The sequence below is a fragment of the Theobroma cacao genome, chromosome 6 (assembly GCF_053813885.1).
Source record: "Theobroma cacao isolate CCN51 chromosome 6, ASM5381388v1, whole genome shotgun sequence".
Taxonomy (NCBI): domain Eukaryota; kingdom Viridiplantae; phylum Streptophyta; class Magnoliopsida; order Malvales; family Malvaceae; genus Theobroma; species Theobroma cacao.
This window is the reverse complement of record NC_142644.1, coordinates 4,288,064-4,360,152: the sequence shown is the minus strand read 5'-3', so window position 1 is coordinate 4,360,152 and position 72,089 is coordinate 4,288,064. Positions and strand designations below refer to the sequence as shown.

The 72,089-nt window shown below is 33.8% G+C and overlaps 1 protein-coding gene and 2 long non-coding RNA genes across 3 annotated transcripts; 2 read left to right on the top strand and 1 right to left on the bottom strand.

Moving 5' to 3' along the window:
- Window positions 1-10,657: 10,657 nt before the first annotated feature.
- On the bottom strand, window positions 10,658-12,233 carry LOC148762000 (uncharacterized). The gene is made up of 2 exons (XM_088807346.1): window positions 12,165-12,233; window positions 10,658-11,431 (listed from the first exon to the last, which is right to left on the bottom strand). Exon 2 carries the CDS (start codon window positions 11,423-11,425, stop codon window positions 10,658-10,660), a length of 768 nt encoding a protein of 255 aa, XP_088663472.1. The 5' UTR covers window positions 11,426-11,431; window positions 12,165-12,233.
- A 21,823-nt stretch (window positions 12,234-34,056) lies between these two features.
- On the top strand, window positions 34,057-35,973 carry LOC148761999 (uncharacterized). Its single transcript, XR_016026896.1, has 3 exons — window positions 34,057-34,175; window positions 34,825-34,908; window positions 35,778-35,973. It is a non-coding gene; the product is annotated as an uncharacterized LOC148761999 (long non-coding RNA).
- Window positions 35,974-52,125: 16,152 nt separating this feature from the next.
- On the top strand, window positions 52,126-60,956 carry LOC148761998 (uncharacterized). Its single transcript, XR_016027009.1, has 3 exons — window positions 52,126-52,228; window positions 52,880-52,963; window positions 60,903-60,956. It is a non-coding gene; the product is annotated as an uncharacterized LOC148761998 (long non-coding RNA).
- The last annotated feature ends 11,133 nt before the right edge of the window (window positions 60,957-72,089 follow it).

Genomic DNA, 72,089 nt, shown 5'->3' with positions numbered 1-72,089 from the left:
ACATATCGAAAAAATAGTATAACGGTAAGCAGAGTATCGATCCCATAGAGAATTGATCTAAAATTTTACTAAGTGCTAAAATCAGAACAATTCAATCTTATCCAAACAATCAAAATCAAATAACTAAATTAATTAACTAAAACTAATTAACCAAAATGTAAACTAAAAAGAAAAATCAAAGCAATTATAACTTGGGTAAAAATAAAATCAAACAAGCCTAGGATTACAATATCCCTCACACTTCATCTAAATCTTACCTTTCTTCCTTAACTTATTTCAGTTGGTTGAATTGCTAACCTTGAGTTCTCAGTTATTTATAAGGGTCTCTTGAATCGTCTTATAAAAATATTTATTTTAACCAAAATACTATATCGTTATATGTATTGAAATTAAAACAAATTTATTAAGTTCAAGCTCTAATTCTGGCTACATATGGCATATAAGTATATCTCTATCCTATACATAAAAATCAATTAATATGATCATATGTTATTTCAAGTTTAGTCTACACTAAACTCCCTTTCCCAAGTTTGTTTAGGTTCGTAGATCAATTTAATTAGTGGCCAAACAATTAAAAAGTATTAAGAACAAATTGGAATAAACAATTCAAATCTCATTAAACATAAGCAAGAAAGAGATTAAATATTTAGATTACATGTGAGTTCAATTGCAATCGTAGAAAAATAAAATTAGTAGCTCATAATTTCAAAGACAAATAACAATATATAAATTTCAACCATTGAGAGTAACAAGAAAAATAAAAGCTAAGGAAGAAAACAACACGATTAATTGCAGCCTTGCTTTCTGAGTTTCTACTTCAACTTTCAGCTTCTTGAATCTCTTAGGGTTCTCTTCCTTAATTTCTCCTAAAAATATCCTATTTATACTAACAATCTTAACTTAAAATTCCCTAAGCTAACCTACTGATTCTAACTTTTGGTCTTAAAAGTGTAATGAGGTCCAAACATCAAATATCATTTTTCAAAATTACCATTCTTACAGTATTACACCTAGTCATCTTCCGAAACAATTTTCTCTATCTTCAAGGCAGAACTGGGAAAACTGATCTGCATGAAAGTTGTAGCTCTATCTCTAACTTTCCAATGGAGTAAGAATCGCATCATTTGGACATCTAGAGTGTGAGTTATGGTCAAAATACTAAAGTATATGCTAGTAGAACTCTAGGTCCTTCAAAGACCTTACTTTCCAAAATTAAGCCCTATTCCCTTAAAATCCTACAAAAGCATAAAAACTAATAAATAATATCCAAATTATGATAAATAAACATAAAATTAAATTAAATTAATAAAATAGCTAAATTGAAAAATAACTAAAAATAACTAAATTCTACTCTAAACTCAAGAACTTATTAGCTAGCTTTTAAAAAATAATTTGAGATAAAAATAATTCTATTTTATAGAATTATCAAATCCTCGATGGAGTAATTCTTAAGATATTCAAAGCCTCGATGGAGGACATTGAAAAGTTTTGGAGCCTCGATGGAGGAATTGTAAAAAGTTTTAAAGCCTCAGTGGAGGAATTCTCATTTCCTTCTAAGTTGTGAAGCATTGAAAAATGAGTTTTCAATTCTTCTAAAGCTATTCTGGACAAAAATGGTTGTCTATATATCTTTGCACAATTCCTAGTGCGAAAAAAGCCTTATATTTGTGAATTGATCCATCTGCTTTAGACTTTACCTTTAGAACCTATTTGTTTCAGATGGCCTTATGCCCAGGTGAAAGGTTAACTAACTCCCATACTTGGTTTTTAGTCACGGATTTCATTTTATCTTCCATAGTAGCTAGCCAATAGTCTAATGATGGTGAGTTTAAAGCTTCCTCATAGGAAGATGGTTCATCGACATCCATAGAAATACATAAGAAAGACTGACCTATGTTCACTTCTTCGCAACTGTGAATTTTGGTGGAGCTTAAGTGGTATACTCCCACTGACCTCAACAATCTGTTGGATAGGATGTGTTTCCATATCCTTTTCCTCATGTTAGGAAACACGTTCTTGAGGTTTGTCCATCTCATAAAGCTCAAGGCTTTCTTTAACCTCATTTATGCTTAGGAAGCCATCTTCTAAAAAATCAATATCACAAGATTCCATCTCCGTTAGCCCTCCATTAAGGTGTTCCCCGTACATCATGCAGCCTTTGGAATGTTCTGAGTAGACCTAGCAATTCGTGTTTTCATGTCTTAAATGTATCATACACAATTATATACGAAACACGCTAAGGTTAAACACGAACACAATACGAATACTGTTCGTATTTTAAATTTGAAACACGTACATATATACGTTTAATAACCATGTAACACGACATGACACGTTTAACATGTTTGTCAAACATGTCAATATATGACACGATACAATTAATAACACGATTAACATAATTAAATAAAAATATTACAATTAAATATAATTTTATTATTTAAATTTAAAATCAATAATTATAAAAACAATTATAACAACACAAAATAACAATAACATCAAATATAACAAAATAAAATTTAAAATTAGGGTTTGGGCATGACATAATTACATTATTTTTTTATAAAATTTAAAAATCTTATTAAAAATATTTAAAATTATTTAAGTAAGGCTAAAACAGTCTTTGACTATTAATTTTTAACGAATTGATAAACGTGTCATGATAACACGATTAAACATATTTATACATTTAAACACGAGAACACAATTAACACGATTAATTAAACATGTTTTGTAACACTCGATCCTAAATTATCTGTGATATATCATTCACATGCTTTGGATAGCATGTTTGTATATTGAATTGCCCTGAAAAATAAGTTAAATGACTGTATTGCCCTTAATGGTACGGTTCAATTAAATAAGTCTTGAACTAATTTAAAAAGAGAATCGAGGATGAATTTGAGAAAACTAAAACCCATGGATTGATTTAAAATGAGGATTCAGAGTTTGAGGTTTGATTTGGAGTTAATCCGGACTTTAAGTATTCTAGGGGCAAAATGGTAATTTGCCACTTCATGACGAATATGAAATTTTCAAAAAAAAAGATTTTTTTAATCTCGTTTTATTAAGATTGATTATATTAGACTTATTGGAGTATAATTTGAGGGTTTGGCAGTGAAAAAGTTTAATTTCAGTGATTTTTGGAGTGTAGGGGCAAAATCGTAATTTTACCACTTGTAGATAAAATTTGAGATTTTGGGAGAATTTAGATCAAATTTGACAAATTGGAGAATGGTATGAGTATAAGGGATGAAAAATATGTCTATGGGCAATTTTTCAGTTTTTGGGGTAAAAATGTAATTTTTGACTTCTACGGGGGCAAAAGTGTAAATTTTGAAATTTACTCCACCAAGACTTTGGATAAGTCTTAGAATTTTATTTAAGCTATGGATATGTGGGACAAGTGTATGGTGAAAATTTGGAAACAAAAGGATGGCTAGAATTTAAGAAATTAATAAAACAAAAAAATGAATAAAATAATATTATATTATTTTAGCCTTTAAAAAGGTCAAAATTTCCAAAATTCTCATTTTCTTCAAGCCATCCAAACCAGGAGAGAAAAGGGAGAAAAGAAATAAGAACTCTAGCTGAAAATTTTGGGGAAAATCAAGAAAAATCAAGAAATCAAGCATTAAAAAGGTAAATTTCATTGATTTTCCTTGTGATTTTCACTACCCATACATTTTTTTCTCATTTTCATGCAAAATTAGAAAGTGGGTATGGACACCCATGCTAGTCAAACCTCCATGGATGAGTTTTGAGCTTGAGTTGTGGTTGATTTTAGTTGAATTAAGTGATTTTAGTTAGGTTATATTGAAATATAGCAAAAATAAGCTAGAGAAATAATTTTCTCCCATTGAAACCCATTATGCCGAATTTTCTAGGGGAATATTGGCTGCTGATCTTGATGTTTATTTGAGGAATTATGATGAATAATGATGAATTATGAGCCTAGAAAAATAATGGGAATTTTCGGAGCAAAAATACGAATTTTTACCCACTAGAGGTATTTTCGTAATTACTGTCGAGACTGATAATTTGCACCACACTGAGGAACATTAAGTCAATTTGGGTGCAATTGAGGTATAGAAACTGAAAAAAATTAATTTGGAGTTTAAACGAACGCGTATATCGATTTATCGGGTAAAAGATCAAAATAGGCTAACACCGCATTTAGGCAAAATTTAGACATTTTGCACTTCATATCATGCATTAGTAATATAAATTAGTTTATTTTGGTTTAGTACCAAAGTAGTAAACCTCTTAATTGTGCAATTTTTCAAGGTGGCGAATCCTCTAGTAAGGGCAAAGAAATCGCACCTGATGAGTAATAGTTGGAGTACCCGAATTTAGTTTTCGAAAATGATGAGTAAACCTATTATCGTCTGAATTATCTAGAGTAGTTTTTATTCAATTTTGTGATTTGTGAAAATTATTTTAAATGATGAATATCTTGTTTTATGAGAAAAATATGAATTTATAAAATAAATGGAATTATAAAATAAATTAAATTTTTTATTAATTGATTTGAAAATAGAATGTCACGACCCGGAACTCCCATCGAGCCCGTGACAACCGCCGCGACGTCTCAATTTACATTCATTACCCAGAATGTCAACCGAGACCCCGCAAGGCTTTAATATCAGCTTCTCATTTCCCCTGTGGGTAGCTGTTTCCAAATACCACATTTTAAAAGATTTTAAACTGTTTCCAACTTAAACAAATGAAATAATAATTTCCGTCTCACAGGGGTATTTTTGTCATTTATCCCAAAAATCTCAAAAATCATCTAAAAATATAGTATGTAAGTGGAAAACACATATTTCTTAATCAAAAATAATTTTGGATGTCTAAAACATTCGTTTAAAATGGAATTATGACTGTTATAATAAAATAAAAATATTCAATAAAATATTCAATTTTCACATAAAACGATATTTTAAGAACACTGCATAAATAATTTTTATAGCGTAAAAGCAAAATAAATTCTTACATACCGTAATACAGATAACCAAAGTATAGAATTTAATTTACAGTGACACGTGGGCCCACGAATGATCAAAAGTATCAAAAGAAATGAACCTACAGTCTTTGGATGTGGCAAGTTCAACTGTAATCCTTGCCGATATCAGTTATCTACAATCTATTCTGAACCTGAAATGGGTGGAAATGAGGGTGGTGAGATTATAAAATCCCAGTGAGTAAACAAACATCACTCAAAATATCTAAAGTCGAGTAAAAGGAGACTATTAAAACATTTCATCAAACTGTAATTTATCATCTTTCAACTTATTTCAACCAAATGAAATCAATTTATTTAAAGCAAGTAATCAGTATGGCTTATGAATTTCTTAAAAAGCTTGGCTCATGCCAAAAATTATTATCATACTCAGTTATTTGGGATACCTTGGCCGAGGGCTATCCCAACTGAGTCCGCCAAGGCTATTAGAAAGTCATGTTTTTATTTTGAAAACATAGCCATTCCTTGACGTTGGCCGAGTTCCCCTTCACGAGGTGGTTTGGCGTGAAGTGAACTCTAAAAGTTATACCTCAAGAGTTACCCTACTCGCCTCTCCAACCGAGGTAAAAATATAACAGGATTCCGTGCCCCTCTAATAGGCTAGTCCACAGAATCCAGCCCACTGCAGCAGGTCAAACCCACCATACAATAAAATTTTGACAGCATGACAGGGCTAATATATTACTACCCAGCTTGCAAGGGTAAAATAAAGCAATTCATACAATTCATAAAAAACATAGCCCAGCCAGTCATACCAATACAATAACATAAGCCATTAATTCAATTTTAAATTTACAACATATCAGTGGTCTCCAATTACTCTATTTGCAAAATCGTTATTTCGTTTCAAGACAATTTATAAAATATTTTCATTTAAACTCATTTTGTTTACAAAACATAAAAATTTACCATTTGAACTCATTTTCATAAAATTCACCAAAACCGAATAAAAACATACTTTAGATAATTAAAATGATGGTAAGGTTACTCACCGTGTCTAGAGTGGGGATTTTTGAAATACTCAGACTACTAGTCCTCGGGTGCAATTCCTTTGCCTTTATCGGAGGACTCACCACCTTGACACAGTAAAAAATCGAGAAATTCACCACATTGGTAGTAAATTGAAATTAAACTAATTTAGACTACTAATGCTTGATATGGAATGCAAAAATGTCTAATTTTTTGCCTAAATGCGGTGTTAGCCTATTTCGGTCTTTTACCCGATAAATTGATATACGCGTCCGTTTAAACTCCAAATTAATTTTTTTCAGTTTCTACACCTCAATTGCACCCAAATTGACTTAATGTCCCTCAGTGTGGTGCAAATTATCAGTCCCGATAACAAATTACGAAAATACCCCTAGTGGGTAAAAATTTGTATTTTTGCTCCGAAAATATCCATTATTTTTCTAGGCTCATAATTCATCATTATTCATCATAATTCCTCAAATAACCATCAAGATCAGCAGCCAATATTCCCCTAGAAAATTCAGCATAATGGGTTTCAATGGGAGAAAATTATATTTCTAGCTTATTTTTGCTATATTTCAATATAACTTAACTAAAATCACTTAATTCAATTAAAATCAACCAAAAATCAAGCTCAAAACTCATCCATGGAGGTTTGGCCAGCATGGGTGTCCATACCCACTTTCTAATTTTGCATGGAAATGAGAAAAAAATGCATGGGTAGTGAAAATCACAAGGAAAATCAATGAAATTTACCTTTTTAATGCTTGATTTCTTGATTTCTCTTGATTTTCTCCAAATTTTTCAGGTAGGATTCTTGTTTTTTTTTTTCCCCTTTTCTCCCCTGGTTTGGACAGCTGAAGAAGATGAGAATTCCGGAATTTTTACCTTTTTAAAGGCTAAAATAATATAATATTATTTTATTCATTTTTTTAATGTTTTATTAATTCCTTAAATTCTAGCCATCCATTTGTTTCCAAATTTTCACCATACACTTGTCCCAAATATCCATAGCTTAGGTAAAATTCTCAGACTTATCCAAAGTCTTGGTGGAGTAATTTTTGAAATTTACACTTTTACCCCCGTAAAAGTCAAAAATTACATTTTTGCCCCAAAAATTGAAAAATTGCCCATAGACATATTTTTCATCCCTTATACTCATACCATTCTCCAATTTGTCAAATTTGATCTAAATTCTCTCAAAATCTCAAATTTTGTCCGCGAGTGGCAAAATTACGATTTTGCCCCTACACTCTAGAAATCACTGAAATTAAACTTTTTCACTGCCAAACCCTCAAATTATACTCCAATACTCAAATCATACTCCAATAAGTCAAATGGGCCTAAAAAAATTCTTTTCTAAAAATTCCCATTGTGTCCTTGGGTGGCAAATGACCATTTTGCCCCTGGACAGTAAAAATTCTAGTTTGACTTCAAATTGATTCTCAAACTCCAAATCACCATATTAAACCATTCTGGGACTTTAATATTCTTAATTTCATTTTAAATTCTCTATTTGATCTAGTTCGAGACTTAAATTAACTTAATTGTACCATTTGGTACATTGTCGTCTTTTAACGATTTTTCTTTCAGGGCTTTCCAAGTATGCAAGCATATTGTCAATCATATGAATGACATGGAAAGTATTTTATAAGATCGGGCTTGACAACACTATCCCCCTTAAAATAAAATTTTGACCTCAAAATTTCATGTACTGAACTCAGAGAAAATGTGGGGGTATTGTTTTCTCATATAATGCTCGAATTCTTATGTCTTCCCCTTTATAGGGAATTTCGATTTGTTCACCTCATTTACCTCCAATTCAACTCAAGTATTTCGCTTATGTCTATTATTATCCTTTAAAATCAGATCAACAATAACCTTCACAATTATGATATCTTATATTGAGACATTAAGCATGCTTCTATTACTATCATTAAGCTTGAACCATAACTCCATCTCAATCATACCAATTTCGATCGCATTTTATTCTTATTTAGGTATACCAATCACTATCTTATTACTTCATTCCATATCAAACTTCTCGACTTTCATTCATTCATCCTATCCTCATACACTATTGTGTAGTTTACAACATCATTAACACGCCATACTCATTCCTGTACATATCCTCAGCGTTCAGGAAAATTAATGGCTTTAATTATTTCTACTTATTTCATGTTTACTTTGCATTTAGGAAATTTCAATCTTCTTAATCCTATTAATCCATCTCATATGGCTTAATCGTACTATAGATTATATTCCCTTAACTATTTCTCCAAAATTCCTTAGGTCACCATAAATCGTCTTCTGATAAGATTCTTAATCGTTACATTATCTATACAACTCATCAAATATATTGAGTTCAAATCTTGAACCACTAAAACCATTATTCATTTAGTTGGGTACATCACTACTCCACACATACATATACATATACATTCAAATGTCTATATTCCTCATTATGTATACGAGTCTCTATTTTCAAATGCCTTCAGACTAATTTCTCTTAATTCATTCCCATCCACAATCAAGATTCAATAGAATAAGCTTCATAATTCATACAAATTCTCATCATGCCTGTGTATAGTTCCTCATCATTTATATACTTATATTCTCTTCTTATCGTTTCCAATTATATGCTTAAGTTTCCTTGTACTGTATATCATTGCATCACAATGTCATCTCCATTGAATTATAATCTATTATGCGTGTATGTTTTATAATCCCATTGGTATCTCAAAAATTTATCTTGACTTGATCATTGCATCTTATGCAATACTACAATTCCTAAAAGTCATCCTTATTCCTCGATTATCCTTCATGTCTCCTATATATTGTATCCTTATTGCATTTCGATATTGATTTGTCACTTAAAACTCAGATTCATTTGAATCATGTATGCCTCACGCATTTTCGAATTCCAATTCCCATAATATATTAAGAAAGTTTCATTATCTGATTTCATTATCAAGGTTAACTTCTATCATCCTTTATTCCACTCTTTCATATGAATATAACATTATTCTTCCTTAACTAATTTACAAATTGTACTTGAAATTACAAGACTTGAAACTAAATTCTCCTCAAGTACTTTTTAATGTTAATACTTATACCACTCTCAGCTTATAGCTTCCTTTTTATAACTACATAACTTAGTGCTTGCTTTCACAAGATCCATGGCAGAACTTCTCTTGAGTATTTCCTTAGGGATATTTATTTTAAATTTATGTCTCATAACATATGATCATTTAACCCGTAACTTAGCCATTTGGCTCCTTAGCAAGTTTCAAAGTCACGCATCTTATGCCCATCATGTATAACTTATAATTCTTTCTCAAGGGCGTGTAAACATTCTTGAAACACTTAATCACTTATTTACTCTTTTATACACCAAGTATATCATTTCCATAAAGGCATGCCCAACTACTCATGCTTCAATTTATCTCCATGGGTTTCTAGCATGTCACCTAGTTTACTTGTGTTGTTACTAATCCTTTCCTTTCAACAAGGTCAAGACAAGATCAGTATATTCTCATAACAATATTCTATATAAACTCATTTGCTATATCATTATTGAAATCTTTATTTACATTTTCCTCACTTGCTATTGACATCTCTTATCAGTATCTCATACATTCATCTAACCTTTCGCTCGCTTCCTCTTTAGTCTTTAACAAGACTTAATCTCTTGTCTTCTTTATTTCTTAAGATTTGACTTCAATCATCATATTATTCATCTTAACACTTCACATGTTAATTTATTTTTATGTAGCCATCTCAAAAATTCTCTAACTTTTCTTTCTCTTACATGCCAATATATATAAGGCAATAATAAAAAAAAAAAAAAAACTTTGCAATTTCACTCATCATCTTTATCTTAATACCTCCCAATGCACTTAAGACTCCAAACAACAAAGCTTAGCATGAAAACCAATGACCATTCTTCAACTCGTGTGTTTCATCTTCATGCCACTCTCAATTTGCTCTGCTTTCTAGCCATTAGGGGTTCTTAACGTGACAGCGTTTGATAGTCAGTACTGTGGCGTTGCAACGGTTTGAATTCACTTTATCTTAGCAACTCTTCCACCTTTAAAGCTACTACCTCAATTATTCACAATCGTGTGGCTTCCCTTCGAGTCTATACCACAATTAGCAAGACTAACTTTCTATCACAAGTGTGAAATCAAAACATTGATTTAACGTATTTTTTTTTTTGCCACTAGCATTCATATATCTTTACCATAACATTTAATACGAGTTTGTTTAAGCAAAGATCTCCAAATTTATTCATAGCTACATGTATCTCAAATTGCTCATCACTTATCATCAGTCCATAAATCCCACTCGAAAATACCCTTTCCATATTGTATAGTGATTTCACCATATAGCATCACTGCACGATGTTCCTCCATTCTACTATCATGGATACTCCATAGAAATTAATTAAAAGATTTACGTACCCTAACTAATGCTAATTCCATTTAATCATATCTTAAATACTTCAAACTTGTAAATTACAACTCCAAATGTATGTCCATATATTGATAATCTTTATATATTTCATGATCATGAAAACTACAACTTACAAACTAGCTTTCTATCATACGTACTTTATTAGAGCACTAATTTCAACTTATTTAATCTACCCTTGGTGGTATGTCAAAATCATCCCTGTCTCGGTTGCAATCCAGAGGAATCTCTCCTCTGTATGTCCGTATGAGCTGGTGGAGATGGAGCAGCTACCGTAGCCCGTCCTAACTGTGGACAATCTCTCCTAATGTGACCCAGTTGATCACAATGAAAACATCGTGCAGGCCCTCTGCACGGCCCAACATGATAATTCCCACAATTTCTGCATCTACGTGAACTTCCTGAAACAGAAGAGTTTTTGCCCCTGTTTGGTGGCTGACTAGAAGATACACTTAGATTTCTCCTTTTTGCTAACTCAGCTCGCAGACTCTTATTTTCATTCGCAAGCTTCTCGGCTCTTAAAGCCATTCGCACCACCTCTTTAGCCACGGTTGCGTCCGACTCACCCATAAAAGAAACACAACTATGTTGCCTAGCCTCTTTAAGCTTCTTAGAATCAGAAACATCCAGCACTGGTGGTGGGACAGGAGGTGGGGATGGTGGTACTGAAGGAGCAGCCAGAGGAACTGTAGGAAGAGCTTGACCAGCTTGAGCCTGGCCAGCAATAGCAGTAAAGAAGGCTGCTAATGCCTGAACTGCCTCAAGAGGCATAGCAGGAATACTAGTAAGTGGTAGAGGAGGTGGAGGATGTGGAGGAGTCTTGGTTTGTTCAGCAGTAGGTGCTGCCCGAATGGTGGATGCAGTCAATTCCTCCTCTATTGCACCTAACTGACGACGTTGGAAACGACCTCTTCCCCTTCCAGCTGATCTAGTGAAAGGTGGTTGTTCGCGTCGAGGAGACATAATAATCTATAATAGGGAACAAAGTGAGTTTAGGCAACCTCAGGCTCTATATGCTTATGCATGTATTTTATTCAACCTAACCTAACTTAACTCGGGGCCACACTGACACTGTAAATTTTTAAAACAGCTTTAAAATAACTTTAAACCCAAAACTCTAATCTTTCAAACCAACAGCTCTGATACCAACTTAATTGTCACGACCCGGAACTCCCATCGAGCCCGTGACAACCGCCGCGACGTCTCAATTTACATTCATTACCCAGAATGTCAACCGAGACCCCGCAAGGCTTTAATATCAGCTTCTCATTTCCCCTGTGGGTAGCTGTTTCCAAATACCACATTTTAAAAGATTTTAAACTGTTTCCAACTTAAACAAATGAAATAATAATTTCCGTCTCACAGGGGTATTTTTGTCATTTATCCCAAAAATCTCAAAAATCATCTAAAAATATAGTATGTAAGTGGAAAACACATATTTCTTAATCAAAAATAATTTTGGATGTCTAAAACATTCGTTTAAAATGGAATTATGACTGTTATAATAAAATAAAAATATTCAATAAAATATTCAATTTTCACATAAAACGATATTTTAAGAACACTGCATAAATAATTTTTATAGCGTAAAAGCAAAATAAATTCTTACATACCGTAATACAGATAACCAAAGTATAGAATTTAATTTACAGTGACACGTGGGCCCACGAATGATCAAAAGTATCAAAAGAAATGAACCTACAGTCTTTGGATGTGGCAAGTTCAACTGTAATCCTTGCCGATATCAGTTATCTACAATCTATTCTGAACCTGAAATGGGTGGAAATGAGGGTGGTGAGATTATAAAATCCCAGTGAGTAAACAAACATCACTCAAAATATCTAAAGTCGAGTAAAAGGAGACTATTAAAACATTTCATCAAACTGTAATTTATCATCTTTCAACTTATTTCAACCAAATGAAATCAATTTATTTAAAGCAAGTAATCAGTATGGCTTATGAATTTCTTAAAAAGCTTGGCTCATGCCAAAAATTATTATCATACTCAGTTATTTGGGATACCTTGGCCGAGGGCTATCCCAACTGAGTCCGCCAAGGCTATTAGAAAGTCATGTTTTTATTTTGAAAACATAGCCATTCCTTGACGTTGGCCGAGTTCCCCTTCACGAGGTGGTTTGGCGTGAAGTGAACTCTAAAAGTTATACCTCAAGAGTTACCCTACTCGCCTCTCCAACCGAGGTAAAAATATAACAGGATTCCGTGCCCCTCTAATAGGCTAGTCCACAGAATCCAGCCCACTGCAGCAGGTCAAACCCACCATACAATAAAATTTTGACAGCATGACAGGGCTAATATATTACTACCCAGCTTGCAAGGGTAAAATAAAGCAATTCATACAATTCATAAAAAACATAGCCCAGCCAGTCATACCAATACAATAACATAAGCCATTAATTCAATTTTAAATTTACAACATATCAGTGGTCTCCAATTACTCTATTTGCAAAATCGTTATTTCGTTTCAAGACAATTTATAAAATATTTTCATTTAAACTCATTTTGTTTACAAAACATAAAAATTTACCATTTGAACTCATTTTCATAAAATTCACCAAAACCGAATAAAAACATACTTTAGATAATTAAAATGATGGTAAGGTTACTCACCGTGTCTAGAGTGGGGATTTTTGAAATACTCAGACTACTAGTCCTCGGGTGCAATTCCTTTGCCTTTATCGGAGGACTCACCACCTTGACACAGTAAAAAATCGAGAAATTCACCACATTGGTAGTAAATTGAAATTAAACTAATTTAGACTACTAATGCTTGATATGGAATGCAAAAATGTCTAATTTTTTGCCTAAATGCGGTGTTAGCCTATTTCGGTCTTTTACCCGATAAATTGATATACGCGTCCGTTTAAACTCCAAATTAATTTTTTTCAGTTTCTACACCTCAATTGCACCCAAATTGACTTAATGTCCCTCAGTGTGGTGCAAATTATCAGTCCCGATAATAAATTACGAAAATACCCCTAGTGGGTAAAAATTTGTATTTTTGCTCCGAAAATATCCATTATGTTTCTAGGCTCATAATTCATCATTATTCATCATAATTCCTCAAATAACCATCAAGATCAGCAGCCAATATTCCCCTAGAAAATTCAGCATAATGGGTTTCAATGGGAGAAAATTATATTTCTAGCTTATTTTTGCTATATTTCAATATAACTTAACTAAAATCACTTAATTCAATTAAAATCAACCAAAAATCAAGCTCAAAACTCATCCATGGAGGTTTGGCCAGCATGGGTGTCCATACCCACTTTCTAATTTTGCATGGAAATGAGAAAAAAATGCATGGGTAGTGAAAATCACAAGGAAAATCAATGAAATTTACCTTTTTAATGCTTGATTTCTTGATTTCTCTTGATTTTCTCCAAATTTTTCAGGTAGGATTCTTGTTTTTTTTTTTCCCCTTTTCTCCCCTGGTTTGGACAGCTGAAGAAGATGAGAATTCCGGAATTTTTACCTTTTTAAAGGCTAAAATAATATAATATTATTTTATTCATTTTTTTAATGTTTTATTAATTCCTTAAATTCTAGCCATCCATTTGTTTCCAAATTTTCACCATACACTTGTCCCAAATATCCATAGCTTAGGTAAAATTCTCAGACTTATCCAAAGTCTTGGTGGAGTAATTTTTGAAATTTACACTTTTACCCCCGTAAAAGTCAAAAATTACATTTTTGCCCCAAAAATTGAAAAATTGCCCATAGACATATTTTTCATCCCTTATACTCATACCATTCTCCAATTTGTCAAATTTGATCTAAATTCTCTCAAAATCTCAAATTTTGTCCGCGAGTGGCAAAATTACGATTTTGCCCCTACACTCTAGAAATCACTGAAATTAAACTTTTTCACTGCCAAACCCTCAAATTATACTCCAATACTCAAATCATACTCCAATAAGTCAAATGGGCCTAAAAAAATTCTTTTCTAAAAATTCCCATTGTGTCCTTGGGTGGCAAATGACCATTTTGCCCCTGGACAGTAAAAATTCTAGTTTGACTTCAAATTGATTCTCAAACTCCAAATCACCATATTAAACCATTCTGGGACTTTAATATTCTTAATTTCATTTTAAATTCTCTATTTGATCTAGTTCGAGACTTAAATTAACTTAATTGTACCATTTGGTACATTGTCGTCTTTTAACGATTTTTCTTTCAGGGCTTTCCAAGTATGCAAGCATATTGTCAATCATATGAATGACATGGAAAGTATTTTATAAGATCGGGCTTGACAACACTATCCCCCTTAAAATAAAATTTTGACCTCAAAATTTCATGTACTGAACTCAGAGAAAATGTGGGGGTATTGTTTTCTCATATAATGCTCGAATTCTTATGTCTTCCCCTTTATAGGGAATTTCGATTTGTTCACCTCATTTACCTCCAATTCAACTCAAGTATTTCGCTTATGTCTATTATTATCCTTTAAAATCAGATCAACAATAACCTTCACAATTATGATATCTTATATTGAGACATTAAGCATGCTTCTATTACTATCATTAAGCTTGAACCATAACTCCATCTCAATCATACCAATTTCGATCGCATTTTATTCTTATTTAGGTATACCAATCACTATCTTATTACTTCATTCCATATCAAACTTCTCGACTTTCATTCATTCATCCTATCCTCATACACTATTGTGTAGTTTACAACATCATTAACACGCCATACTCATTCCTGTACATATCCTCAGCGTTCAGGAAAATTAATGGCTTTAATTATTTCTACTTATTTCATGTTTACTTTGCATTTAGGAAATTTCAATCTTCTTAATCCTATTAATCCATCTCATATGGCTTAATCGTACTATAGATTATATTCCCTTAACTATTTCTCCAAAATTCCTTAGGTCACCATAAATCGTCTTCTGATAAGATTCTTAATCGTTACATTATCTATACAACTCATCAAATATATTGAGTTCAAATCTTGAACCACTAAAACCATTATTCATTTAGTTGGGTACATCACTACTCCACACATACATATACATATACATTCAAATGTCTATATTCCTCATTATGTATACGAGTCTCTATTTTCAAATGCCTTCAGACTAATTTCTCTTAATTCATTCCCATCCACAATCAAGATTCAATAGAATAAGCTTCATAATTCATACAAATTCTCATCATGCCTGTGTATAGTTCCTCATCATTTATATACTTATATTCTCTTCTTATCGTTTCCAATTATATGCTTAAGTTTCCTTGTACTGTATATCATTGCATCACAATGTCATCTCCATTGAATTATAATCTATTATGCGTGTATGTTTTATAATCCCATTGGTATCTCAAAAATTTATCTTGACTTGATCATTGCATCTTATGCAATACTACAATTCCTAAAAGTCATCCTTATTCCTCGATTATCCTTCATGTCTCCTATATATTGTATCCTTATTGCATTTCGATATTGATTTGTCACTTAAAACTCAGATTCATTTGAATCATGTATGCCTCACGCATTTTCGAATTCCAATTCCCATAATATATTAAGAAAGTTTCATTATCTGATTTCATTATCAAGGTTAACTTCTATCATCCTTTATTCCACTCTTTCATATGAATATAACATCATTCTTCCTTAACTAATTTACAAATTGTACTTGAAATTACAAGACTTGAAACTAAATTCTCCTCAAGTACTTTTTAATGTTAATACTTATACCACTCTCAGCTTATAGCTTCCTTTTTATAACTACATAACTTAGTGCTTGCTTTCACAAGATCCATGGCAGAACTTCTCTTGAGTATTTCCTTAGGGATATTTATTTTAAATTTATGTCTCATAACATATGATCATTTAACCCGTAACTTAGCCATTTGGCTCCTTAGCAAGTTTCAAAGTCACGCATCTTATGCCCATCATGTATAACTTATAATTCTTTCTCAAGGGCGTGTAAACATTCTTGAAACACTTAATCACTTATTTACTCTTTTATACACCAAGTATATCATTTCCATAAAGGCATGCCCAACTACTCATGCTTCAATTTATCTCCATGGGTTTCTAGCATGTCACCTAGTTTACTTGTGTTGTTACTAATCCTTTCCTTTCAACAAGGTCAAGACAAGATCAGTATATTCTCATAACAATATTCTATATAAACTCATTTGCTATATCATTATTGAAATCTTTATTTACATTTTCCTCACTTGCTATTGACATCTCTTATCAGTATCTCATACATTCATCTAACCTTTCGCTCGCTTCCTCTTTAGTCTTTAACAAGACTTAATCTCTTGTCTTCTTTATTTCTTAAGATTTGACTTCAATCATCATATTATTCATCTTAACACTTCACATGTTAATTTATTTTTATGTAGCCATCTCAAAAATTCTCTAACTTTTCTTTCTCTTACATGCCAATATATATAAGGCAATAATAAAAAAAAAAAAAAAACTTTGCAATTTCACTCATCATCTTTATCTTAATACCTCCCAATGCACTTAAGACTCCAAACAACAAAGCTTAGCATGAAAACCAATGACCATTCTTCAACTCGTGTGTTTCATCTTCATGCCACTCTCAATTTGCTCTGCTTTCTAGCCATTAGGGGTTCTTAACGTGACAGCGTTTGATAGTCAGTACTGTGGCGTTGCAACGGTTTGAATTCACTTTATCTTAGCAACTCTTCCACCTTTAAAGCTACTACCTCAATTATTCACAATCGTGTGGCTTCCCTTCGAGTCTATACCACAATTAGCAAGACTAACTTTCTATCACAAGTGTGAAATCAAAACATTGATTTAACGTATTTTTTTTTTTGCCACTAGCATTCATATATCTTTACCATAACATTTAATACGAGTTTGTTTAAGCAAAGATCTCCAAATTTATTCATAGCTACATGTATCTCAAATTGCTCATCACTTATCATCAGTCCATAAATCCCACTCGAAAATACCCTTTCCATATTGTATAGTGATTTCACCATATAGCATCACTGCACGATGTTCCTCCATTCTACTATCATGGATACTCCATAGAAATTAATTAAAAGATTTACGTACCCTAACTAATGCTAATTCCATTTAATCATATCTTAAATACTTCAAACTTGTAAATTACAACTCCAAATGTATGTCCATATATTGATAATCTTTATATATTTCATGATCATGAAAACTACAACTTACAAACTAGCTTTCTATCATACGTACTTTATTAGAGCACTAATTTCAACTTATTTAATCTACCCTTGGTGGTATGTCAAAATCATCCCTGTCTCGGTTGCAATCCAGAGGAATCTCTCCTCTGTATGTCCGTATGAGCTGGTGGAGATGGAGCAGCTACCGTAGCCCGTCCTAACTGTGGACAATCTCTCCTAATGTGACCCAGTTGATCACAATGAAAACATCGTGCAGGCCCTCTGCACGGCCCAACATGATAATTCCCACAATTTCTGCATCTACGTGAACTTCCTGAAACAGAAGAGTTTTTGCCCCTGTTTGGTGGCTGACTAGAAGATACACTTAGATTTCTCCTTTTTGCTAACTCAGCTCGCAGACTCTTATTTTCATTCGCAAGCTTCTCGGCTCTTAAAGCCATTCGCACCACCTCTTTAGCCACGGTTGCGTCCGACTCACCCATAAAAGAAACACAACTATGTTGCCTAGCCTCTTTAAGCTTCTTAGAATCAGAAACATCCAGCACTGGTGGTGGGACAGGAGGTGGGGATGGTGGTACTGAAGGAGCAGCCAGAGAAACTGTAGGAAGAGCTTGACCAGCTTGAGCCTGGCCAGCAATAGCAGTAAAGAAGGCTGCTAATGCCTGAACTGCCTCAAGAGGCATAGCAGGAATACTAGTAAGTGGTAGAGGAGGTGGAGGATGTGGAGGAGTCTTGGTTTGTTCAGCAGTAGGTGCTGCCCGAATGGTGGATGCAGTCAATTCCTCCTCTATTGCACCTAACTGACGACGTTGGAAACGACCTCTTCCCCTTCCAGCTGATCTAGTGAAAGGTGGTTGTTCGCGTCGAGGAGACATAATAATCTATAATAGGGAACAAAGTGAGTTTAGGCAACCTCAGGCTCTATATGCTTATGCATGTATTTTATTCAACCTAACCTAACTTAACTCGGGGCCACACTGACACTGTAAATTTTTAAAACAGCTTTAAAATAACTTTAAACCCAAAACTCTAATCTTTCAAACCAACAGCTCTGATACCAACTTAATTGTCACGACCCGGAACTCCCATCGAGCCCGTGACAACCGCCGCGACGTCTCAATTTACATTCATTACCCAGAATGTCAACCGAGACCCCGCAAGGCTTTAATATCAGCTTCTCATTTCCCCTATGGGTAGCTGTTTCCAAATACCACATTTTAAAAGATTTTAAACTGTTTCCAACTTAAACAAATGAAATAATAATTTCCGTCTCACAGGGGTATTTTTGTCATTTATCCCAAAAATCTCAAAAATCATCTAAAAATATAGTATGTAAGTGGAAAACACATATTTCTTAATCAAAAATAATTTTGGATGTCTAAAACATTCGTTTAAAATGGAATTATGACTGTTATAATAAAATAAAAATATTCAATAAAATATTCAATTTTCACATAAAACGATATTTTAAGAACACTGCATAAATAATTTTTATAGCGTAAAAGCAAAATAAATTCTTACATACCGTAATACAGATAACCAAAGTATAGAATTTAATTTACAGTGACACGTGGGCCCACGAATGATCAAAAGTATCAAAAGAAATGAACCTACAGTCTTTGGATGTGGCAAGTTCAACTGTAATCCTTGCCGATATCAGTTATCTACAATCTATTCTGAACCTGAAATGGGTGGAAATGAGGGTGGTGAGATTATAAAATCCCAGTGAGTAAACAAACATCACTCAAAATATCTAAAGTCGAGTAAAAGGAGACTATTAAAACATTTCATCAAACTGTAATTTATCATCTTTCAACTTATTTCAACCAAATGAAATCAATTTATTTAAAGCAAGTAATCAGTATGGCTTATGAATTTCTTAAAAAGCTTGGCTCATGCCAAAAATTATTATCATACTCAGTTATTTGGGATACCTTGGCCGAGGGCTATCCCAACTGAGTCCGCCAAGGCTATTAGAAAGTCATGTTTTTATTTTGAAAACATAGCCATTCCTTGACGTTGGCCGAGTTCCCCTTCACGAGGTGGTTTGGCGTGAAGTGAACTCTAAAAGTTATACCTCAAGAGTTACCCTACTCGCCTCTCCAACCGAGGTAAAAATATAACAGGATTCCGTGCCCCTCTAATAGGCTAGTCCACAGAATCCAGCCCACTGCAGCAGGTCAAACCCACCATACAATAAAATTTTGACAGCATGACAGGGCTAATATATTACTACCCAGCTTGCAAGGGTAAAATAAAGCAATTCATACAATTCATAAAAAACATAGCCCAGCCAGTCATACCAATACAATAACATAAGCCATTAATTCAATTTTAAATTTACAACATATCAGTGGTCTCCAATTACTCTATTTGCAAAATCGTTATTTCGTTTCAAGACAATTTATAAAATATTTTCATTTAAACTCATTTTGTTTACAAAACATAAAAATTTACCATTTGAACTCATTTTCATAAAATTCACCAAAACCGAATAAAAACATACTTTAGATAATTAAAATGATGGTAAGGTTACTCACCGTGTCTAGAGTGGGGATTTTTGAAATACTCAGACTACTAGTCCTCGGGTGCAATTCCTTTGCCTTTATCGGAGGACTCACCACCTTGACACAGTAAAAAATCGAGAAATTCACCACATTGGTAGTAAATTGAAATTAAACTAATTTAGACTACTAATGCTTGATATGGAATGCAAAAATGTCTAATTTTTTGCCTAAATGCGGTGTTAGCCTATTTCGGTCTTTTACCCGATAAATTGATATACGCGTCCGTTTAAACTCCAAATTAATTTTTTTCAATTTCTACACCTCAATTGCACCCAAATTGACTTAATGTCCCTCAGTGTGGTGCAAATTATCAGTCCCGATAACAAATTACGAAAATACCCCTAGTGGGTAAAAATTTGTATTTTTGCTCCGAAAATATCCATTATTTTTCTAGGCTCATAATTCATCATTATTCATCATAATTCCTCAAATAACCATCAAGATCAGCAGCCAATATTTCCCTAGAAAATTCAGCATAATGGGTTTCAATGGGAGAAAATTATATTTCTAGCTTATTTTTGCTATATTTCAATATAACTTAACTAAAATCACTTAATTCAATTAAAATCAACCAAAAATCAAGCTCAAAACTCATCCATGGAGGTTTGGCCAGCATGGGTGTCCATACCCACTTTCTAATTTTGCATGGAAATGAGAAAAAAATGCATGGGTAGTGAAAATCACAAGGAAAATCAATGAAATTTACCTTTTTAATGCTTGATTTCTTGATTTCTCTTGATTTTCTCCAAATTTTTCAGGTAGGATTCTTGTTTTTTTTTCCCCTTTTCTCCCCTGGTTTGGACAGCTGAAGAAGATGAGAATTCCGGAATTTTTACCTTTTTAAAGGCTAAAATAATATAATATTATTTTATTCATTTTTTTAATGTTTTATTAATTCCTTAAATTCTAGCCATCCATTTGTTTCCAAATTTTCACCATACACTTGTCCCAAATATCCATAGCTTAGGTAAAATTCTCAGACTTATCCAAAGTCTTGGTGGAGTAATTTTTGAAATTTACACTTTTACCCCCGTAAAAGTCAAAAATTACATTTTTGCCCCAAAAATTGAAAACTTGCCCATAGACATATTTTTCATCCCTTATACTCATACCATTCTCCAATTTGTCAAATTTGATCTAAATTCTCTCAAAATCTCAAATTTTGTCCGCGAGTGGCAAAATTACGATTTTGCCCCTACACTCTAGAAATCACTGGAATTAAACTTTTTCACTGTCAAACCCTCAAATTATACTCCAATACTCAAATCATACTCCAATAAGTCAAATGGGGCTAAAAAAATTCTTTTCTAAAAATTCCCATTGTGTCCTTGGGTGGCAAATGACCATTTTGCCCCTAGACAGTAAAAATTCTAGTTTGACTTCAAATTGATTCTCAAACTCCAAATCACCATATTAAACCATTCTGGGACTTTAATATTCTTAATTTCATTTTAAATTCTCTATTTGATTTAGTTCGAGACTTAAATTAACTTAATTGTACCATTTGGTACATTGTCGTCTTTTAACGATTTTTCTTTCAGGGCTTTCCAAGTATGCAAGCATATTGTCAATCATATGAATGACATGAAAAGTATTTTATAAGATCGGGCTTGACATAGAATGTTGGATTTGAAAATTTGAGTAATTGGAGACCATGTGATTTATTGTAAATTATGATTTGAATTAAATGGCTTGTGATAAATTGGCATGATTTGCTGAATTTATACTTGTGTTGAAAAATATGAACTGTCTGTTTTGCCTTGATAAATTGGTTAGTGATGTAATTGCAATGCTATGCCATTGAGATTTGATCAATTGGTGGATTAAAGATTAGCTACTGCAGTGGCAGGGTTTCGTGGACCAACCTATTAAAGGGGCACGGTAAACTCCTTTATATTTTCACCTCGGTCATAGAGGCGCGTAGGGTCTCCTGAGGTGGGCTTTTTGAGTGCACTTCACGTTAACCACCACGTGAAGTGAGACTCAGTCAACGCCAAGGAATGACTTTTTTTTAAAATAAAAACAAGTTTTATGATTGTATAAACTTTTCACAGCCTTGGCGGACTCGGTTGGATACCCCTAGTCCAGGTGTCTCCGAGTACAGGATTTGGCATGAGCCAAGTTTTGAGAAATTCACGAGCCATATTGATTATTTGGTTGAAATGAATATTCGTGTTGTGAAAATTTTGCTGAAATGAATTATTTTTAATTGTCTCCCTTTACTCGTCTTAAGATTATTTAGATGATGTTTGTTTACTCACTGAGATTTTATAATCTCACCCTTTTTTTTCCCATCATTTCAGGCCGGGTTAGCTTGTAGATAGCAGACATCGTCAAGAACTATAGTTGGCCATGCTACTTCAAAAACTGTAGGTTTACTGTCTTTACTACTTTTGTTCATTTGTGGGCCCACGTAGCACTGTAAATTAAATTTCATACTTTGGTTTTTCGTATTATAGTTTGTATAAATATATTTAACTTTTACGCTACTAAAAATCATTTTCAGAATACTCTATAAATATTAATTTCTAAGAAAATAGAATATTTTGTCGAATATTTTTATTTTATTTAAATGGTTATAATTCCATTTTAAATCACATTTTAGACATTCAAATTTAATTTCGATTTCGAAATATGCATTTCTCGCTTAAGTACTACATGTTGGTCAAATTTGAAATTTTTGACGAAAAATGATCAAAATGCCCTTGTGAAGTGAAATTTATTTTTCCACTGTTTCAAATCGAAAAAAGGCTTAAAAGCCTCTAAAATACGACATTTGGCAACGATTAACCACAAGGGAGATAAGAAACTGATATGAAAGCCTTGCGAGGTCTCGCTATGGTATTCGGGGGATAAGTGCCTATCGGGACATCGCGGCGGTTGTCACGGACTCAAGGATGGTTCCGGGTCGTGACATGTTTAAACGTGTTCCTCGTGTCTTGAACATGTCAAACACGACAAGACACAAAACACGTTAAGGCTAAACCTAAACCTGTTTAACCCCGTGTCGTGATAACGTATTGTGTCTAAAATTGCCAGGTCTAGTTATGAGTATCTAATAAATACACATTTACTAAATTTGGAGCCAAATTTCCTATACTAATTAGATGAGTGATATACATACCGTGCTGATCCTCAAGAATGTAAGCCTTCCAAATTGGGCTTACTCTAATTCCATAACTCATATGGAGTTGCGGGAATAGATTTTGAGGATACATGATTGAGGATACTTGCAATAGTCAAAAGGCATCTCCCTAAAAACTTATCGAAAGGTTGGCTTGTGCCATCATCGCCTTAACCATGTCTAACAAGGTATGATTACTTTTCTCTACAACACCACTTTGTTAAAAGTTCTAGGTTATCAACATATTCTGTTTTCCTCACATAATTCTTTAAATTGATCAAATAGGTATTCTCAACCTCTATCAATGTGAAAAACCTTAAATTTCCTTTCTTTCTGATTCTCAACTTTTACCATAAAGCATTTGGAACAATTCAACGCTTTAAAACAATGAGACAACAAAAATACAGATCCATATCATAAGTAATCATCTGTGAATGTAATGAAATAGGATGCACCACTACATGCCTTTACATCATAGGCCCACAAATCCAAATGGATAAGTTCTAGAATATGGGTGGCCTTTTTAGCCTTCCTAAAAGGCTTTTTATTGGACTTACCAGCAAGACATGGCTCACATGTAGGAAGTTTAACTTTAGCATGTGAGCCCAATAACCTTTCTCTAGCCAATCTAGACATTTTATTTTACTCGATATGTCCTAATCTAGCATGTCATTTCACAAAATCATTTATAACATTAGAAGAAGAACTTGAAACAAAAGCAATATCATTATTAGAATCCAAATCTAACATAATCATATCATCTTTAAAATAACCTTGACCAAAAAAAGTGTCTTCAAGAAAAATAGACAAACTATAATTCTTGAAAGTAAAATTAAATCCTAAATCCATCAATGCTAAAACTAAAAGTAGATTACATCATACAGATCAAGTATGAAGCACATCATGTATGAGCCATTTTCGCTCATTACGCAATGTGAGTTGGTAAGTTCCTACTCTTCGGATCTCTTCCTGTACTCCGTTCCTCATCATGACAAAGTATCTACCCATTGGTAAACAATGGTAATCTACATATTCTGCACAGTTGCAGGTAATGTGCTTGGTTGCTCTTATATCTACAATCCAACCAAGGAGAAAATACATAAGTTTTAAAGTGGTTTAAAGGACGAACCTTTTTAGGCTTAATGCACTCTTGAGCAAAATGCCTCTTCTTACCACAGTTAAAGCATTTCAACTTGGACTTATCCTTTTTCCCACCATGCTTTCCTCTTTGGTGCTTGGTGACTCCATCACTTTTGGGCCTTAGATTTCCAGTTTTTTCATTCTTTTGTTGCCTCTTTCACTAAGGAACATACCCATTGCGATTTCCAAATTGAGCTATCAAGGCAATACAATGAAGGGATACAATGAAGGGATAGCGTCTTTATGTCATTAAAAGTCTTTATCCCTTCATTGTATGTCAATAAAATCTTAACATGTCCCTATGAAGACTCAAGGAGTAACCAGATGACAACTAAGACTTGTTGCTCATCTATGAGATCATAGCCAGGTGCTTTTATCTCTCATCATGGCTGACATAGCCCTTAAGTGCTTAGCCATAGAGTGCTTAAAGTCCATCACATATTGATTGAACCTAAGTGTTAAGGCACAAAGCCTCATAGCTATGGTTCCACCATTCTTGAATGTCAATTGTTCCCACAACTATTTAGCAGTTGAGAAGCTCTCAAACTCTCTAATGAAATCATTATGCATGCAGCTTAACATGGCAAAGCATGCACTTCAGTTTTTCTTATACCAAATGTCATAGGCCTTGTAGTTATAGTGATGCTGAGTAGTGTTTTTACTTTCAGGTAGGTTCATCTCTTTGGTCAGATGATCAAGCAACTCTTGCTCATTGAGAAGATACTGTGTCAAACCCTACTTTGTAAAATAATTATAATGTCATTCACATGCTCAATAGAATGTTTGTATATTTAGCAAGTTCGAGAAATCGTTAAAAGACGATATTGCCCCTAATGGTACCATTGAGTCGATTAAGCCTCGAACTAGTTCAAATAGGAATTTTAAGGTGAAATTAAGAGTTTCACAGTTCAGGGATGACTCAAAATGGTAATTCGGAGTTCGAGGATTAATTCGGAGTCAAATCGAAATTTTCACTATCTAAGGGTAAAATCGTAATTTTTCCACCCGCGGCTAAAATTTGAGATTTTGAGAGAATTTAGATCACATTTGACAAATTGGAGAATGGTATGAGTATAAGGGATGAAAAATATGTCTATGGGCAATTTTTCAGTTTTTGAGATAAAAATGTAATTTTTCACTTTACGGGGGCAAAAGTGTAATTTTTAAAAATTTACTCCACCAAAACTTTGGAAAAGTATAGAAATTTCATGGAACACATGGATAAATGAAGAGGATTGAGTGGTAGAAAAAGAAAGTAAAAAAGATGGCTAGAAAAAAATAAAATAATAAAATATTCAAAAGGTAAATAAAATAATAATATTTTATTAAACCTATTAAAATGCTTGAAAATTCCAGAATTCTTCATTGGGAGGGTCAGCCAAAACCAGCAGGAGAGAGAGAGAAATAAGAACAAACCCTAGAGTGAGAAAATTCAAAGAAAAAGTGTGATTTTTTAAGGAATCAAGTGTTTAAAGGTATGATTTTTCAAGCTTAGCTTAAGATTTATCATTTCCATGCATTTCTCCTTATTTTCCATGGTTAAATTATGTGTTTTGATGATGGATTCAAATCTGATCATATGGGTTTAGAGAGCGAAAGTTGTTAGATTAATTTGATTTTGAACTATGTTAGTGTTTAGTGTTAGTTTAGCATGTTTATGAGTAAAACAACAAGAAAAATATTCATTTTCTCCATGAATTTCTCAAGGCCGAATCTAGCCAATGGTGTGTGAGGATGAGGTTGACTTTATTTTAAGAGAATTAGATGGAAAAATGATGAATTATGAGGTTGGAAATTAAATGAGAATTTTTGGTGTAAAAAATTGAAATTTTTACCCAGTAAGGGTAAAAGTGTAATTTATGATCTGAACTGATAAATTGGACCACATTCACAGTCATTGAGGTATTGTGGATATAATTGGATAATTAAAATTGAAATGGATGGAATTGGAGTTGAATTGGAGATTTTAGAAATTTACACCGTATATAGGCGAGTTAGGTCGGACACTGTGATTAAGTGATTGTCCAAACATTTCACACCCTATCTAGTGCATACGCATGGATAAGAGCCTGAAATAATATATATTGATTTGACACAAATTATTGAATTTTTTTGTGTCATGTATTGTGGATAGGTGGTGAGCTATCTGATACGGGTAAAAGACTACACCCGAAGATTGAGAATAGGAGTATATCTACTTCTAGTACAGTGAGTAAACTTACTATCGTCTTAATTATCTAGAGTAGATTTATTTAATTGTGTGATTTTATGGAAAAATGGTTTAATTGGAAAATTATTGTGTTTTATGGGAAAATGGGATTTTATAAAATAATTTTATAAAATTTTTGAAAATTTAATAATGATTTCAAAAATAAAGTAATTGGAGACCTATACTGTCACGACCCGGCACTCCCTTCGAGCCCGTGACAACGGTCGCGAAGTCTCGGTAAATATTCATTACCCGGTATGTCAACCGAAACCTCGCAAGGCTCTTGAATCAGTTTTCCACTTCCCCTATGAGCAATAGTTACTAAATATCGAATTTTAAGAGAATATAAACTATTTTAGATCGAAAACAATCAAAATAAAATTTTGACCACATAGGGGTATTTTGGTCATTTTTACCTGAAAATTTCGAAACCTGATAAAAATACAACGTATGGTAGAAAGATATCCATTTCTGATTAAAAATAAATTTTTGTAATCTAAATCATCCATTTGGAGTGAAAAGTTGGCTAATTAGACTAAATAAAAATATTCGATAATATATTCCATTTTCTTATAAAATAATTTTTATAAAACTATGCATAAATAATTTTTGTAGCGTGAGAACAAAATAAATTCATACACATAGTGATACAGTAAACTAGGTATTCAAAATTATCCTACAGTGGCATATGGGCCCCGAGATAACCAAAAGTGTGCAATAAGGTAGACCTACGATTTTTAAGGAAGTAAGTCCAAAAGAAATCCTTGATGAAATCGACTGCCTACAGACTATCTTGAACCTAAAATGGTTAAAAAGAAAGGGTGAGTTTTCATAAACTTAGTGAGTAAACAAAGCTCGTCATTAACTTCTAAAGTCGAGTAAATGGAGACAGTTAACTTTTCATCATACCATAATCCACAACATTTTGTACTTGTTTCAAATCATATATATATAAAACAACACATTTCATTATAATACACATCTCGACTTATAAGTTTCTCAAAAACTTGGCTTGTGTCAAAAATCATACTCGGTGATACCTTGGCCGAGGCATTCAACCGGGTCTGCCAAGGTTATTAAATTAACAACTACTCATAAAAACATAATTTAGCCATCCCTTGGCGTTGGCAGAATTCATCCTCAAATGGTGGTTCAACGTGAAGTGAACTCTATCATACCTTAAGAGATATCCTCCGCGCCTCTCATACTAAGGTCAATATAACGGGGTTCACCGTGCCACTCTAATAGGCTGGTCCACGGAAACCCACCTACTGCAGTGGCTAATTAAATAACCCACCAATCAATAAAATTTTGACATCATAACGTGGCTAACATAATACTACCTAGCCTGTCAAAGGAAAACAACAGTTTATATATTTCACAACTCAAAAACCCAGCCACATATGTCATCACGTATCAGTTCATAAATCATCAATTCCAAACATTGATACGTAAACTTAAATATATAGGCAACATCAAAGGTTGGTCTCCACATACTCTCATTTTCAAAAACATTATTGAATTGTAAAATAATTCATAAACCTTATTCCTTAAATCGATTACTAGTCATAGAACATAAAATTCATTTAGGTTCAATATTCTTAAAATCATAAAATCGATTGTAAAAATACTTTAGATAGATAAGATGAACGGTGGTTACTCACTTTGACGAGAATTTACAACACTCTTAGTCTGGATCCTCGGGTGCAACACCTTTGCCCTTATCCGAGGGCTCACCACCTATACATAATGTGCAACAGGAAATTTAATATTGAAATATCCCATACTTTGATATGGTGATAAATAAAGTTGAGCGAATGCAAATTGAGGTCAATTAAAATGTTTAAAAGTGATAAGAGACGAAAGGAGTAGTTTAGGATAAAATATTTCGTAAGTGAGAAAATAACAATAAAATAATAATAATTTTATCAGAGAAGAATTTGTGAGATAAAAGGTAATTCAGAAGTCAAGTGAGGCATAATAAGGTATTTCAGGTACCAAGGAGACAAGATAAAATTTTTAAAATAAAATAATATTTTATTAATGAAATAATATTAAAATATTAATATTTAGCCTGATGTCGAAGTCAATCAAGAAGAAGGATCATATGGTTGATCCAAGTGGGGGAGAAGATGACAAGCCTGACTCTATAAAAATATTTATCATGACATACATGTGATGGATAGCATGTTTGCATGCTAGGAGAGTCCCGAAAAATTTACAAAAGTCGGTATTGTACCTAGAGATACAATAAAGTTGATTTAAGCCTCAAACTAGATCAAATGGAGAATTTACGATGAAATTAAGAATTTTAAAGTCTCAGAATGGTTTAATATGGTGATTCGGAGTTCGAGGATCAATTTGGAGTCAAACCGAAATTTTCGCTATCTAGGGGTAAAATGGTCATTTGCCACTTGGGGACAAAATGAGAATTTTAGAAAAGATTTTTTTGGCCCCATTTGACTTATTGGAGTATAATTTGACTTATTGGAATAAGATTTGAGGTTTAGAAGTGAAAAATTTTAATTTCGGTATAATTTGGAGTAAAAGGGTAAAATGGTAATTTTGTCACCCCAGGGGCAAAATTGTAATTTTCCACCACCAGGACATTTTTCCAGCACATGGTCTCCATTTATCCTCATTTTGACCATTAACTAATTGTGTGGTGGAGATAAAAAGGATTAAAATTTTTAAAGTTTTAAAAACGGGCCAATGACATGATGCCACGTGTCATGTCTTTATTAATTTATTATTTTTCTTTTTAAAAGGCACAAAATCAGCCCATCTTCCACCCCATGGCCGGCCAAACCAGCAAGAAGAGAGAGAAAATAAAAACAAAACCCTAGAGAGAGAAAATCAAAGAAAAAGTGTGAATTTTCAAGGAAATTAAGAGAAAAAGGTGAGATTTTTTCTATTAAGCTTGAGTTTTCTTATTCCCAAGCATTTCTCTTTATTTTCCATGATTAAATTACATGTTTTCATGATGAATTCAATTCTGAAAAAATGGGTTAGGAGAGAGAAACTTGTTAGATTAATTTGATTTTAAGTTATATTAGTGTTTTAAGTTAGTTTAGCATATTTAGAAATAAAACAACAAGAAAAGAACTTATTTTCTCCCACAATCATTAATGGCCGAATTTACCATGTGTTGAGTGAGGATAAATTTGATTTTCATTCTAGGAGAATTGGTTAAGAAATGATGAATTATGAGCCTAGAAAAATAATGGGAATTTTCGGAGCAAAAATACGATTTTTTACCCACTAGGGGTATTTTCGTAATTTGCTACTGAGACTGATAAATTGAATCTCATTCACAGTCATTGAGGTATTGTGGATATAATTGGATAATTGAAATTGAAATGGATGGAATTGGAGTCGAATTGGGGATTTTAGAAATTTACACCGTGTATAAGCGAGTTAGGTCGGACACCGCAATTAAGCGATTGTCTAGACATTTCAAATCCTATCTAGTGCATACACATGGATAAGAGCCTGAAATAATTTATGATAAATTGACACAATTTATTGAATTTTATGTCATGGATTATGGATAGGTGGTGAGTCAATTGTTTCGGGTAAGAGACTGCACTCGAGGGCGGAAGATAGGAGTATTTCTACTCCTAATACTGTGAGTGAACTTATTATCGTCTTAATTATCTAGAGTAGTTTTATACAACTATGTGATTTTATGAAAAATGGGTTTAAATGGTAAATTGCTATGTTTTAAGAGAAATTGTGATTTTATAAAATGATTTTATAAATTTTCTGAAAAATCGAATACTGGTTTTGAAAATATAGTAATTGGAGACTACCTGCTTGTGTTGTAAATTTATGGTTTTAAATTGAATGGCTTATGACAATATATGAGCATGAATGGCTAAACTGATTTTGGTGTCAGAATTATTTGTATTGTGTATTCAGCCTTGAGAGGCTAGAATTGAGATAAATTGCCATGTCATGCTAGAATGAATTTTATTAAATTGGTGGAGTATATATTAATTATTTACTGCAGAGGGGGTTCCGTGGACTAGCCTATTAGAGGGGCACGGTAAACTCCATTATATTATTACCTCGAACGGAGAGGCACGTAAAGTATCTCCTGGGGTAAGGCTTAGGGTTCACTTCACGCCAAACCACCACGTGAATGGGAACTCAGCCAACGCCAAGGAACGGCTGTATTTTTCTCAAACTAAAAATATATTTTAAGTGTATACAAAATTTTAACAGCCTTGGCGGACTCGGTTGGATGCCCTGCGCAAGGTATCACCGAGTATGAGTTTTGGCATGAGCCAAAGTTTTAAGAAATTCATAAGCCAAGTTGATTACTCGATTTATATGGATTGATTTTATTTGGTTGAAATGAACTGAAAGGTAATGAAATTACAATATGATGACTTATTTTAATTGTCTCCATTTACTCGGTTTTAGATACTTTAGATGGTATCTGTTTACTCATTGGGATTATAAAATCTCACCCCTTCTTCCTATACATTTTTCAAGCTCATGACAGTTTGTAGATAGTCGAGTAGGACGAGAACTAAGCTCGGAACTGCATTATAGAAAGTAAGAGTTCACAGTCTTACATCCTCTTGGTCAATTGGAGCCCACGTGTCATTGCAGATCAAAACTTATATTTTAGTTATCTGTATTTCTATTCATACAATTTTTACTTTACTTTCATGTGCAAAAAAATTATTTACGAATATTTCTATAAAAATTTATTTTATGAGAAAATAGAATATTTTATTGATTATTTTTGAATAGTACTAGTTGTTAACAATTTGCTTTCAAATGAACGTTTTAGATACTTATTTTGTTTTTAAATCATTAAATATATATTTTCTGCTTACCTATTACATTTTTAGCAAGTTTTGAGATTTTTGACAAAAAATTTCGAAAATGCCCCTATGAAGCAAAAAATAATATTTTATTGTTCTTATTTGAAAATGACTTATGATTTTTTTAAATGCGAGATTTAATAATTGTTGCTCACCGGGGAGATGCGGAAGTTGATGCTAAGCCTTGCGGGGTTTCGATCGGCATTCAGGGTGAAGAATGTCTGTCGAGGCCTCGTTGCGGTTGTCACGGGCTCGATAGGGAGTTCGGGGTCGTGAAAAATATACTTATGCTAAATCGTCACAAAACTATTCTATGTTCTATATGAATGCATGCAATGAAATGGGAGGTGTTCGGCCTATCGTGCACTATACACTATTTAATCGGTCTAAACATCCAATTCGATTTTAATTAATTTATTGCACTTCCAGTACTCTCCAAAATTCCACACACTTCAATAAAAATCTATTCTAAGTGCAATTACCAAAATATCCCTCATTATGGTGCAAATTGCTAACTAACGCGAGTAAAATTTTTCGGTACCCATTTTCGATTTTTGGTATTCCTAAGCAACAAATACATCTAAATGGCATGAAAAACAACCAAATTCATCATCAATCCTCACCCATAAAATTCAGCCAAGATAGGTTCTATAATGAGCATGTGGATTTCTTGCTTAATTTTCATACTAAATGTTACTAAACACCTAAAAACACTAAATTACTTTGAAATTCAACTAAATTCATCACCAACTTTCTCTCTCTAAATCTGGCCAGCATATTGCCCCTCATGAAAACTTTAATTTAATTCATGGAAAATGGAAAAGAATGCATGGGCAAGATGAATTTCAAGCTTAATATTAAAAATCTTACCTTTAGTCACCAATTTCTTGAAAATTCAACAAATTTTCCTTAGTTTTTCCTCCCTAGGGTTTTTCTTTTCTTTTCTTCTCTTTTCTGCAGGTGCTGGTCGGCCTGGAAAGGCTGAGTGGAAGAGTGTGGGCTGGTTTTTAAATGGCAATATAAAAATATTAAATTTTTGACACATGTCACCTTTTTATTGGTCCGCTTGTTTTAACTTAATTTTTAAGCCTTTTCTCACCACCACAAATGCTCTAATATTTATCCATAGCATAAAATAATAATAGGTAGAATTCTGGAGCTTGACAAATGTCATGGTGGTGTAAAATTAAAATTTTGCCACTAGGGTGGTAAAATTACCATTTTACCCCTATGCTCGAAAAAATATTGAAATTACAATATTTTTTTCACTTCTTAACCTCAATCAGACTCCAATACTCAAATCATACTCTAATAAGTCAAATGGGGTCAAAAAATCTTTTCTAAAAATTCTCATTTTGTCCTCAGGTGGAAAATGACCATTTTGCCCCTGGATAGTGAAAATTCCGGTTTGACTCCAAATTGATCCTCTGAAATACACCATACTTTGATATGGTGATAAATAAAGTTGATCAAATGCAAATTGAGATCAATTAAAATGTTTAGAAGTGATAAAAGACGAAAGGAGTAGTTTAGGATAAAATGTTTCGCAAGTGAGAAAATAATAATAAAATAATAATAATTTTATCGGAGGAGAATTTGTGAGATAAAAGGCGATTTGGAAGTCAAGTGAGGCATAATAAGGTATTTTTGGTACCAAGGAGACAAGATAAAATTTTTAGAATAAAATAATATTAAAATATTAATATTTAGCCGGATGTCGAAGTCAATCAAGAAGGAGGATCATATGGTTGATCCAAGTGGGGGAGAAGATGACAAGCCCGACTCTACAGAAATATTTGTGATGACATACATGTGGTGGATAGCATGTTTACATGCTAAGAGAGTCTTGAAAAATTTACAAAAGTCGGTATTGTACCTAGAGGTACAATAAAGTTGATTTAAGCCTCGAACTAGATCAAATAGAGAATTGACAATGAAATTAAGAATTTTAAAGTCCCAGAATGGGTTAATATGGTGATTCGGAGTTCGAGGATCAATTTGGAATCAAACTGGAATTTTCGCTATCTAGGGGCAAAATGGTCATTTGCCACCTGGGGACAAAATGGAAATTTTTAGAAAAGATTTTTGGCCCCATTTGACTTATTGGAGTAAGATTTCAGGTTTACAAGTGAAAAATTTTAATTTCGGTATAATTTGGAGTAAAAGGGTAAAATGGTAATTTTACCATTTGAAATCGAAAATTTAATTTTTTGAAAGGATTTTGATCAAATTTAATTATTTGGAGTGTGAAATGAGTATGAGGAGTGAAAATTATGCATTATGGAAAATTTTCAATTTTTGGGGTAAAAATGTAATTTTTGAAAAGTTTGGGGGCAAAAGTGTAATTTTGAAAAATTTGCTCCACCAAAACTTTGAAAAAATCTGGAAATTTCACTTAAGACTTGGATAAGTCAAAGGGAATGCATGGTGAAAAAAATAGGACAAGTGGATGGCTAGAAAAAAAATGAATTAATAAAATATTTAAAATATGAATAAAATAATATTCTTTCATTAAACAATAAAAAGGCGTAAAAAAAAATCAGCCCACCCATTCTTCTTCTTCAACATTCGGCCAAGCAAGAAACAAGAGAGAGAAAGGAGAAAACAAAACCCTAGAGAGAGAAAATCAAAGAAAAAGTGTGAATTTTCAAGGAAATTAAGTGAAAAAGGTGAGATTTTTTCTATTAAGCTTGAGTTTTCTTATTCCCAAGCATTTCTCTTTATTTTTCATGATTAAATTACATGTTTTCATGATGAATTCAATTCTGAAAAAATGGGTTAGGAGAGAGAAAGTTGTTGGATTTATTTGATTTTAATTTATGTTAGTGTTTTTAGTTAGTTTAGCATATTTAGAAACAAAACAACAAGAAAAGAATTTATTTTCTCCCCCAACCATTAATGGCTGAATTTACCATGTAGTGAGTGAGGATGAGTTTGATTTTATTCTAGGAGAATTGGTTAAGGAATAATGAATTATGAGCCTAGAAAAATAATGAGAATTTTCGGAGCAAAAATACGACTTTTTACCCACTAGGGGTATTTTCGTAATTTGCTGTTGGGACTGATAATTTGCATCACACTGAGGGACATTAAGTTAATTTGGGTGCAATTGAGGTATAGAAACTGAAAAGAATTAAATTGGAGTTTAAACGAACCCGTTAGGAATTTAATCGGGTGATAAGACGAATTAGGCCAATACCGGGTTTAGATAGTTACCAGTGCATTTTTGCATTCCATATCATGCATTGGTAGTCTAAATTAGTTTAATTTTGATTTAGTACCAACTTAGTGAAATTCTCGATTTTGTACTGTGTCAAGGTGGTGAGTCCTCCAATAAAGGCAAGAAAATTGCATCCGAGGACCAGTAGACAGAGTGCTTCGAAAGTCTGCATTCTAGACATTGTGAGTAAACTTATTATCGTCTTAAATATCTAGAGTAGTTTTATACAACTGTGTGATTTTATGAAAAATGGGTTTAAATGGTAAATTGTTATGTTTTAAGGGAAATTGTGATTTTATAAAATGATTTTATAAATTTTCTAGAAAATCGAATATTGGTTTTGTAAATAGAGTAATTGGAGACTGCTAGTTTGTGTTGCAAATTTATGGTTTTAAATTGAATGGCTTATGACTATAAATGAGCATGAATGGCTAAACTGATTTTGGTGTTATAATTATTTATATTGTGTATTCAGCCTTGAGAGGCTAGATTACGATAAATTGCCATGTCATGCTAGAATGAATTTTATTGAATTGGTAGAGTATATATTAATTATTTACTGCAGAGGGGGTTCCGTGGACCAGCCTATTAGAGGGACACGGTAAACTCCATTATATTATTACCTCGAACGGAGAGGCGCGTAGGGTATCTCCTGGGGTATAGCTTAGGGTTCACTTCACGCCAAACCACCACGTGAAGGGGAACTCAGCCAACGCCAAGGAACGGCTGTATTTTTCTCAAACAAAAATATATTTTAATTGTATACAAAATTTTAACAGCCTTGGCGGACTCGGTTAGATGCCCTGCGCAAGGTATCACCGAGTATGAGTTTTGGCACGAGCCAAAGTTTTAAGAAATTCATAAGCCAAGTTGATTACTCGATTTTTATGGATTGATTTTATTTGGTTGAAATGAGTTGAATGGTAATGAAATTACAGTATGATGATTTATTTTAATTGTCTCCATTTACTCGACTTTAGATAGTTTAGATGGTATCTGTTTACTCACTGGGATTTTATAATCTCACCACCCTCATTTCCTCACATTTCAGGCTCAGGGAATTCCGTAGTTAGCTGACTTGAACACGAACCTTCATTTGGACTCGAATCGGTAAAAGCTGTAGGTTTCCAGCTTCCGATGCATTTTGGATAGATATGGGCCCACGTGTCACTGTAAAAGAAATTTTATGCTTTGGTTATTTGCTTTATAGTATATATGAATATAATTATCTTTTACGCTATAAGAATTATGTACCGATAGTTTTATGAAAATTATTTTACAAGAAAATAGTTTATTTTATTGAATATTTTTATCATATTCAAATGGTCAAATTTTCACTTCAAATGAACGTTTTAGATACTTAATTTTTTTTTTCTCATTAAGTATATATTTTCGGCTTACCTACTACATTTTTAGCAAGTTTCGAGGTTTTTGACAAAAATGACGAAAATGCCCCTGTGAGCCAAAAAAAAATGTTATGTTATGATTTGGAAATGATTTGTAATCCTTTGTATTTTGATTATTTGATAACTATTGCTCACCGGGAAAGTGCGAAAGTTGATACGAGAGCCTTGCGAGGTTTCGATCGACATTCGGGATGAAGAATGTTTGTCGAGGCTTCGCGGCGGTTGTCACGGGCTCGATGGGGAGTTCCGGGTCGTGACATCCTCGTACTCCAAATCACCATATTAAACCATTCTGGTACTTTAATATCCTTAATTTCATCTCAAATTCTCTATTTGATCTAGTTCGAGGCTTAAATCAACTTTGTTGTACCTCTAGGTACAATACCTACTTTTGTAAATTTTTCGGGACTCTCCTAGTGTCACGACCCGAAACTCCCCATCAGGCCCGTGACAACCGCCGCGAGGCCTCGACAGACATTCTTCACCCCGAATGTCGATTGAAACCTCGCAAGGCTTAGCATCAACTTTTGCATCTCCCCGGTGAGCAACAGTTATTAAATCTCGCATTTCAAAAAAATCATAAGTCATTTTAAATAAGAACAATAAAATATTATTTTTTGGCTCACAGGGGTATTTTCGTAATTTTTCGTCAAAAATCTCAAAACTTGCTAAAAATGTAGTAGGTAAGCAGAAAATATATATTTAATGATTTAAAAACAATTAAGTATCTAAAACGTTCATTTGAAAGCAAATTGTTGACAACTAATACTATTCAAAAATAATAAATAAAATATTCTATTTTCTCATAAAATAAATTTTTATAGAAATATTCGTAAATAATTTTTCGCACATGAAAGTAAAGTAAAAATTGTATGAATAGAAATACAGACAACCAAAATATAAGTTTTGATCTGCAATGACACGTGGGCTCCAATTGACCAAGAAGATGTAAGACTGTGAACTCTTACTTTCTATAATGCAGTTCCGAGCTTAGTTCTCGTCCTACTCGACTATCTACAAACTGTCCTGAGCCTGAAAAATGTATAGGAAGAAGGGGTGAGATTTTATAATCCCAGTGAGTAAACAGATACCATCTAAAGTATCTAAAGCCGAGTAAATGGAGACAATTAAAATAAGTCATCATACTGTAATTTCATTACCTTTCAGTTCATTTCAATGAAATAAAATCAATCCATATAAATCGAGCAATCAACTTGGCTTATGAATTTCTTAAAACTTTGGCTCGTGCCAAAACTCATACTCAGTGATACCTTGCGCAGGGCATCCAACCGAGTCCGCCAAGGCTGTTAAAATTTTATATACACTTAAAATATATTTTTAGTTTGAGAAAAATACAGCCGTTCCTTGGCGTTGGCTGAGTTCCCCTTCACGTGGTGGTTTGGCGTGAAGTGAACCCTAAGCTTTACCCCAGGAGATACCCTACGCGCCTCTCCGTTCGAAGTAATAATATAATGGAGTTTACCGTGCCTCTCTAATAGGCTGGTCCACGGAACCCCCTCTGCAGTAAATAATTAATATATAATCCACCAATCAATAAAATTCATTCTAACATGACATGGCAGTTTATTGCAACCTAGCCTCTCAAGGCTGAATACATAGTATAAATAATTCTAACACCAAAATCAGTTTAGCCATTCATGCTCATTTATTATCATAAGCCATTCAATTCAAAACCATAAATTTGCAACACAAACTAGCAGTCTCCAATTACTCTATTTTCAAAACCAATATTCGATTTTCCAGAAAATTTATAAAATCATTTTATAAAATTACAATTTTTCTTAAAACATAGCAATTTACCATTTAAACCCATTTTCCATAAAATCACACAGTTGTATAAAACTACTCTAGATAATTAAGACGATAATAAGTTTACTCACAGTATTAGGAGTAGAAATACTCCTATCTTCCGCCCTCGGGTGCAGTCTCTTACCCGAAACAATTGACTCACCACCTATCCATAATCCATGATACAAAATTCAATAAATTGTGTCAATTTATCATAAATTATTTCAGGCTCTTATCCATGCGTATGCACTAGATAGGATTTGAAATGTCTAGACAATCGCTTAATTGCGGTGTCCGACATAACTCGCCTATACACGGTGTAAATTCCTAAAATCCTCAATTCGACTCCAATTCCATCCATTTCAATTTCAATTATCCAATTATATCCACAATACCTCAATGACTGTGAATTTGGTCCAATTTATCAGTCCGAACTATAAATTACGCTTTTACCCCTAGTGGGTAAAAATTTCAATTTATTGTATCGAAAATTCCCATTTAATTTCCAACCTCATAATTCATCATTTTTCCACCCAATTCTCTTAAAATAAAGTCAACCTCATCCTCACATACCATTGGCTAGATTCGGCCTAGAGAAATTCATGGAGAAGATAAATATTTTTCTTGTTGTTTTGCTCAAAAACATGCTAAACTAACACTAAACACTAACATAGCTCAAAATCAAATTAATCTAATAACTTTCTCTCTCCTAACCCATTTTTCAGAATTCAAATCATCCTCAAATCACATGATTCAACCATGAAAAATGATGAAAAATGCATGGGAAAGGTAAAGCACAAGACAAATTTAAGAAATGTTACATTTTTTCACTTGATTTTTGAATTTCCACTTATTTTCCCTTTAAATTTCTTGGCTAGGGTTTTATTTTCTCCTTTCTCTCTCTTATTTCTTGCTTGGCCGAATGTTGAAGAAGAAGAATGGGTTATGGGCTGATTTTTTTATGCCTTTTTTTATTGTTTAATGAAATAATATTATTTTATTCATATTTTAAATATTTTATTAATTCATTTTTTTTTTTAGCCATCCATTTGTCCTAATTTTTCCACCATGCATTCCCTTTGACTTATCCAAGTCTTAAGTGAAATTTCCAGATTTTTCCAAAGTTTTGGTGGAGCAAATTCTTCAAAATTACACTTTTGCCCCCGAACATTTCAAAAATTACATTTTTGCCCCAAAAATTGAAAATTTGCCATAATGCATAATTTGCACTCCTCATACTCATTTCACACTCCAAATAATTAAATTTGATCAAAATCCTTTCAAAAATTAAATTTTCGATTTCGAATGGTAAAATTACCATTTTACCCTTTTACTCCAAATTATACCGAAATTAAAATTTTTCACTTCTAGACCTCAAATCTTACTCCAATAAGTCAAATGGGGCCAAAAATCTTTTCTAAAAATTTTCATTTTGTCCCCAGGTGGCAAATGACCATTTTGCCCCTAGATAGCGAAAATTCCAATTTGACTCCAAATTGATCCTCGAACTCCGAATCACCATATTAACCCATTCTGGGACTTTAAAATTCTTAATTTCATTGTAAATTCTCTATTTGATCTAGTTCGAGGCTTAAATCAACTTTATTGTACCTCTAGGTACAATACCGATTTTTGTAAATTTTTCAAGACTCTCTTAGCATGTAAACATGCTATCCACCACATGTATGTCATCACAAATATTTCTGTAGAGTCGGGCTTGTCATCTTCTCCCCCACTTGGATCCACCATATGATCCTTCTTCTTGACTGATTTCGACATCCGGTTAAATATTAATATTTTAAAAATTTTATCTTGTCTCCTTGGTACTTGAAATACCTTATTATGCCTCACTTGATTTCTGAATTACCTTTTATCTCACAAATTCTCCTCTGATAAAATTATTATTATTTTCTCACTTGCGAAATATTTTATCCTAAACTACTCCTTTCGTCTTTTATCACTTTTAAACATTTTAATTGACCTCAATTTGCATTCGATCAACTTTATTTATCACTATATCAAAGTATGGGGTATTTCACCTAGCATGCAATCATGCTATCATCACATGTATGTCATGACAAGTATTTTATAAGGTTGGGCTTTATATATACTATAATTGTGTTGTTTATCCATGATTTTACATTAAATGGCTTATGATAAATGTGGGTATGACTCGTTATTTTTATGATTTAAAGAATATGTGAACTGTTTTGATTTGCCTTGAATGTGTTAAGTGAGCCATGTCATACTATTATAATTTTATTGGTTGGTGGATTATAAAGTGGGCACTGCAGTGATGGGGGTTCCGTGGGCCAGCCTAAATAGATGGGCACGGTTCCCAATTATTGAGCTTACCTCGATTGGAGAGACGCGTATGATAACTCCCGATGTAGGATTTGCATACACTTCACGCTAGCCACCACGTGAAACTAGGACTCAGCCAACGCCGAGGAACGGTTGTGTTGTCAGAGGTGAAATGTGTTTGTGTGTGTGACAATAAACAGCCATGGCGGTCTCGGTAAGATGCCTTCGCGGGGTATCTCCAAGAATGGATTTTTGGCAAGGGCCAAGTTTTTGAAAAGTACATAAGCCATGTTGAGTAATTGGATGAAATCCAATTATTTATATGGGCTGGGATGAATTATTTTAATTGTCTCCTATTACTCGGCTTTAGATTATTTTGATAATATCTGTCTACTCACTGGGATTTTATAATCTCACCCCTTCTTCCTATACTTTTTTTAGGCTCAGAATAGGTAGTAGACTGTCAATTGCATCAAGAAGTAAATTTCGGAGTTGCATCCTAGAAAGCAAGGTTATAGACTTAGACCTTCTCAGTTATTTGGGAGCCCACGTATCATTGTAATTTAAATTGCATACTCCAGTTTTCTATATTATAGTATGTATAAATTTATTTTGTTTTTATGTGCAAAAAATTAATTTTTGATGTTTCAAAAAAAATATATATATATATATATATATTGTTTTACATTAAAATAGATTATTTTAATTAATATTTTTATTTTATTTTATTATAAAAAAAAGAAAAAGAGAGAGGAATGGAAAAACTGGTACAAAAGCTTTACGAGGTCTCGAAAGGCATTCGGGGGAAGAATGTCTGTCGAGGCTTCGCGGCAGTTGTCATGGGCTCGATGGGAGTTTCGGGTCGTGACATACTGAACCTTCTTATGCTAGATATCATAGTTTTTGCCAACAAGTTTGACACCTTTGGTCAAATTAGCAATAATTTGTTTTGAAGCCATATCACTACATCATTGTATAAGATTTAATTAGGCATATATGTAATTTTCTAATCAATTAAAATTAGACATATTTAATTTTTACCTATATTACTAGTTCAAAAATTTCGCATGCATGCTAGTAATCATCACCAATAATATAAGCATCAATTAAAATGTTTAATCTAATTTAACATTAGATTATGGGAACAACTCCCACTATCCCTAAGCATGGGAACAACTTTCACTTACCACATAAAATAATGAGTTCTACTAAAGAACCCTATTGATATTTATAAGTGTCCATATCCAAAATAATATTATACGTAAAGTATGTGCGAAATTATATCCCTTTACATGGCCTCAATAAATAATTAATACAAACCTAAAATAAATTACATCATAAGGAATCTACTACATCAATCTATAAAAATAAGGATGACGCACTTACTTCTACGTATTTATTATTTTGGATGATCAAAATCTTCCATATAAATGTTATGCACACAAAAATAGCACTAAGTATATCATAATTTTCATATGCTTCCAAGAAATACTGCAATAATCTTTTCAACAAAGCATCGTACTTCGGCAGTAATTTCCAAGAAAGGTTGGAGGAGTCACAAATGGTCTCTCTTAAAACCCAATCTCTTTTAACAAAATTACATAGACATATAATCACCATACTATCTTTTCGCATACAATTTTACTTAACAAATAAGTAAAATAATTACATCATACATTTTATAAATTTTACCTAACAAATAAGTAAAATATTACAATCAGACAAAATATACTCATACGACATATAGCATTTTACAACATATGTAAAATAATTGATTTAACAAACATTTGATAAATTCACTCAAACCATATATATGTTTTAGAAGAAAAATAATTTCTAATATACAACATATAAGTAAAAAAAATATGGTTAATTAACATATTAATTAACTCTATTTATAATGCATGTGAATTTAATAAAATATTAACATACCAAAAACATAAATAATATTTTGAATTTTTTTGTCAAATTGTAATTACCAAAAAATTTTAAGGTCATTTTATAAAAATAGAAACTTTTGAGACAAAAATGTAATTTTGAAAAAATATATCCATAGGCGCCATGTGGTTGCCATATCAAGCCCGTTATGGCTATGTCCAAACCCTTTTGGTCGTTACTATCTATCGTACTCTCATTTTAAAGATGCTTTCTTGGTGTAGTGATTGAAGGGTATTTTTAAAAGTCTCAACGACTTTGTTAGTGCATGTTCAAATCCTGCTAGTTGCATTTTCTTTCTCCAATTTTTTTTTTTTGTTTTGTTGCCATCCATAGGGTGCCACGTTGCCTTAGACCAATGCACCTATTTGCATTGGATTAAAGCCTACTCCTTCCCCATATCAATTTCAGCAAAACAAATTTGTAATATTATTTTTTATGATATATATATATATAAATACATATAATATATCGTTAGAAGGTTAAAAAAATAGAACATAACTATTACAGCTTTATACATAATAGATCATATACTAATAATTTAAATTAAACAAAAGCATGACCAAAACATGCTTTCAAAATATACACAAATTAAAAAGATGAAAGCAAGCTAAAACCTACTCTGATACCATTGTTGGGAGCTGGGCCTCCTTTTTCAAATGACTATTCCACTCCCTTTCTAATCGAAGAAGCTTGCCTTACGAATCCTCCTTCGTGCACACAATGAATCCTCCTCAATGCTCACAACGATCTCTTCACTTTCATTGTTATGGAGTAGCTACTAGAGTCTTCCACAAGAAATTACACGTTCCAAAACTCTTTAACCTTAATGATGCCTCAAGATTGAAGAGAAAAAAAAGGGAAAAGAGTCTTTGATTTTTTCTGACTTACAGAACAACTCACATTCACTGTTGGTTGAATGAAAAAATCATTATGTCTGTTCACTATTTATAGATGTGTTCAAGATATAAAGATAGGATTTTTTTTAAAATTTAAACAAATTAAATTTAAATATAATGGATTATTACGTAGATAATTCTTATTTAATTTAAACAAATTAAATTTATATTTATATTTAAACAAATTATTTTTAAATTTATATCTTATCCCAAATGTTTTTCAATTATTCAATTAAGAAATATCATAACAATATTCAACAAGAATTAATTAATATTTTTTACTTATTCACAAATAATTAACAAAGTTGCATGTCACGTGGACGCATTACATTTAAATGCAACATGAATTAATTATGTCACGACCCGAAACTCTCATCGGGCCCATGACAATCACCATGACGTCCCGATAGGCACTCATTACTCCGATTGCCGATCGAAATACCGCAAGACTTAGCATCAGCTTCCTCATCTCCCCGGTGAGCGATAGTTATTAAATCTTGCATTTCAAGAAATCATAAGTTGTTTTCAAATCAAAATAATAAAATATTATTTTTTGGCTCACAAGGGCATTTTCATCATTTTTCTTCAATAATACCGAAACTCGCCAAAAACATGGTGTAAAAGCTAAATATGTTCATACATATTTTAAATCAGATAACTAAAGTATAAATTTTTTTTACAATGACACGTGGGCCCTAAACTAACCAATAAGATGCGAGTCTGTGAACCTATAGTTTTGACAATGCAAGGCTAACTGAAGTCCTTGATGCAATCGGCTATCTACCGGCTATCCCAAACCTGAAATGTGGGGAATTGAGGGTGGTGAGATTATAAAATCCCAGTGAGTAAACAGACACCATCTAAACTATCTAAAGACGAGTAAATTAAGACAATTAAAAAATAATTAATTTCAGCAAATTTTTCACATCACGAATATTCATTTCAACCAAATAATCAATATGGCTTGTGAATTACTCAAAACTTGGCTCATGCCAAATCCTGTACTCGGTGACACCTGGACCAGGGGTATCCAACCGAGCTAGCCAAGGCTGTTAAAAATTCATATTTCGCATAAATCATATTTTTATTTTGAAACATAGTCGTTCTTTGACGTTGGTTGAGTCTCACTCTCACGCGGTGGTCCACGTGAAGTGCACTAAAAAAGCCCACCTCAAGAGATACCCTACGCTCCTCTACGATCGAGGTGAGAATATAAAGGAGTTTACTGTGCCCCTATAATAGGCTGGCCCACGGAACCCCCCACTACTGCAGTCGCTAATCTTTTATCTACCACCTGATTTATAAAATCTTTTTCTGCATGACATGACAATTTATCGCAACCTAGCCTCTTAAGGCTAAATACACAGTACAAATAATTCTAACACCAAAATCAATTTAGCCATTCATGCTCATTTATTGTCATAAGCCATTCAATTTAAAACCATACATTTACAACACAAGCAAGCAGTCTCCAATTACTCTATTTTCAAAACCAGTATTCGATTTTTCAGAAAATTTATAAAATCACAATTTCTCTTAAAACATAGCAATTTACCATTTAAACCCATTTTTCATAAAATCACACAATTGTATAAAACTACTCTAGATAATTAAGACGATAATAAGTTTACTCACATTTTTTGAAAACTAAATTCAGGTACTCCAACTATTACTCCTCGAGTGTGATTTCTTTGCCCTTGCCAGAGGATTCGCCACCTTGACAAATTGTACAATTAAGAGGTTTACTGCTTTGGTACTAAATCAAAATAAACTAATTTATACTACTAATGCATGATATGAAGTGCAAAATGTCTAAATTTTGCCTAAACGAGATGTTAGCCTATTTCGGTCTTTTACCCGATAAATCGATATACGCGTCCGTTTAAACTCCAAATTAATTTTTTTCAATTTCTATACCTCAATTGCACCCAAATTGACTTAATGTTCCTCAGTGTGGTGCAAATTATCAGTCTCGATAGCAAATTATGAAAATACCCCTAGTGGGTAAAAATTCCCATTATTTTTCTAGGCTCATAATTCATCATTATTCATCATAATTCCTCAAATAAACATCAAGATCAGCAGCCAATATTCCCCTAGAAAATTTGGCATAATGGGTTTCAATGGGAGAAAATTATTTCTCTAGCTTATTTTTGCTATATTTCAATATAACCTAACTAAAATCACTTAATTCAATTAAAATCAACCAAAACTCAAGTTCAAAACTCATCCATGGAGGTTTGGCCAGCATGGGTGTCCATACCCACTTTCTAATTTTGCATGGAAATGAGAAAAAAATGCATGGGTAGTGAAATTCACAAGGAAAATCAACGAAATTTACCTTTTTAATGCTTGATTTCTTGATTTCTCTTAATTTTCCCCAAATTTTTTCAGCTAGGGTTCTTATTTCTTTTCCCCCTTTTTCTCTCCTGGTTTGGACAGCTAAAGAAGATGAGAATTCTAGAATTTTGACATTTTTAAAGGCTAAAATAATATAATATTATTTTATTCATTTTTTTTGTTTTATTAATTCCTTAAATTCTAGCCATCCATTTATTTTCAAATTTTCACCATACACTTGTCCCACATATCCATAGCTTAGATAAAATTCTCAGACTTATCCAATGTCACGACCCGGAACTCCCCATCGAGCCCGTGACAACCGTCGCGAGGCCTCGACAGACATTCTTCACCCCGAATGCCGATCGAAACCCCGCAAGGCTTAGCATCAACTTCCGCATCTCCCCGGTGAGCAACAATTATTAAATCTTGCATTTAAAAAAATCATAAGTCATTTTCAAATAAAAACAATAAAATATTATTTTTTTTGGCTCATAGGGGTATTTTCGTAATTTTTCGTCAAAAATCTCAAAACTTGCTAAAAGTGTAGTAGGTAAGCAGAAAATATATATTTAATGATTTAAAAACAAAATAAGTATCTAAAACGTTCATTTGAAAGCAAATTGTTAACAACTAGTACTATTAAAAAATAATCAATAAAATATTCTATTTTCTCATAAAATAAATTTTTATAGAAATATTCGTAAATAATTTTTCGCACATGAAAGTAAAGTAAAAATTGTATGAATAGAAATACAGATAACCAAAATATAAGTTTTGATCTGCAATGACACGTGGGCTCCAATTAACCAAGAGGATGTAAGACTGTGAACTCTTACTTTCTATAATGCAGTTCCGAGCTTAGTTCTCGTCCTACTCGACTATTTACAAACTGTCCTAAGCCTGAAAAATGTATAAGAAGAAGGGGTGAGATTTTATAATCCCAGTGAGTAAACAGATACCATCTAAAGTATCTAAAGCCAAGTAAATGGAGACAATTAAAATAAGTCATCATACTGTAATTTCATTACCTTTCAGTTCATTTCAACCAAATAAAATCAATCCATATAAATCGAGTAATCAACTTGGCTTATGAATTTCTTAAAACTTTGGCTCGTGCCAAAACTCATACTCGGTGATTCCTTGCGCAGGGCATCTAACCGAGTCCGCCAAGGCTGTTAAAATTTCGTATACACTTAAAATATATTTTTAGTTTGAGAAAAATACAGCTGTTCCTTGGCGTTGGCTGAGTTCCCCTTCACGTGGTGGTTTGGCGTGAAGTGAACCCTAAGCTTTACCCCAGGAGATACCCTACGCGCCTCTCCGTTCGAGGTAATAATATAATGGAGTTTATCGTGCCCCTCTAATAGGCTCATCCACGAAACCCCCTCTGCAGTAAATAATTAATATATACTCCACCAATTTAATAAAATTCATTCTAGCATGACATGGCAATTTATCGCAATCTAGCCTCTCAAGGCTGAATACACAGTATAAATAATTTTAACACCAAAATCAGTTTAGCCATTCATGCTCATTTATTATCATAAGCCATTCAATTCAAAACCATAAATTTGAAACACAAACTAGCAATCTCCAATTACTCTATTTTCAAAACCAATATTCGATTTTTCAGAAAATTTATAAAATTACAATTTCTCCTAAAACATAGCAATTTACCATTTAAACCCATTTTTCATAAAATCACACAATTGTATAAAACTACTCTAGATAATTAAGACGATAATAAGTTTACTCACAGTATTAGGAGTAGAAATACTCCTATCTTTCGCCCTCGGGTGCAGTCTCTTATCCGAAACAATTGACTCACTACCTATCCATAATCTATGACACAAAATTCAATAAATTGTGTCAATTTATCATAAATTATTTCAGGCTCTTATCCATGCGTATGCACTAGATAGGATTTGAAATGTTTAGACAATTGCTTAATTGCGGTGTCCGACCTAACTCGCCTATACACGGTGTGAAGTCTTAAAATCCCCAATTCGACTCCAATTTCATCCATTTCAATTTTAATTATCCAATTATATCCACAATACCTCAATGACTGTGAATTTGGTCCAATTTATCAGTCCGAACTATAAATTACGCTTTTACCCCTAGTGGGTAAAAATTTCAATTTATTGCACCGAAAATTCCCATTTAATTTCCAACTTCATAATTCATCATTTTTCCACCCAATTCTCTTAAAATAAAGTCAACCTCATCCTCACATACCATTGGCTAGATTCGGCCTAGAGAAATTCATGGAGAAGATAAATATTTTTCTTGTTGTTTTACTCATAAACTTGCTAAACTAACACTAAACACTAACATAGCTCAAAATCAAATTTATCTAACAACTTTCTCTCTCTAAACCCATATGACCAGAATTGAAATCATCCTCAAATCACATGATTCAACCATGAAAAATGATGGGAAATGCATGGGAAAGGTAAAGCACAAGACAAATTTAAGAAATGTTACCTTTTTTCACTTGATTTTTGAATTTCCACTTATTTTCTCTTTAAATTTCTTGGCTAGGGTTTTATTTTCTCCTTTCTCTCTCTTGTTTCTTGCTTGGCCGAATGTTGAAGAAGAAGAATGGGTTATGGGCTGATTTTTTTATGCCTTTTTATTGTTTAATGAAATAATATTATTTTATTCATATTTTAAATATTTTATTAATTCATTTTTTTTTTAGCCATCCACTTGTCATACTTTTTCCACCATGCATTCCCTTTGACTTATCCAAGTCTTAAGTGAAATTTCCAGATTTTTCCAAAGTTTTGGTGGAGTAAATTTTTCAAAATTACACTTTTGCCCCCAAACTTTTCAAAAATTATATTTTTGCCCCAAAAATTGAAAATTTGCCATAATGAATAATTTTCACTCCTCATACTCATTTTACACTCCAAATAATTAAATTTGATCAAAATCCTTTCAAAAATTAAATTTTTGATTTCGGATGGCAAAATTACCATTTTACCCTTTTACTCCAAATTATATTGAAATTAAAACTTTTCACTTCTAAACTTCAAATCTTACTCCAATAAGTCAAATGGGGCCAAAAATCTTTTCTAAAAATTTCCATTTTATCCCCAGGTGGCAAATGACAATTTTGCCCCCTAGATAGCGAAAATTCCGATTTGACTCCAAATTGACCTTCAAACTCCGAATCACCATATTAAACCATTCTGGGACTTTAAAATTCTTAATTTCATCGTGAATTCTCTATTTGATCTAGTTCGAGGCTTAAATCAACTTTGTTGTACGTTTAGGTACAATATTGATTTTTGTAAATTTTTCGGGACTCTCTTAGCATGCAAACATGCTATCCATCACATGTATGTCATGACAAATATTTTTGTATAAAGTCGGGCTTGTCATCTTCTCCCCCACTTGGATTAACCATATGATCCTTCTTCTTGACTGATTTCGATATCCGGCTAAATATTAATATTTTAATATTATTTCATTAATAAAATATTATTTTATTCTAAAAATTTTATCCTGTCTCCTTGGTACCCGAAATACCTTATTATGCCTCACTTTCGAAATATTTTATCTTAAACTACTCCTTTCGTCTTTTATCACTTTTAAATATTTTAATTGACCTCAATTTGCATTCAATCAACTTTATTTATCACCATATCAAAGTATGGGGTATTTCATCCAAAGTCTTGGTGGAGTAATTTTTGAAATTTACACTTTTGCCCTTGTAAAAGTCAAAAATTACAATTTTACCCCAAAAACTGAAAAATTGCCCATAGACATATTTTTCATCCCTTATACTCATACCATTCTCCAATTTGTCAAATTTGATCTAAATTCTCTCACAATCTCAAATTTTGTCCGTGGGTGGAAAAATTACGATTTTTGCCCCTACACTCCAAAAATCACCGAAATTAAACTTTTTCACTACCAAACCCTCAAATTATACTCCAATACTCAAATCATACTCCAATAAGTTAAATGGGGCCAAAAAACATCTTTTCTCAAAATTCTCATTTTGTCCCCAAGTGGCAAATGATCATTTTGCCCCTAGATAGTGAAAATTTCAGTTTAACTCCAAATTGATCCTCGAACTCCGAATTACCATTTTGAGTCATCTCAGAACTGTGAAACTCTTAATTTCACCTCAAAATTTCTATTTGAACTAGTTCGAGGCTTAATCGACTTAATGGTACCATTAGGGGCAATATCATCTTTTAACGAATCCTCGAACTTCCTAAACATGAAAACTTTCTATTGAGCATGTAAATGACATCGTAATTATTTTATAGAACAGGGTTTGACAAATTAAATGCCTTAGCATCTTCAAAATATTTAAATGCCTTCGCATCTTTGGAAATATTAGGTGCCCTAACACCTCAGGATATTATAGGTACCATAGTACCTTTGGAATTTGGACCATAGATCTTAGCACAAACAAACCCTTGCCTTATTATTAGATGCCTTAACATCTTTAGAATATTTAGATGCCTTAGCATCTTTGGAAACATTAAGTACCTTAGCACATTTGGATATTGTAAGTACCATTATACCTTTGGATTTGGTTAGGTGTGGTAACACCTTTTGATTCTGATGTGGATAATTGGTTTGAAGCATGATCATATGTGAATTATTTCGCTCATATATTATATTACTTATATGCTTATTTTAAAATACACTTATTATTATGGTTGAGGCATTTGGCATAATGTATGTTGGAACATTTGGTTGAGAATTTCTTGGGTTTAAATCCTTGGTAAGAATATATTACCAAATATAGAACTATTGATGCTTGGAACCTTAGAAGTGTTAAATTTGGAAAGGAATTTGATTGCAAGGAATTAGAGGTTAAATTGAGACGTTTTAAGGCCAAATTCTAGAAGAGTTAAGGTTGACCCCTCCAAGGAGAAGTCAACCCTAGCAAAACAGAACACTTGGATAATGTTTTGTCATAAGGTCAATCCCCATCAAAGTGAAGTAGACCTTAATAGTGGAAAATGCAATGTTTACGGATGTGCAACCCTGTTTGAAGATTTTGTTTATGTATCTGTAAACTATGATTATAGGGTACTTTAAGCATGATTTTGGGCATTTAAAAAGATGTTTAATTCCCTTGTTTAAATGCATTTAATCAAGTTTGAACTTGGTTTGGAAATTGGAATGTTTTATTTAAATATGTTTACTCAAAACTCTTTTATTTTACTTGTTCTCCTGTAAAGCCCGACCTTATAAAATACTAGTCATGACATACATGTGATGATAGCATGATTGTATGCTAGAAGAGTCTCGAAAAATTTACAAAAGTCAGTATTGTACCTAGAGGTACAACAAAGTTGATTTAATCCTCGAACTAGATCAAATAGGAATTTTAAGGTGAGATTAAGATCGTCACAGTCCAAGGATGACTCAAAATGGTAATTCGAAGTTTGAGGATCAATTTGGAGTCGAATCGAAATTTTCACTAGCTAGGGGCAAAATGGTCATTTGCTACTTGGGGACAAAATAGTAATTTTTAGAAAAGATTTATTTGTCGCCATTTGACTTAATGGGGTATGATTTAAGGTTTAGAAGTGAAAAATTTTAATTTCGGTATAATTTGGAGTATAGGGGTAAAATGGTAATTTTGCCTCTCTAAGGGCAAAATTGTAATTTTCCACCACCAGGACAATTTTCCAGCACATGGTCTTCCTTTATCCTCATTTTTGACCTTTGACTAATCATGTGGTGGAGATAAAATGTTTAAATTTTTAAAACTTTAAAAATGGACCAATAAGAAAATGCCATGTGTCAAGCTTAGGATATTTTATTATTTAACTTAAAAATCAGCATAAATCCACCCATTACTCTCCAAATATTCGGCCAAGCAAGGAAGAAAGGGAAAGAAAGGAAGAACAAACCCTAGGTGAGGAATTTCAAGAGAAAAAGTGTGGAAAATCAAGGAAAACAAGTGAAAAAGGTAGGATTTTTCTACTTAAGCTTGAAATCTATTTTCCTTCAGCATTTCTCCTTATTTTTCATGCTTAATTTACATGTTTTTATGATGAATTGTGTAAAGCCCGACCTTATAAAATACTATTCATGACATACATGTGATGATAGCATGATTGCATGCTAGGAGAGTCCTAAAAAATTTACAAAAATCGGTATTGTACCTAGAGGTACAACAAAGTTTATTTAATCCTCGAACTAGATCAAATAGGAATTTTAAGGTGAGATTAAGAGTTTCACAGTTCATGGATGACTTAAAATGGTAATTTGGAGTTTGAGGATCAATTTGGAGTCAAATCGGAATTTTCACTAACCAGGGGTAAAATGGTCATTTACCACATAGGGACAAAATTAGAATTTAAAAAAAAACTTTTTTGGCCCCATTTGACTTATTGGAGTATAATTTGACTTATTGGAGTATGATTTAAGGTTTAGAAGTGAAAAATTTTAATTTCGGTATAATTTGGAGTATAGGGGTAAAATGGTAATTGTGCCACCTCAGGGGCAAAATTGTAATTTTCCACCACCAAGATATTTTTTCCAGCACATGGTCTTCCTTTATCTTTATCTTTGACCCTTGACTAAACATGTGGTGGAAATAAAATGTTTAAATTTTTAAAATTTTAAAAATACACCAATTAGAAAATGCCATGTGTCAAGCTTAGGATATTTTATTATTTAACTTAAAAATCAGCACAAATCAGCCCATTATTCCCCAAATATTCAGCCAAGCAAGGAAGAGAGGGAAAGAAAGGAAAAACAAAACCTAGGTGAGGAATTTCAAGAGAAAAAGTGTGGAAAATCAAGGAAAATAAGTGAAAAAGGTAGGATTTTTCAACTTAAGCTTGAAATCTATTTTCCTTAAGCATTTCTCTTCATTTTCCATGCTCAAATTGCATGTTTTTATGATGAATTGTTGGCTGATCAAAATGGGTTTAGAGAGAGAAAGTTGTTGGATTTATTTGATTTTAATTTATGTTAGTGTTTTTAGTTAGTTTAGCATATTTAGAAACAAAACAACAAGAAAAGAATTTATTTTCTCCCACAACCATTAATGGCTGAATTTATCATGTATTGAGTGAGGATGAGTTTGATTTTTATTCTAGTAGAATTTGTTAAGAAATGATGAATTATGAGCCTAGAAAAATAATGGGAATTTTCGAAGCAAAAATACGAATTTTTACCCACTAGGGGTATTTTCGTAATTTACTATCGAGACTGATAATTTGCACCACACTGAGGGACATTAAGTTAATTTGGGTGCAATTGAGGTATAGAAACTGAAAAGAATTAAATTGAAGTTTAAACGGACGCGTTAGGAATTTAATCGGGTGATAAGACGAATTAGGCCAATACTGAGTTTAGATAGTTACCAGTGCATTTTTGCATTCCATATCATGCATTGGTAGTCGAAATTAGTTTAATTTTGATTTAGTACCAACTTGGTGAAATTCTCGATTTTGTACTGTGTCAAGGTGGTGAGTCCTTCGATAAAGGCAAGGAAATTGCATCCGAGGACCAGTAGACAGAGTGCTTCGAAAGTCTGCATTCTAGACATTGTGAGTAAATTTACTGTCATTTCAATTATCTAGGGTGGTTTTTAGATGCTTTCATGAATTCTATGGAAAAAAGAATTTAAAAAGGTAAATTTTCATGTTTTATGAATAAATGAGTTTCAATGAAATTAATTTATAAATTGTTTTGGAATTAATAATGATTTTGAAAAATAGAGTACACGGAGACTGTTAATTGTGGTAATTTGATTGTTTAAATTGACTGGCGTATGATAAATCGAGCATGATTAGCTAGTTGGCAATTGTATTGAAATGCGAATTGTTTGGTTGCCTTGAAAAACTGCGAATTACAAAATTGCCATATCATGTTATTGAGTTTTATTATATGGTGGATTATATATTAATTAATCACTACAGTAGGGGGTTTCTGTGGACCAGCCTTTTAGAGGGGCACGGTAAACCTCATTATATTCTTACCTCGAACGGAGAGGCGCGTAGGGTATCTCCTGGGGTAAAGTTTAGGGTTCACTTCACGCTAAACCACCACGTGAGGGGGAACTCAGCCAACGCCAAGGAACGGCTATGTTTTCAAAACAAAAACATGATTTATGTGAAATGTGAATTTTAATAGCCTTGGCGGTCTCGGTAGGATGCCTCGACCAAGGTATCCCCGAGAATGGATTTATGGCACAAACCTAGATTTTTATAAGATTCATAAGCCTCTTTACATGTTTTGAACAAAATGTGTTCTAATGTTATAACCCAGTTTATGATAATTTACTTTATTGTCTCCATGTACTCAACTCTAGATGTTTATGATGATGTCTGTTTACTTATTGGGATTTTAGAATCTCACCACCCTCCTTTCCACCCATTTCAAGTTCAGTATAGACTGTAGATAGCTGATCTCATCGAGGACTACCGTTGGATCTGTATTTTTTCAAACTGTAGGTTCACAGTCCTCTTTACTTTTATTTATTCGGGGGCCCTCTTGTTATTGTAAATTAAATTAAATATTTTGGCTTACTGTATTTAAGTATGTATAAATTTATTTAGCTTTTACGCTATAAAAATTATTCACGTATAACTCTATAAATATTGTTTTATTAGAAAATAGAATATTTTACTTAATATTTCTTTTATTTTCTTATTATATTCAAATAACCATAATTTCGTTTTAAATGAAGATTTTAAACTTTTAAACTCATTTTGAATATGAATTATGTGTTTTGTACTTGTATATTACGTTTTAGCCAGTTTTAAAATTTTTGAGAAAAATGATCAAAATACTCCTGTGAGATGAAAAATTAATATTTTATTTGTTTAAAGTTGGAAATAACTTAAAATCTTTTAGAACACGATATTTGACAATGATTGCTCACAAGGGAACAGAAAAACTGATAGTAAAGCCTTGCGGGGTTTCGGGTTTACATTCCGGGCAATGAGTGTCTACCAGGACACCGTGGCGGTTGTCATGGGCTCGAGGGGAGTACCGGGTCGTGACAATTCGATTGGTATCAGAGCTTTTGGTTTTAAAGATCAAAGTTTTTAGTTTTAAAGTTGTTTTAAAAATTTACAATATTAGTGTGGCCCCGGATTAAGTTAAGTTAGGTTAGGTTGAATAGAATGCATGCATCTGCATATAGAGCCTAAGGTTACCTAAACTTGCTCGTATTTTTTTTATATAGATTACAATGCCTCCTCGACGCGGAAGCCCACCTCTCACTAGATCGGTTGGGAGGGGAAGAGGTCGTTCCCAACGTCATCAGCCAGATATAGTAGAGGAGGAATCAGCTGCATCTACCATTCGAGTAGCACCTGCTGCTAAGCAGGCAGATAGTCCTCCACATCCTCCATCTCTTCAGCCACCTACGGGTATTCCCGCCATGCCTACTGAGGCAGCACAAGCATTGGCAACTTTCTTTGCCGCAATGGCTGGTCAAGCTCAAACTGGTCAAGTTTCACCTGTAGTGCCTCTAGCTACTCCTTTAGTTCTACCACCAGTACAGGATGTATCCATTTCCAAGAAGCTGAAGGAGGCTAGGCAATTGGGTTGTGTATCTTTTACGGGTGAGTTGGATGCCATTGTGGCAAAAGACTGGATTAATCAAGTTTCAGAGACTCTCTCTGATATAGGATTAGACGATGACATGAAGCTGATGGTGGCTACGAGATTATTAGAGAAAAGGGCTCGTACTTGGTGAAATTCGGTGAAGTCCCGTTCCGCTACTCCTCAGACATGGTTCGATTTTCTCAAGGAATTCGACGGTCAGTATTTAACTTATTTCCATCAGAAAGAAAAGAAGAGAGAATTTCTGAGTTTGAAACAGGGAAATCTAACTGTAGAGGAGTACGAGACTCGTTTTAACGAGTTGATGTTATATGTGCTGGATCTGGTGAAATCTGAGCAGGATCAAGCTAACTATTTCGAGGAAGGGCTCCGTAATGAGATTAGAGAGCGAATGATAGTGACTGGTAGGGAGCCACATAAGGAAGTGGTACAGATGGCTTTACGGGCTGAGAAGCTTGCGACTGAGAATAGGAGGATTCGGACTGAGTTTGCAAAAAGGAGGAATTTTGATATGTCTTCTAGTCAGCCAGTAAAAAGAGGCAAGGACTTAGCGACTTCAGGGAGCACTACTTCTGTTTCCGTGACATCTCCTTGACCTCCATTTCCAGCATCACAGTAGAGACCTTCGAGGTTTAGCAGATCTGCTATGACTGGTTCTGGGAAGAGTTCCGGAGGTTCTGATAGATGCAGAAATTGTGGGAATTATCATAATGGGCTATGTAGAGGGCCAACAAGATGTTTCCAATGTGAACAGACGGGTCATATTAGGAGTAATTGCCCACAGTTAGGACGAGCCACTATAGCTGCATCATCTCCACCAACTCGCACTGATATACAGATGAGAGATTCTTTTGGGTTACCACCGAGACAGGGAGTAGCCATACTGTCCGGTGTGGAGAGTAATACCCTGTCACATCCACCTTCAAGACCACAGACTCGTACCGCGACAAGAGTTTTTACTGTGACAGAAGATGAGGCACGAGTCCGACCTGAAGCAGTGACAGGTACTATGTCTTTATTTGATAAAGATGCTTATGTTTTGATAGATTCTGGCTCAGATAGATCTTATGTGAGTATGGCATTTGCATCAATTGCTTATAGAAACCTGTCACCATTAGAGGGAGAAATTGTAGTGCATACCCCTCTAGGAGAACAGTTGATTAGAAATACTTGTTATAGAGACTGTGGGGTAAAGGTAGGTGAGAAAGAATTTAGGGGTGACTTAATTCCTCTAGAGATCTTGGATTTTGATTTAATATTGGGTATGGACTGGTTAACTGCAAATCGGGCGAACGTGGATTGTTTCCGAAAGGAAGTTGTTCTTCGAAATTCAGAAGGAGCAGAGATTGTGTTTGTAAGGGAACGTCGAGTATTACCATCTTGTGTAATCTCAGCCATCAAAGCTTCGAAATTAGTGCAAAAAAGGTATCCGGCTTATTTGGCATACGTGATCGATACTTCAAAGGGGGAACTTAAGTTAGAGGATGTCCCAATAGTAAGTGAGTTTCTTGATGTATTTCCTGATGATTTACCAGGACTACCTCCTGATCGAGAGCTTGAGTTCCCTATTGATTTACTTTCGGGTACCGCACCTATTTCTATTCCTCCATATAGAATGGCTCTAGCAGAGTTGAAGGAATTGAAAGTCCAGTTGCAAGATTTGGTGGATAAAGGTTTCATTCGCCCTAGCATTTCTCCTTGGGGAGCACCAGTCCTATTTGTAAAGAAGAAGGATGGCACTCTTCGATTGTGTATCGATTACCGTCAGCTGAACCGAGTGACCATCAAGAATAAATACCCTTTACCTCGGATAGATGATCTTTTTGATCAATTACGAGGTGCTATGGTATTCTCTAAGATTGATTTGAGATCTGCGTACTATCAGTTGAGGATTAAGGAGCAGGATGTACCCAAGACTGCCTTCAGGACGCGTTATGGGCATTATGAGTTTTTGGTGATGCCGTTTGGTTTGACTAATGCCCCGACAGTTTTTATGGATCTTATGAACAGGGTGTTCCATCCATACTTGGATAAGTTTGTGATAGTATTCATCGATGACATCCTAGTTTATTCGAAGAATGATGATGAACATGCTGCCCATTTGAGCATTGTGTTGCAAACTTTGCACGAGAGACAACTCTATGCCAAGTTCTCTAAATGTGAATTCTGGTTGAAGGAAGTGGTTTTCTTGGGACATGTGGTATCCGGAGCTGGAATTTATGTCGATCCTAAAAAAATAGAGGCAATCTTACAATGGGAGCAACCAAGAACGGTTGCAGAGATTCATAGTTTTCTTGGCTTAGCCGGTTATTATCGGAGATTTGTTCAGGGATTTTCTGTGATAGCAGCTCCTCTGACTCATTTGACTCGTAAAGGAGTTAAGTTTGAGTGGGATGATGTTTGTGAGAATCGATTTCAGGAGCTAAAGAACCAGTTAACCTCTGCTCATGTTTTAACACTTCCTGTTAGTGGAAAAGAATTTGTGGTATATAGCGATGCATCTAAGTTGGGATTAGGGTGTGTGTTGATGCAGGACGAGAAGGTAATAGCTTATACTTCCCGACAGTTGAAGAAGCACGAGACGAATTACCCCACTCACGACTTGGAGTTAGCAGCAGTAGTCTTTGCATTGAAGATTTGGAGACATTATTTATATGGTGAGCGTTGCCGAATTTTTACTGATCATAAGAGTTTGAAGTATTTGCTCACCCAGAAAGAGCTTAACTTGAGACAGAGACGATGGTTGGAGTTGATTAAGGATTATGACTTAGTGATTGATTATCATCCGGGAAAAGCAAATGTTGTAGCGGATGCCTTAAGTCGTAAATCCTCATCGTCGTTAGTAACACTTCAGAGTTCTTATTTTTTGATGTTACTTGAGATGAAATCTCTAGGGATCCAGTTGAATAATGGTGAGGATGGAACCCTACTTGCTAGTTTCGTCGTGAGACCTTCATTGTTGAATCAGATCAGAGAATTGCAGAAATATGATGATTGGTTGACACAGGAAGTTCAAAAGCTGCAAGATGGAGAAGCTAGTGAGTTTAGACTCAGCGATGATGGTACTTTGATGCTTAGAGACCGAATTTGTGTCCCTAAGGATGATCAGTTGAGACGAGCTATTTTGGAGGAAGCTCATTCTTCTGCCTACGCTTTACATCCCGGAAGCACCAAGATGTATCGGACTATTAAAGAAAGTTATTGGTGGTCGGGTATGAAACGAGACATAGCAGAGTTTGTAGCGAAATGTCTCACATGCCAACAGATCAAGGCGGAGCATCAAAAACCGTCAGGTACTCTTCAGCCTTTACCGATTTCTGAATGGAAGTGGGAACACGTGACTATGGACTTTGTATTGGGTTTACCGCGGACACAAAGTGGGAAGGATGCTATTTGGGTGATTGTGGATAGATTGACTAAGTCCGCCCATTTCTTGGCTGCCTATAGCACGTATTCTATTGAGAGGCTGGCAAGACTTTATATAGATGAGATTGTGAGATTACACGGAGTCCCAGTTTTTATTGTGTCAGATCGAGACCCTGGATTTACTTCTCGATTTTGGCCGAAATTTTAGGAAGCTCTCGGAACTAAATTGAGATTTAGTACTGCCTTTCATCCACAGACAGATGGTCAATCTGAAAGAACTATTCAGACCTTGGAGGATATGTTACGGGCTTGTGTCATTGACTTTATCGGAAGTTGGGACAGACACTTGCCATTGGTGGAGTTTGCTTATAATAATAGTTTTCAGTCTAGTATTGGGATGGCACCATACGAGGCTTTGTATGGAAGGAAATGCCGAACTCCACTCTGTTGGGATGAAGTAGGTGAGAGGAAATTGGTGAATGTGGAATTGATTGATTTGACAAACGATAAGGTCAAAGTTATCCGATAGCGATTAAAGGCAGCTCAAGATAGGCAGAAGAATTATTCGGATAAACGAAGGAAAGATTTGGAGTTTGAAGTCGACGATAAAGTTTTTCTTAAGGTTTCTCCTTGGAAAGGTAATAATTTGAAATTTTCAAGTATTAAATCTTATTTGATTATACTATTGTGATAATTTGTGGTATTTATTGGATGATGAAAGGTGTGATTCGATTCGCGAAGAGGGGAAAGCTCAATCCAAGATACATTGGACCCTTTCGTATCATTGAAAGGATTGGGCCAGTGGCTTACAGACTTGAATTACCCCCAGAGTTAGATCAGATTCATAATGTCTTCCACGTCTCGATGTTGAAAAAGTATGTTCCCGATCCCTCTCACATTTTAGAGACACCTCCCATTGAGTTGCATGAGGATTTGAAGTTCGAGGTACAGCCTGTACGTATTCTAGATCGAAAAGATCGAGTGCTAAGGAACAAGAGCATTCCAATGGTGAAAGTATTGTGGAAGAATGCTCGAATGGAGGAGATGACGTGGGAAGTCGAGAGCCAGATGAGAAACCAATATCCATATCTTTTCTTCGAATCAGGTAAGTGAAATTTTGAGGTCAAAATTTTATTTTAAGTGGGGTAGTGCTGTAAAGCCTGACCTTATAAAATACTATTCATGACATACATGTGATGATAGCATGATTGCATGCTAGGAGAGTCCCGAAAAATTTACAAAAGTCGGTATTGTACCTAGAGGTACAACAAAGTTTATTTAATCCTCGAACTAGATCAAATAGGAATTTTAAGGTGAGATTAAGAGTTTCACAGTTCATGGATGACTTAAAATGGTAATTTGGAGTTTGAGGATCAATTTGGAGTCAAATCGAAATTTTCACTAACTAGGGGCAAAATGGTCATTTGCCACCTGGGGACAAAATGAGAATTTTAGAAAAGAATTTTTTGGTCCCATTTGACTTATTGGAGTATGATTTAAGGTTTAGAATTGAAAAATTTTAATTTCGGTATAATTTGGAGTATAGGGGTAAAATGGTAATTTTGCCACCTCAGAAGCAAAATTGTAATTTTCCACCACCAGGATATTTTTTCCAGCACATGGTCTTCCTTTGTCTTCATCTTTGACCCTTGACTAAACATGTGGTGGAGATAAAATGTTTAAATTTTTAAAATTTTAAAAACAGACCAATGACATGATGCCACGTGTCATGCCTTTATTAATTTATTATTTTCCTTTTTAAAAGGCACAAAAATCAGCTCATCTTCCACCCCATGGCCGGCCAAACCAGCAAGAAGAGAGAGAAAACAAAAACAAAACCCTAGAGAGAGAAAATCAAAGAAAAAGTGTGAATTTTCAAGGAAATTAAGTGAAAAAGGTGAGATTTTTTCTATTAAACTTGAGTTTTCTTATTCCCAAGCATTTCTCTTTATTTTCCATGATTAAATTACATGTTTTCATGATGAATTCAATTCTGAAAAAAATGGGTTAGGAGAGAGAAAGTTGTTGGATTTATTTGATTTAAATTTATGTTAGTGTTTTTAGTTAGTTTAGCATATTTAGAAACAAAACAACAAGAAAAGAATTTATTTTCTCCCCCAACCATTAATGGCTGAATTTACCATGTAGTGAGTGAGGATGAGTTTGATTTTATTCTAGGAGAATTGGTTAAGGAATAATGAATTATGAGCCTAGAAAAATAATGGGAATTTTCGGAGCAAAAATACGAATTTTTACCCATTAGGGGTATTTTTGTAATTTACTATCGAGACTGATAATTTGCATCACACTGAGGGACATTAAGTTAATTTGGGTGCAATTGAGGTATAGAAACTGAAAAGAATTAAATTGGAGTTTAAACGGATGCGTTAGGAATTTAATCAGGTGATAAGACGAATTAGGCCAATACTGAGTTTAGATAGTTACAAGTGCATTTTTGCATTCCATATCATGCATTGGTAGTCTAAATTAGTTTAATTTTGATTTAGTACCAACTTGGTGAAATTCTCGATTTTGTACTGTGTCAAGGTAGTGAGTCCTCCGATAAAGGCAAGGAAATTGTATCCGAGGACCAGTAGACAGAGTGCTTCAAAAGTCTGCATTCTAGACATTGTGAGTAAACTTACTGTCATTTTAATTATCTAGGGTGGTTTTTAGATGCTTCATGAATTCTATGGAAAAAGGAATTTAAAAAGGTAAATTTTCATATTTTATGAATAAATGAGTTTCAATGAAATTAATTTATAAATTGTTTTGGAATTAATAATGATTTTGAAAAATAGAGTACACGGAGACTGTTAATTGTGGCAAATTTGATTGTTTAAATTGACTGGCTTATGATAAATCGAGCATGATTGGCTAGTTGGCAATTGTATTGAAATGCGAATTGTTTGGTTGCCTTGAAAAACTGCGAATTACAAAATTGTCATATCATGTTATTGAGTTTTATTATATGGTGGATTATATATTAATTAATCACTGCAGTAGGGGGTTTCTGTGGATCAGCCTTTTAGAGGGGCACGATAAACCCCATTATATTCTTACCTCGAACGGAGAAGCGCGTAGGGTATCTCCTGGGGTAAAGTTTAGGGTTCACTTCACGCTAAACCACAACGTGAGGGGGAACTCAGCCAACGCCAAAGAACGGCTATGTTTTCAAAACAAAAACATGATTTATGTGAAATGTGAATTTTAATAGCCTTGACGGTCTCGGTAGGATGCCTCGACCAAGGTGTCCCCGAGAATGGATTTATGGCACAAGCCTAAATGTTTATGAGATTCATAAGCCTTTTTACGTATTTTGAACGAGATGTGTTCTAATTGTATAACCTAGTTTATGATGATTTACTTTATTGTCTCCATGTACTCAACTCTAGATGTTTATGATGATGTCTGTTTACTCATTGGGATTTTATAATCTCACCACCCTCATTTCCACCCATTTCAGGTTCAGTATAGACTGTAGATAGCTGATCTCATCGAGTACTACAGTGGGATCTGCATTTTCCAAACCGTAGGTTCACAGTCCTATTTACTTTTGTTTATTCGGGGGCCCTCTTGTTATTGTAAATTAAATTAAATATTTTGGCTTACTGTATTTAAGTATGTATAAATTTATTTAGCTTTTACGCTATAAAAATTATTCACGTATAACGCTATAAATATTATTTTATAAGAAAATAGAATATTTTACTTAATATTTTTTTTATTTTCTTATTATATTCAAATAACCATAATTTCGTTTTAAATAAAGATTTTAGACTTTTAAACTCATTTTGAATATGAATTATCTGTTTTGTACTTGTATATTACGTTTTAGCCAGTTTTGAAATCTTTGAGAAAAATGACCAAAATACCCCTGTGAGATGAAAAAAAATAATATTTTATTTGTTTAAAGTTGAAAACAGCTTAAAATCTTTTAGAACACAATATTTGACAATGGTTGCTCACAAGGGAACAGAGAAACTGATAGTAAAGCCTTGCGGGGTTTCGGGTTCACATTCCGGGCAATGAGTGTCTACTGGGACATCACGACGGTTGTCACGGGCTCGAGGGGAGTACCGGGTCGTGACAATAATGGTGAGGATGGAACCCTACTTGCTAGTTTCGTTGTGAGACCTTCATTGTTGAATCAGATCAGAGAATTGCAGAAATTTGATGATTGGTTGAAACAGGAAGTTCAAAAGCTACAAGATGGAGAAACTAGTGAGTTTAGACTCAGCGATGATGGTACTTTGATGCTTAGAGACCGAATTTGTATCCATAAGGATGATCAGTTGAGACGAGCTAGTTTGGAGGAAGCTCATTCTTCCGCCTATGCTTTACATCTCGGAAGCACCAAGATGTATCGGACTATTAAAGAAAGTTATTGGTAGCCGGGTATAAAACAAGACATAACAGAGTTTGTAGCGAAATGTCTCACATGCCAACAGATCAAGGCGAAGTATCAAAAATCGTCAAGTACTCTTCAACCTTTACCGATTCTTGTATGGAAGTGGGAACACGTGACTATGGACTTTGTATTAGGTTTGCTACGGACACAAAATGGAAAAGATGCTATTTGGGTGATTGTAGATAGACTGACTAAGTCCGCTCATTTCTTGGCTATCCATAGCACGTATTCTATTGAGAAGCTGGCGAAACTTTATATAGATGAGATTGTGAGATTACACGGAGTTCTAATTTCTATTGTGTCAGATCGAGACCCTCGATTTAGTTCTCGATTTTGGCCAAAATTTCAAGAAGCTCTTGGAACTAAGTTGAGATTTAGTACTACTTTTCACCCACAGACGGATGGTCAATCCAAAAGGACCATTCAGACCTTGGAGGATATGTTACGAGCTTGTGTCATTGACTTTATTGGGAGTTGGGATAGACATTTGCCATTGGTGGAGTTCGCGTATAATAACAGTTTTCAGTCTAGTATTGGGATGACACCATACGAGGCTTTGTATGGGAAAAAGTGCCGAACTCCTCTCTATTGGGATGAAGTAGGTGAAAGGAAGTTAGTGAGTGTGGAATTGATTGATCTAACTAATGACAAGATCAAGATTATACGAGAGAGGCTAAAGGTAGCCCAGGATAGGCAGAAGAGCTATGCAGATAAATGGAGAAAAGACTTGGAGTTTGAGATCGATGATAAAGTCTTTCTTAAGGTTTCTCCTTGGAAAGGTAATAATTTGAATACTTTGAAGTATTAAATCTTATTGATTATACTATCATGATAAATTATTGTGTTTTATTGGATAATGAAAGGTGTGATTCGATTTGCGAAGAGGGGAAAGCTCAACCCGAGATATATTGGACCATTCCGAATCATTGAAAGGATTGGACCAGTGGCTTATCGGTTAGAATTACCTCCAGAGTTAGATCGGATCCACAACGTTTTCCATGTTTCCATGCTTAAGAAATATGTACCAGATCCCTCTCACATCCTCGAAGCACCTCCGGTCGAGTTGCATGACGATTTGAAGTTCGAGGTGCAACTTGTGAGTATCTTGGATCGAAAGGATCGAGTACTGAGGAACAAGAGTATTTCAATGGTCAAAGTGTTGTGGAAAAGTGCTCGAATAGAGGAAATGACATGGGAAGTAGAGTATCAGATGAGGAACCAATACCCGTATCTATTTGTCGAATCTGGTAAGTGAAATTTTGAGGTCAAAATTTTATTTTTAGAGGGATAGAGTTATAAAACCTGATACTATAAACACATGTCATGACATACATGCACTGAGTAGCATGTTATTATGCTAGGAAAAACACCTAAGAATAGACGAAACTCGGTATTATACCTAATGGTACACTTGAGTTGATTTAACCTCAAACTAGTCCAAATAGGAATTGTAGTATAAAATTTAATATTTTATAGTCAAGGAATGACTAAAAATGATTGTTCGGAGTTCGAGGGTTCATTTGGGGTAAAATCGAAAATTTTGATGTTTAGGGGCAAAAGTCATCATTTTGCCACCTAAGATAATAATTTGATCAGGGAGTGAAAATTTTGACCAAGATTAATTATTTGGAGCATAATTTAATGATAGGAAGTGAAAAAGTTTAATTTTGGTGATTTTTGGAGTGTAGAGGCAAAATCGTAATTTTACCACCTACGGACAGAATTTGAGATTTTGAGAGAATTTAGATCCAATTTGACAAATTTGAGATTGGTATGAATATAAGGGATGAAAATTATGTCTATGGGCAATTTTTCAGTTTTTTGGACAAAAATGTAATTTTTCACTTTTACGGGGGCAAAAGTGTAAATTTCAAAAATTACTCCACCGAGACTTTGGATAAGTCTGAGAATTTTATCTAAGCTATGGATATGTGGGACAAGTGTTTGGTGAAAATTTGGAAACAAATGGATGAAATTTTAAAAATGGGCCAACGGGAAAGTGACACATGATATTTTTTAATAAAATAATATTATTTTAATGGAAAGTCAGCCCATTTAAACCCCATTTTAAGTGCTGGCCGGCCATAAGGAAGAACAAGAGAGGAAATAGAGAGGAAAGGAAGAAAAAAAGAAAAACCAAAGAGAAACAAGAAAATTCAAAGGGGAATTCGCGTTTTTCACCCGTTTACGCGTCTAACAGTAAGATTTTTCAATTTTAGCTTGATTTCTACCTTTCCTATGCCTTTATTTCCATTTAGCATGCTTGAGGAGAGAGATCAAAAAGTGATATCAAGGGCTGGATGAAATTCTAGGGGAGAGAAATTGAAATTTTTAGGTTTTGATTTTTAGTTAAATTGATAGTTTTAGTTAGTTAAATGTGTTTAGAAATTAAATTGGGCAAGAAATCATTAAATTTTCACAATACCCACCCATGGCTGAATCTGCAATGAGGTACAATGATGATGATCTGAAATTTATTCTAAGAGAAATGAAGAGAAAATGATGAAAAATGATTAAATGTGATAGAAAAACAAAGTAGAAAATTTACCGAGTTAATGTCCCATTTTTGGCCGAATTTTTCAAGGAAGGGAGTGAGCTGATTTTGTTGTTTTTAGAAGGTTATTGGCTGATATTTAATGGTTAGAAATGTTGGAGAGAGAATGGGATGATTTAGAGATAAAATGGAGCGCGTTAACAATTTATCAGGCAAATTGCCAAAAATAGGTTAATACCGCGTTTAAGCCATTTTAGGCTATTGCATTTCATACCATGCATTAGTATAGGATTTAAGTTAATTATATAGTGATTTAGCATCAATGTGATGAATTGTGTAAATTTTTGTAATGTGTCTAGGAAAGAGCCTTCTGGAAAAGGCAAAGAAGTCGTACCAGATGAGTAGTGATCGGGGCGCTTAGAAAGCTTTTAGTTTGTACAAACGGTGAGTAAACTTATTATTATTGTAAATTATCTAGAGTTTATTTTTAAATGCCCTTTATGTATTTTATGAAATGAGAACGAGATTAAAACTGGATTTTTGATGTTTTAGGAATAAATGTGATAAATAAAAATATATTGTATTGATTATGAAATTGAGTAATTGGAGGCTGCAAATTGACTTGAAAAATATATATTTTCCTAGGAATGGTTTATGAGAAATAAGTATATGTGGCTATATTTTGTGAGTGCATTGGGAAATTTATGTAAGTTGTTTTTACTATGCAGGCTGGATAAATAAATAAAAGCCACGTTATACTGTCGAAATTTTATTAAAATTGGTGGGTTAGTCACTGCAGTGACTGGTTTTCGTGGACTGCCTATTAGACGGGCATGGTAAACCCAGTTATATAGTTACTCCGGTTGTAGAGGCGAGAAGGGTAACTCCCGGGGTAGTATTAGAGCTCACTTCACGTCGAACCCCCACGTGAATGTGTAACTCGGCCAACGCCAAGGAACGACTTGTTTTAAAAATAAAAATGTGTTTCACGTGTGAATATTTTGACACCCTTGACGAACTCGGTTAGATGCCTCGGCCAAGGTATCCCTGAGGATTAGTTTTGGCTTGAGCCTTGTTTTAATAAAAGACATAAGCCTTAACAACTGTTTTGGTAAATTACAAATATTTTATGGTTTAAGAAATAAATTGGAAACATTATGAAATTGGTTGAAATTTGTTGTTTAAACTTGCCTTCATTTTACTCGCCTTTAGATATTTATGATAATGTCTGTTTACTCATTGGGATTGTAAAATCTCACCCAACTCCTTTCCACCCATTTTAGGTTCAGTATAGACTGTAAATAGCTGATCTCATCGAGGACTACCATTGGATCTGCATTTTCCAAACCGTAGGTTCATAGTCCTCTTTACTTTTGTTTATTCGGGGGCCCTCTTGTTATTGTAAATTAAATTAAATATTTTGGCTTACTGTATTTCAGTATGTATAAATTTATTTAGCTTTTACGCTATAAAAATTATTCACGTATAACTCTATAAATATTATTTTATAAGAAAATAGAATATTTCCCTTAATATTTCTTTTATTTTCTTATTATATTCAAATAACCGTAATTTCATTTTAAATGAAGATTTTAGACTTTTAAACTCATTTTGAATATGAATTATGTGTTTTGTACTTGTATATTACGTTTTAGCCAGTTTCGAAATTTTTGAGAAAAAAATGACCAAAATACCCCTGTGTGGCGAAAATTTTATTTTGATTGTTTTTGATCTAAAATAGTGTATATTCTCTAAAAACTCTAAATTTAACAACGATTGCTCACAAGAAAGGAAAGAAACTGATATGTAAGCCTTGTGGGATTCCGGTTGGCATTCCGGATAATGAGTGTCAATCGGGACGTCGTGGCGATTGTCATGGGCCTGAGGGAGGTTTCAAGTCGTGACAAGGAGGATTCGGACTGAGTTTGCAAAAAGGAGGAATCCTGGTATGTCTTCTAGTCAGCCAGTAAAAAGAGGCAAGGACTCAGCGACTTCAGGGAGCATTACTTCTGTTTCCATGACATCTCATCGACCTTCATTTCCACCATCACAGCAGAGACCTTCGAGGTTTAGCAGATCTGCTATGACTGATTCTGGGAAGAGTTTCGGAGGTTCTAACAGATGCAGAAATTGTGAGAATTATCATAGTAGGCTATGTAGAGGGCCAACAAGATGTTTCTAATGTGGACAGACGAGTCATATTAGGAGTAATTGCCCACGGTTAGGACGAGCCACTGTAGCTGCATCATCTCCACCAGCTCGCGCTAATATGCAGAGGAGAGATTCTTCTGGGTTACCACCGAGACAGGGAGTAGCCATACGGTCCGGTGTGGAGAGTAATACCCCGACACATCCACCTTCGAGACCACAGACTCATACCGCGACAAGAGTTTTTGCTGTGACAAAAGATGAGGCACGGGTCCGACCTGGAGCAGTGACAGGTACTATGTCTTTATTTGATAAAGATGTTTATGTTTTGATAGATTCTGGCTCAGATAGATCTTATGTGAGTACGACATTTGCATCAATTGCTGATAGAAACCTGTCATCATTAGAGGGAGAAATTGTAGTGCATACCCCTCTAGGAGAACAGTTGATTAGAAATACTTGTTATAGAGATTGTGGGGTAAGGGTAGGTGAGGAAGAATTTAAGGGTGACTTAATTCCTCTAGAGATCTTGGATTTTGATTTAATATTGGGTATGGACTGGTTAACTGCACATCGGGCGAATGTGGATTGTTTTCGAAAATAAGTTGTTCTTCGAAATTCTAAGGGAGCAGAGATTGTGTTTGTAGGGGAACGTCGAGTATTACTATCTTGTGTAATCTCGGCCATCAAAGCTTCGAAATTAGTGCAAAAAGGGTATCCGACTTATTTGGCATACGTGATCGATACTTCAAAGGGGGAACCTAAGTTAGAGGATGTCCCAATAGTAAGTGAGTTTCTGTCACGACCCGGAACCTCCCTCAGGCCCATGACAAACGCCGCGACGTCCCAATTGACACTTATTATCCGGAATGCCAACCGGAATCCCGCAAGGCTTACATATCAGTTTCTTTCCTTTCCTGTGAGCAATCATTGTTAAATATCGAGTTTTTAGAGAATATATACTATTTTAGATCAAAAACAATCAAAATAAAATTTTCGCCACACAAGGGTATTTTGGTCATTTTTTCTCAAAAATTTCAAAACTGGCTAAAACGTAATATACAAGTACAAAATACATAATTCATATTCAAAATGAGTTTAAAAGTCTAAAATCTTCATTTAAAACGAAATTACGGTTATTTGAATATAATAAGAAAATAAAAGAAATATTAAGGGAAATATTCTATTTTCTTATAAAACAATATTTATAGAGTTATACGTGAATAATTTTTATAGCGTAAAAGCTAAATAAATTTATACATACTGAAATACAGTAAGCCAAAATATTTAATTTAATTTACAATAACAAGAGGGCCCCCGAATAAACAAAAGTAAAGAGGACTGTGAACCTACGATTTGGAAAATGCAGATCCAATGGTAGTCCTCGATGAGATCAGCTATCTACAGTCTATACTGAACTTGTAATTGGTGGAAAGGAGGGTGGTGAGATTATAAAATCCCAATGAGTAAACAGACATTATCATAAATATCTAAAGGCGAGTAAAATGGAGGCAAGTTTAAACAACAAATTTCAACCCATTTCATAATGTTTTCAATTTATTTCTTAAACCATAAAATATTTGTAATTTACCAAAATAGTTGTTAAGGCTTATGTCTTTTATTAAAACAAGGCTCAAGCTAAAACTAATCCTCGGGGATACCTTGGCCGAGGCATCTAACCGAGTCCGTCAAGGGTGTTAAAATATTCACACGTGAAACACATTTTTATTTTTAAAACCAGCCGTCCCTTCGCGTTGGCCGAGTTACACATTCACGTGGGGGTTCGACGTGAAGTGAGCTCTAATACTACCCCGGGAGTTACCCTCCTCGCCTCTACAACCGGAATAACTATATAACTGAGTTTACCGTGCCCCTCTAATAGGCAGTCCACGAAAACCCGTCACTGCAGTGACTAACCCACCAATTTTAATAAAATTTCGACAGTATAACGTGGCTTTTATTTATTTATCCAGCCTGCATAGTAAAACAACTTACATAAATTTCCCAATGCATTCACAAAATATAGCCACATATACTCATTTCTCATAAGCCATTCCTAGGAAAATATATATTTTTCAAGTCAATTTGTAGCCTCAAATTACTTAATTTCATAATCAATACAATATATTTTTATTTGTCACATTTATTCCTAAAACATCAAAAATCCCGTTTTAATCTCGTTCTCATTTCATAAAATACATAAAAGGCATTTAAAATAAACTCTAGATAATTTACAATAATAATAAGTTTACTCACTGTTTGTACAAACTAAAAGCTTTCTAAGTGCCCCGATCACTACTCGTCGGGTACGACTTCTTTGCCTTTTCCGGTAGGCTCTCCTCCTAGACACATTACAAAAATTTACACAATTCATCACATTGATGCTAAATCACTATATAATTAACTTAAATCCTATACTAATGCATGGTATGAAATGCAATAGCCTAAAACGGCTTAAACGCGGTATTAACCTATTTTTGGCACTTTGCCCGATAAATTGCTAACGCGCTCCATTTTAGCTCTAAATCATCCCATTCTCTCTCCAACATTTCGAACCATTAAATATCAGCCAATAACCTTCTAAAAACAACAAAATCAGCTCACTCCCTTCCTTGGAAAATTCGGCCAAAAATGGGACATTAAGTCGGTTAATTTTCTACTTTGTTTTTCTATCACGTTTAATCGTTTTTCATCATTTTCTCTTCATTTTCCTTAGAATAAAATCTATTCATCATCATTGTACAGCATTGAGCATCCAGCCAAGAGTGGGTATTGTGAAAATTCAATGATTTCTTACCCAATTTAATTTCTAAACACATTTAACTAACTAAAACTATCAATTTAACTAAAAATCAAAACCTAAAAATTTCAATTTCTCTCCCCTAGAATTTCGTCCAGCCCTTGATATCACTTTTTGATCTCTCTCCTCAAGCATGCTAAATGGAAATAAAGGCATAGGAAAGGTAGAAATCAAGCTAAAATCAAAATATCTTACTGTTCGACGCGTAAACGGTCGAAAACCGTGAATTTCCCTTTGAATTTTCTTGTTTCTCTTTGGTTTTTCTTTTTTTCTTCCTTTTCTCTCTATTTCCTCTCTTTTTATTCCTTATGGCCGGCCAGCACTCAAAATTTGGGTTTAAATGGCTGACTTTTCATTAAAATAATATTATTTCATTAAAAAAAATGCCACGTGTCACTTTCCCATTGGCTCATTTTTAAAATTTCATCCATTTGTTTCTAAATTTTCACCATACACTTGTCTCATATATTCATAACATAGATAAAATTCTCAGACTCATCCAAAGTCTCGGTGGAGTAATTTTTGAAATTTACACTTTTGCCCCCGTAAAAGTCAAAAATTATATTTTTGCCCCAAAAATTGAAAAATTGCCCATAGACATATTTTTCATCCCTTATATTCATACCATTCTCCAATTTGTCAAATTTGATCTAAATTCTCTCAAAATCTCAAATTTTGTCCGTGGGTGGCAACATTACGATTTTGCCCCTACACACCAAAAATCACCAGAATTAAACTTTTTCACTTCCTATCATTAAATTATACTCCAAATAGTTAATCTTGGTCAAAAATTTCACTCCATGATCAAATTATTTTCTTAGGTGGCAAAATGACGATTTTGCCCTTGAATATCAAAATTTCTAATTTTACCCCAACTGAACCCTCGAACTCCAAAAAATCATTTTTAGTCATTCCTGGACTATAAAATATTAAATTTCATCCTACAATTCCTATTTGAACTAGTTCGAGGTTAAATCAATTTAAGTGTACCGTTAGGTACAATATCGGGTTTCGTCTATTCTTATGTGCTTTTCTAGCGTAATAACATGCTACTCAATGCATGTATGTCATGACATGTATTTATAGGGTCGGGTTTTACAGTTTCCTGATGTATTTCCTGATGATTTACCGGGACTACCTCCTGATCGAGAGCTTGAGTTCCCTATTGATTTACTTTCGGGTACCGCACCTATTTCTATTCCTCCATATAGAATGGCTCCAGCAGAGTTGAAGGAACTGAAAGTCTAGTTGCAAGATTTGGTGGATAAAGGTTTCATTCGCCCTAGCATTTCTCCTTGGGGAGCACCAGTCCTATTTGTAAAGAAGAAGGATGGCACTCTTCGATTGTGTATCGATTACCGTCAGCTGAACCGAGAGACCATCAAGAATAAATACCCTTTACCCCGAATAGATGATCTTTTTGATCAATTACGAGGTGCTATGGTATTCACTAAGATTGATTTGAGATCTGGGTACTATCAGTTGAGTATTAAGGAGCAGGATGTACCCAAGACTGCCTTCAGGATACGTTATGGGCATTATGAGTTTCTGGTGATGCCATTTGGTTTGACTAATGTCCCGGTAATTTTTATGGATCTTATGAACAGGGTGTTCCATCCATACTTGGATAAGTTTGTGATAGTATTCATCGATGACATCCTGGTTTATTTGAAGAATAATGATGAACATGCTGCCCATTTGCGCATTGTGTTGCAAACTTTACGCGAGATACAACTCTATGCCAAGTTCTCTAAATGTGAATTCAGGTTGAAGAAAGTGGTTTTCTTCGGACATGTGGTGTCCGGAGCTGGAATTTATGTCGATCCCAAGAAGATTAAGGCAATCTTACAATGGGAGCAACCAAGAACGGTTACAGAGATT

Coding starts and splice junctions, on each gene's coding strand:
- LOC148762000 (XM_088807346.1), bottom strand. CDS start 11,425: ATGTCTCCTCGACGCGAACAACCACCTTTCACTAGATCAGCTGGAAGG.